General features: G+C 35.2%; 4 protein-coding genes across 10 annotated transcripts in view; 1 reads left to right on the forward strand and 3 right to left on the reverse strand.

Annotated features, from left to right (window-relative positions):
• Positions 1-453, forward strand: part of LOC140977828 (abscisic acid receptor PYL4-like) — a 720-nt gene extending 267 nt beyond the window's left edge. Inside the window, exon 1 of the mRNA XM_073442562.1 lies at positions 1-453. This exon is cut by the window's left edge and continues 267 nt beyond it. Coding sequence (XP_073298663.1) covers positions 1-422 — 422 coding nt within the window. The 3' untranslated portion in view covers positions 423-453.
• Positions 454-20,388: 19,935 nt separating this feature from the next.
• LOC140976588 (protein trichome birefringence-like 33) lies at positions 20,389-24,172 on the reverse strand. The gene is made up of 6 exons (XM_073440824.1): positions 23,959-24,172; positions 23,437-23,653; positions 22,616-22,787; positions 21,463-21,662; positions 21,187-21,345; positions 20,389-20,766 (listed from the first exon to the last, which is right to left on the reverse strand). The coding sequence occupies exons 1-6, from the start codon at positions 24,170-24,172 to the stop codon at positions 20,427-20,429; spliced, it is 1,302 nt and encodes a 433-aa protein (XP_073296925.1). The 3' UTR covers positions 20,389-20,426.
• Positions 24,173-41,210: 17,038 nt separating this feature from the next.
• LOC140976589 (uncharacterized) lies at positions 41,211-47,398 on the reverse strand. 7 transcript variants are annotated; one of them, XM_073440827.1, is made up of 9 exons: positions 46,278-47,398; positions 45,436-46,188; positions 45,270-45,329; positions 44,857-45,177; positions 44,568-44,780; positions 43,356-43,689; positions 43,012-43,275; positions 42,061-42,177; positions 41,216-41,970 (listed from the first exon to the last, which is right to left on the reverse strand). In XM_073440827.1, exons 6-9 carry the CDS (start codon positions 43,509-43,511, stop codon positions 41,713-41,715), a joined length of 795 nt encoding a protein of 264 aa, XP_073296928.1. In that variant the 5' UTR covers positions 43,512-43,689; positions 44,568-44,780; positions 44,857-45,177; positions 45,270-45,329; positions 45,436-46,188; positions 46,278-47,398; the 3' UTR covers positions 41,216-41,712. The 7 variants fall into 7 exon arrangements, 6 of the variants coding, with proteins under 6 accessions (XP_073296932.1, XP_073296928.1, XP_073296929.1 ...); XM_073440831.1 differs by having other exon boundaries at positions 41,211-41,970; positions 43,012-43,210; positions 45,270-46,188; XM_073440828.1 differs by lacking the exon at positions 45,436-46,188.
• A 5,647-nt stretch (positions 47,399-53,045) lies between these two features.
• On the reverse strand, positions 53,046-56,774 carry LOC140976587 (protein trichome birefringence-like 33). Its single transcript, XM_073440823.1, is given in 5 exon segments — positions 53,046-53,635; positions 54,339-54,497; positions 54,602-55,024; positions 56,011-56,227; positions 56,423-56,774. Coding segments are annotated over 5 exon segments (1,344 nt in total). The 5' UTR covers positions 56,628-56,774; the 3' UTR covers positions 53,046-53,295.
• Between the last annotated feature and the right edge of the window lie 15,315 nt (positions 56,775-72,089).

Genomic DNA, 72,089 nt, shown 5'->3' on the forward strand with positions numbered 1-72,089 from the left:
CTGTGTGGTCTCTAGTCCGCCGCTTCGACAAGCCGCACGCTTACAAGCATTTTCTCAAGAGCTGTAACGTCATACTCGGCGGCGGCGAAGTGGGCACGCTGCGGGAGGTTCACGTGATCTCCGGCCTCCCGGCGGCTTCCAGCACCGAGAGACTCGAAATCCTGGATGATGAGGAGCACGTGATGAGCTTCAGCGTGGTTGGCGGCGACCACCGTTTGCATAACTACCGGTCCGTCACGACTCTGCATGCATCGCAGCCGTCTAGTGGCGGCACAGGGAATGGGACGGTGGTGGTTGAATCGTACGTGGTGGATATTCCCCAAGGGAATACGAAGGAAGAAACTTGTGCTTTCGTTGATACAATTGTGAGGTGCAACCTGGTATCACTTGCGCATTTAGCTGAAAATTTGGCCAAAAATTAAATCATCTCAATATTTTTTTCAAGGGGTCATTTCATTTGGCAAAAACTTATGTGAATGGTCGCTTATTTGGGTCATTCACGTAAAAAATATTATTTTTTATGTTAAGAGTATTATTTTTTATTGTGAATATCGGTAAGGTTGACTCGTCTCACAGATTAGGATTCATGAGACCCACTCCTTACATTAACTCGTACATTTTATATATTTGACATTATTTTTTTTATCAATTATAAAAATTATAGCATACAAAAAACATAAATATTGAGAAGTAAATATTAATTATCCATTTTTTTAATATGATGTTGATTTTTTTTATCAATAGAAAAGATTTTTCTTTTATTATATGATTTTATTTTTTCTATAGAAGCTAACACCTAGTACGAATTTATTTAAGTTTTAATCAGGGTTCTAAAAAGCCCGCTTAAGCCTCGCTTAAGCGCGCTTAAGCTTGAAGCTCGGCAAAAACGTCCCGCTTCGGAGAAAGCGGAAAAAAGCGGTCAAACTGTAGTTTGACCGAATTAAGCATAATTAAGATGTTTAATTAAGCATGTTTAAGCACAATTAATCGCATTTATTTATTTTTTAATTTTTTTTTATTTTGAAGGTATGTACTTTTATTTTAAAATAATAAATTAAGTTTATAATTTACATGTTTATTTTTTAATTTTAATTATGATTAAACATGTCTGATAATGATTTGACATATATTTAACATTTTTANTTTTTTTTTTTTTTTTTTTTTTTTTTTTACAAAAGATAATTCCATTAACTTTATAATCTGTCCATTATGACAAAACGTTGCAGAAAAAGATGAATTGCATCCCTCTATTCTAATTCTGTACAACTTTAATTTGCTTAATTTTCTAGTGCAAGTGCCTATGATTTTTGTAAAGATTAATAACTTTAAACCGCATTATCAATATAATATATAATGTTGATTAATTATCTAATATAAATGTGTATTTGAATCTATGCTTTCCATATTATATTATTTTAAGATTTAAGAACAGAGACAGCACAAGGAAAGATAAATGGTACGACCGATGAGTTATAACACACATGATATCAAAGTATCAAGTTCGAGATTATGTTTTAAGTTTGAAGTTTAATGGTAACAAGTCGTTTCCTTGGGTGTATGCTTTAATTTGTATATAAACTATGATTTTTTAGTAAGTGAATTATTAGTATACATACAACATAAATGGGGCGTGTTCTCAAACTGTTGTTTTTTGGCACTTTTAATCATTTTTCGTCGAAAAATTGACGTGATGCAAAACACATTAATAATGTCAGCAATCACATTAGCAAAATGGACTAAAAAGTAAAAATAAGGACTAACTTGTTAAGACTAAAAGTGATTGTTAACTTCCGGGGCTACAATTTAAAAAGTATATATATATATAGAGTTTTGATATGCTGCACATCTATCGTACGCACTTATGTGAGCACCGATGATGTGTCACTCACCTATTGGATGCACAATTTTTCTATATTTCATAACATCCAATAGGTGAGTGACACATCATCGGTGCTCACATAAGTGTGCACGGTAGGTGTGCAACATATCAAAACTCTATATTATATGAGTTTTGATATGCTGCACACCTACCGTGCGCACTTATATGAGCATCGATGATGTGTCACTCACCTACTGGATGCGCAATTTTTCTATATTTCATAACATCCAATAGGTGAGTGACACCTCATCGGTACTCACATAAATGTGCACGGTAGGTGTGTAGCATATCAAAACTCTATATTGTACGAACAAAAGCCCACTTGTTATTTAGTGTCGTTTCTTTTTCGTACATTGTTTTTTCTTTTTAGAAAAATAAAAATATTATCTGTGTTTGAATTCTATTAAACGATTGAAAATGCAAGTTGGCAACAGGGCTGTTATTTTGAATTTGTTCCTTTCGCTTTGTAATGGCATACTTTACGTAATATTACATTTATTTATGATAAAGGAAATAAAGAAAATTATTTATCTGCATTAAAGAGGAGAGCAATTTAATTTATATATTCATTTATCGAAAGGTTTTATTATTCTTTCTTTTTGGTTGTTTAAGGTGAACTATATATCATTAAAAATCAAATTTTATTCATGCTATAATTAGATAAGAACGCCAAAATCGGAAACCTCTTAAAAGAAATATAATAGGATGTATGGATTGGTTTGGAGAATAAATTTTTCGTATTTGGGAAACTTTTTTTTCGTCTCTCAAGTCCTCGTCTTGGATTGGAATCCACGGATTGAAAGATTGTGAATTATGACACTTCAACATAATCACTTATGATACCTCCATAAGAGCACGGGTCATGGATGACCCAGGATATTATATGGATAATCCAAATCAGGGTCAATCTGCAGGATAAATTCTTCATTAACCGGGCAGATGAATGACCGGGACATCTTCTCCCTGGGCTACCAGATGCCCGAGCTCTCATACAAGTTCCAAGGAAGCTTTCCATCCGGGCTACCTCGAAATTAGCACTTTACTCAAGCGCAAAAGTATGTGCTACTTTATTCTTGGCAATCATTACTGTCAGAATCATGGGGATTGGCGTGTCAGAACAAGTTGTCAGAAATAGGGTATGGACATCCATCTTACCCTGAGTAGCAAGTAGGCACTGAAAACAAGGTAATCACGAGATTTTCTTTAATAAATAGCAGGTATGTTTACATTTGAAGGGTCTTTATTTTTTATTCACAGATTCTCTTGTCACTCACGTTTATCCTTACATATATAGCCATTTTCATCATCTTCATCTGCTGACTTAAGCATCGGAGTGGTCACACCGGACACCCCTCCGGCGCCTATTCACGAGTTAATTTCTTTGTTTGCAGGTTACGTTTGAAGCCCTATCCCTTGCTCATTTTCCTTAAACACAACTCTTACCGCATCCGGTGAATTCCCCCGATCCTACTCACCTAATTCACTGGGATCATATCATTGGCGCCGTCTCTGGGAAATTGAGCTCAAGACGAAGACATGGCTCCTACAAGAAGGACAAATCAAGATACTTCTCGGGCTCCTGGAGATAATACACTTATATCTGGTCAAGGTGGTCCTCCATTCACAGGACCTCTACCTATTATTACTTTGTCACCTGAGGAGTTGGCTAGGATTATCTCTGACGCCGTCGAAAAGGCTGTAGCAAGAAAGGCCCCTTCTCATCATGCTACACAACCCGAAGGGGAGCATGAGCGAGAGCAAGAGGCGAGAGAGGAGGAAGTGAGAATGGAAGATAAAGATGTTAGTGTTGGTTCTAAATTCCCCACTGTGGCCGAGGAGTTGGAAGGATTGAGGCAGAAAATGAGGATTTTGGAGGGGCAAATGGAGTGTCGGAATAATGCCCGAGTAATCAATAAGGGATTTTCTTTTGTTGATACCATCGTCCAGGAACCTCTGCCCGGGCATTTTAAATCTGCCAAAATCAAGGATTATGATGACAGTGCTGACCCTGAGGAGCTTTTGGCCCGGTTTGAGAACATGGTCATGATGCATTGCTATGGGTATCAGATCAAGTGTAAGGTGTTTTCAACTACTCTGGTGGATTCGGCCCAGAGATGGTTTGAAAGATTGTCCCCTCAGAGCATTCAATCTTTTGAGGACTTTCAAAATGTGTTTTTACATCACTTCAGCAGCAGCAAAAAGTACAAAAGGACTGTTTTTAGTCTTTTTGAAGTAAAGCAAAGTCCGGAAGAAATTTTAAGGGCTTACATCTGAAGATTTAATCGTGTTGCTTTGGATGTTCCCTCCTGCGCCCCCGAGACCAAAACTACTGCATTCATTCAGGGCTAAGGGAGGGAGAATTTTTTTGATCGTTGACCAAGAAGACGCCTGGGGATTTTGAAGATCTTTTGGCCCGGGCAGAAAAATACATTAATATGGAAGAGGCTCAGAAGTAGAAAAGAGATGCTTTGAAAAGAGAGAGGGGTGACCGGGTGGCCAGACCCGAGGAGAGAGGGCAGAGGAGGGGCATTCCCGGGCATTTTTCTCAACATGTGCCTTTAAAGATTGCCCTGGACCGAGAAGTTCAAGAATGCAGCACAGAAAGATCGAAAGATCTGGATCGCACTCCACAGCCTGCTAGGCCCGAGAAGAAGAGATATTTTACCCTGCATAAAGTGTGTTGTCACAACACAGAGGATTGCCGAATGCTAAAAAGAGATTATGTCTTGCCTGCTGTCCAGAGATATAATCCACCCAATAAGAGGACGAGGTTGCCACCTTGGACAAGTTGGCAGCCAGGACCCAGTGTCTGGGAAAATTCGAGAGATGCTCATAGGGGATGAAGCAATCAGGAGCCTGAGAGGAAGAGGGCCTTGCCCCATGTCTTGGGGGTAATAAAAATGAGCTATGGAAGTTCTACCGATGGTGATTCTAATCGGGCTTGGAAGTCAAGGAGTAGGAGAGATTGTATGGAGGTTGAGTGAGTGAGGAGGAGTGAGGCGGTTATTAGCTTTGGCCCGGAGGATCTTAAGGGCGTCAGTCTTCCCATAATGACGCTCTAGTAATCCAAGCCCGAGTAGCAAGTTATGACATCATAAGGGTTTTTGTCGATTCGGACAGTTCTGTAAATGTTATTTTCAAGGAAGCCCTCATACAGATGGATTTGCAAGGGTACCAGTTGGAGACAGTGGAAACTGTACTTTTTGACTTTGTTGGCCATGCCGTCTACCCTGAAGGAGAGATTATCTTGCCCTTGACTCTGGGCACCAGGGAATTGAAGAAGATTGTCATGACCACTTTTACTGTTGTAAATGCCCCGTCATCATATGATATTATTATGAGGCGGCCGACCATGAATGAGCTGAAGGCCGTAGCATCCACATATCATCAGAAGACAAAATTTCCAGTGGGAAACCAAGTAGGAGAGGTTCGGGGAGACCAGCCTTCTTCCCGGAAGTGTTACGTGTAAGCGGTCAGGGTGGATCAAAAGAAAACGAAGAGAGAAGAGAAGAGAGTGAGCGGAGATAAGGGGGACGAGAGATTAGTGAAGAATGGTGAGGTTCATTTTGTAGCGGAGGAGGAGCATGAAGTAGTGGAGATTGGGCAAGGCATGGAGATCCGGGTGGCTCGAGATCTTGACTTACCTACCCGGATCAGCTTAATAAACCGTTTAAAAACTAATGTTAATGTTTTTGTCTGGTCCCAACTGGAATTGAGCGGGATCTCACCCCTGATAGTTGAGCATCATTTGAACATCCTTCCGGGATCTCAACTTATTAAGCAGAAGAATAGACACTTTGGTCCTGAGAAAGACAAAGTAATTGATGTACATGTTCGAGATTTGTTGCTGGCCGACCACATTCGAGAAATATAATTTCCTACATGGCTCTCGAATGTGGTGGTGGTACCCAAGTTGACCGGGAAGTGGAGGATGTGTGTTGATTTTAGAGATCTCAACAAGGCTTGCCCCAAATACCATTATCCTTTGCCCAGGATTGATCAGTTGGTGTATTCCACCTCTGGATATGAATTACTCAGTTTCATGGATGCTTACCAGGGGTATCATCAAATTCTCCTAGCCAAGAATGATCAAGATAAAACTAGCTTCATTACCTCGGGAGGCACATTTTGTTATGTGGTTATGCCCTTCGGGTTAAGGAATGCTAGGGCAACATATCAGCGTCTGATGAACAGAGTTTTTGAGAAGCAAATGGGGATAAATGTGGAAGTGTATGTTGATGATATCTTGGGCACGTCTCGAGAAGTTCGTTGTTTTATTTCTGATTTGGAGGAGACTTTTGCTACTCTCATGCATTATGGGATAAAACTCAATCCATCCAAGTGTATATTTGGCGTAAAAAGTGGCAAATTTTTGGGTTTTATGCTTACTGACCGGGGGATCGAGGTGAATCCTGAGAAAGTCAAGTTAGTGCTAGACATGTCATCCCCTCGATTTGTTCGAGAAGTGCAAAAGCTGACCGAGAGAATCGCTTCACTTTCCCGGTTCATATCCCGATCTGCACATCGGATTTATCCATTCTTTCAGGTCCTTCGGAAGGCACAACAATTTGGGTGGGATGAGAAGTGCGAGCAGGCCTTCAAAGATCTTAAGAGTCACTTGGCGGAGCTTCTTGTCCTAGTGAAACCAGAGCCAGAGGAAAAATTGTTTGTATATTTGTCAACTACTGAGTTTGCTGTCAGTTCGGTGCTTATAAGGAAAGAAGGCTCTGATCAGAAGCCTATTTATTATGGTAGTCATGCTCTCAAATGACCCGAGCTCCGGTACAGTGAAGTGGAAAAGATAGCTCTGGCCCTGGTTATGACTGCCCAAAAACTGCGACCTTATTTCTATCGCATCAAATTATTGTGCTTACCAATAGTCTTCTTGGAAATATTATGACTCATTCGGAGGTGTTTGGGAGAATGATCAAGTGGACAATGGAGTTGGGAGAATATGACATTGAATACAAACCTCGAGCTGCTATCAAAGCACATGCCCTGTCAGATTTCTTGTTTGAGATGATTCAGCCTAATGAGAAAAAGATTTGGAGAGTATCTGTGGATGTGATGTCTAGTCTCTCCGGATGTGGAGTAGGAGTGGTGATAATAGCCCTCCGGGAGAAAAGATAAAATTAGCTTTGAGAATTGACTCTCGGGTGATCAATAATGAAGCAGAGTATGAGGGTGTTCTCGTCGGTGTACGTGCTGCTCGGGAAATTGGAGCTTCCTGGATCATTTTATATTCCGATTCACAATTAGTCACTCAGCAGATAAAGGGCGTTTATGAGACTAAGGATGATAGAATTCTTAAACATCTAAAGCTGATTAAAACCCAAGCAGAATTTTTTGTGGATTGGAGTATTGAGCAGATCTCACGGGATGAGAATGGGGAAGCAGATGCTTTGGCCAAACTAACCGCCTCCTTATCAGAAGTCAATACTCGAGAAGTATTGCATTTTACCCGACTAATTCTTTCCACAGAGGAGAAAGTGCTGCCAACGCAAGAGGATTCCTGGATGACACCTCTGATAAAATTCATTGCCTTCAATGAATTACCTGAAGATCAAGCTTAGACTCAAAAGATCAAGAGACAAGCTCCCAGGATTGTTCTTTTAAATAACATCTTGTATAGAAGATCATACCAGAGAACTTTGTTGAAGTGCTTATCTATGGGAGAGGTTGATTATGTCCTCAGGGAAATTCATGAAAGATGTTGTGGGGAGCATCTCGGGAGAATAAAGTTGGCCCGGAAGGCAATGCTTGCTAGATTTTGGTGACCGAGTATAAACCAAGACTCTGCTCACGTGGTTCGGGCATGTGATGGTTGTCAACATCATTCTAATTTTCAGCAGAGCCCGGCTACTCTTATGAGGCCCATTTGGGCTTCTTGCCCTTTCGATCAGTGGGAGATGGATATTGTCAGTCCCTTTCAAGTTGTCCGGGCTCAAAAAAAATTTATATTGGTAGCTGTTGATTATTTTTTCAAATGGGTAGAAGCTGAGCCCCTGGCTAGGATTACTGAGAAGGAAGTGTTGAAGTTTCTGTGGAAGAACATAGTGTGCCGATTTGGAGTTCCCAGGAAACTAATTTCAGATAATGGAAGGCAGTTTCAGTGAAAGGAGATCACGTCTTGGTGCCAAGAAATGAAGATTACTCAGTCTTTCACTTTTGTTGCTTACCCTCAAGAAAATGGTCAAACAGATGTCGTAAACAGAATCATTGTGCATGTCTTGAAAACTCAGTTGTAAGGCAAAGGAAAAGACTGGGTGGATGAGCTACATAGTGTTCTCTGGGCATACAGGACCACACCCCGAGTACCTACTCAGGAAACTTCTTTTAATCTAGTATATGGTTCTCAAGCAGTTCTTCCTATTGAAATTTGGCAATTTTCTACCGGGGTAGAATCTTACCCGGATAACAATTATCAGAAGCGAGAGATAGAATTGGATCTATTAGAGGAGAAGAGAGAGCAGTGGTATGATTCGAATGGAAGCTTATCGAGGCCGGGTTATGAAATCATACAACAAGCAAGTCCGAATCCGAGACTTTCAAATAGGAAATCTGGTGATGAAAAAAGTCAATCCAGCTGGAGATGTTGGTAAATTGGAAGCTCTGTGGGAATGACCTTTTAAGATAATCCGGAAAGTTTGCTCGGAAGCATTTTATCTTGAGGATGCTCAAGGAAGCTCTCTCAAGCGACCCTGAAATATATTTCATTTGAAAAAGTATTATGCTTAATATGTAATTATTGTTTGAAGATATAATGAAGTTATTTTCTTCTCAGAAAGTGCATGAATATTATATCTAAACCTGGGATGTACAATGCCCCGGTTAATCTACAAGTCCAGAAACTCATACCCTGGCTCGAGGCTCCATACCCTGGTTATTCTTTAAGCCTAGGGCTCCGTACCCTGGCTCGAGGCTCCACACCTCGATCACTTTAAGCCCAGGGCTCTGTACCTTGGCTCGGGGCTCCGTACCTCGACCACTCCAAGTCCAAGGACCCGTACCCTGGCCTAGGTCTCCATACCCTGGTTATTGTTTAAGCCCAGGGCTCCGTACCTTGGCTCGGGGCTCCACACCTTGATCACTTTAAGCCCAGGGCTCTGTACCTTGGGTCGGGGCACCGCACCTCGACCACTCCAAGTCCAGGTACCCGTACCTTGGCCTAGAGCTCTATACCCTGGTTATTCTTTAAGCCCAGGGCTCCGTACCCTGGCTCGAGGCTCCGCACCTCGACCACTTTAAGCTCAGGGCTCCGTACCCTAGCTCGGGGCTCCGCACCTCGACCACTTTAAAACCAGGGATCCACAACCAGACTCGTGCTTTATACCAAAGTTATTTTCCAACACTTAGAAAAATTCAGAGATTCAACATTTACAAGCAATTTATGAATGAGAAGAATCTAATTATTTCTAAGGGACGCTATGGCCTAGCCAAAACCGGGAAAACCTTCACTATCCTCCGGGATGAGCCCGGCTTCTTCAAATAATACCAATCATTTGTCAAAACCGGTCTTGAAGAGAGGATAGGCCCGATCTTCAACGACCTTCTTGAATTCCAGAGACTGGATGAAGGAGGCCTGCCACTTGTCCTTATTATATTCTGCAATAGCTAGGGTACTCTCAGCAGCTTCCGCCCTGGATTGTTGTGTCTTTACCTGCTCGGATAGAGAATGATTCCTCGACTCCAAGACAGAGATAGTCCCTCATAGAGATTCCTCCCGAACGAGGCCCTCATTAACATCATTCTTGGCCTTCTCCAGATCTGTGTTCATCCGTGCCAATTGTTGGTTGGCCGTGTCCAAAGCAGTTAGGAGGCCGGCCACTTCTTCCTTGTGGGCAGGTCAGACCCGAGACATCTCTTCTTGGAGTTGCTAGTGAAGCTCTTGCATTGCCCGGGATTGATTTCCTTTTGTGGTAGCCGCCACCGTTACCTCTTCAAAGGTCGCCACAAGCATTTGAACACCATGTTTAAAAGAAGTTAGTATAAAAAAAATAAAAAATCAGAGAGACTCACAGAAAAGATCCGGTTGGACAGCTCGAAGAGCTTGGGGGTTGGGAGAGAGCTCTTCAGATGCGCCTCCTCAATAGGAATAAACATCTATTTCAGAAGCCTAAGTCCAGTAGGAATGGCTCCCTCTGTGAAGATATTGGCCCATGTAGGATGGTTGGGCTACGGGGGCTCGGTGAAGAGCCGATCTTGTGAAGGAGGGGTGGATTGAGTTGTTTGGGAGGTGCCTTGATCTCCTCCTGTGTTGTCTTCAACCAGTATCAGTTCCGGGCTTGTTGTAGCATTTCTCTTCCTTTGGATGAAGGGAACATGGTCTTCAGACTCTTCTTGAGAGTCCGTCCGGGTCACCTCCCGCTGCTGTTGATTTTCTGCCCGGACAGATTCATTCATCCAGGCCACCTCCTCCTCGGCCCTTTTCCTCTTTTCAGCAGCCGCTCTCCGGGCTGCAAGCTTCTTCTCCTTGGCCGCCTTCTTGGCCGTCCACTTCCTTGCAAAGGCCTATTGTATTTCTGAGTTATCTGCACAAAAGAAAAAGATGATCAGAACAACAAATAAGAAACATAAAGATAAGTGAAGAAAGAGAGGTCAGAGATAAAAGTTACCGGGTTGAGCGTCCGAGCCAGCAACTTCTTCTATTACTTGGTCAAATGGGTCCTCTGCCCGGGCACTCAACCAGTAAATTATCATATTCTTCTTAGAAATGAGGGTGGAAAAATAAAATTTTAGACCCTCCATCAATTCCTGGCTTCGGGTATAAGGCTCCTCGAATTTATAAGAACGAGGCAGAGATGGTTGAGGTGGAGGTGGAGGTGGAGGAGTAGAAAGAAACCCAGTTAAACATGGAAGGGAAGTCAGGAGTTGTATAAAGAAAAAAAGTCTTTTCCATCTCTTCTGAGAAGAAGATATATCATCAAAGAATCTAGATTTTAGCCGGACAGATAATGAGAAGGCATTATCTCCCAATCAACAAACAAAAAAGTAATGAAGGACAAGAGGATTAACAAGAAGGTCATGCATTTTGAAAAGGATGTAAGCCGAGGCCATAATTCGGAAAGATTTGGGGTCAGGCTGATTAATAGGTACACCATAGAACTTGGCAACCTCGATGTAGAAGGAGGGGACGGGAAATCGGAGACCATTTCTAACTTGGCCTCGGAAAAAAGTGGTAAAACCAGAGGAGGGCTATCAGCCCTGTCAGAGGGACCAGGAATCAAGATGGGAAAAGAAAAGGGAATGGAGCCTAGGGCCCGGAGTTCCTCGTCGGCTCTCGAACACAGATTGTTGCTCAATGAAGAAAACCAGTTAACCCCGAGAACCTCGGAGTGAGAAGAAGAGGAACCCCGGGCTTTTCTCTTGCACTTTTTCAAAGTTCAGGATCGGCCAGCAGAAGAAGGTTTAAGTTTTAGGGTTTTGGGTTTGGAAGAAAAACGTTTTGGGGGAGGATAAGGAGGTTAATCAGAGCGTATCGCAGTGGAATGTTAACTAGAAGACCCTCACGCATTCGCTCCGGAGGTGGAAGAATTAGAATTTGACATTTTTGAGGAAGATAAAGGGGAACTTACGAGGATGATGAACAGGAGGATATGTTGACAGGAAATAGCCCGAATGGAGGAGCGCTGCACGTCGGAGAAGTTGAGGGAATTTGGAGAGATTCGGAAATTGCAGAAAGTGGTAAATGAAAATGGTTCATTGTCTTATATAGGCGAGAGAAGAGTGATCTCAACCGTTGATCTAGAGGTGAATCAGACGGATATGATGCATCTTGAAAATTTTGCAGGTAGATGAAAGGACGTGCACGGAAATCGAGGCGTGTCAGACTGATCGCATTCTCGGAATACGAAATGTTTCAGACCGTTCGAATTCCACGACATACGTCATCATGAAATCATCTCCACTGCCCGAGAATACTAAACGACAAATATTCTTAAGCTCGGGAGATATGAGGCTTCGACACTCTATTCTTAAGCCTGGGAGACATAATGCCCCCACAACTTATCTCATGTCCAAGAGGCATGAATCTTCGATGCTTTTATAATCCGAAATTAATTATCTTTCTACAGAAATCTAAGCATGACTGGTCGGGACAGCGAGTGAGACTCTAGCCCGACTATTTAAGGGAGAGGTGGTGATACCCCCATAAGAGCCCGGGTCATGGATGACCCCGGATATTATATGGATAGCCCAAATCAGGGTCAATCTGTAGGATAAATTCTTCATTAACCGGGCTGGTGAATGCCCATGACAGCTTCTCCCCGGGCTACCAGACGCCCGGGCTCTCATACAAGTTCCCGGGAAGCTTTCCACTCGGGCTACCTCGAAAATAGCACTTTACTCGAGTACAACAGTATGAGCTACCTTATTCTTGGCAATCATTACTGTCAGAACCACAGGGGTTGGCGTGTCATAAAAAATTGTCAGAAGTTGGGTATGGACATCCATCTTATCCTAAGTAGCAAGTGGGTACTGAAAGTAAGGTAATCATGTGATTTTCTTCTATAAATAGCAGATATGTTTACATTTGAATGATCTTTATTTTTTATTCATAGATTCTCTTGTCAATCACGTATATCCTCACATATATAGCCATTTTCATCATCTTCACCAGTTGACTTAAACATCAGAGTGACCACACCGGACACCCTTCCGACGCCCATTCACGAGTCCATCTCCTTGTTTGCATGTTACGTTTGAAGCTCTATCCCTTGCTCATTTTCCTTAAACACAACTCTTATAGCATCCGATGGATTGCCCCGACCCTACTCACCCAATTCACCCGGATCACATCAACTTGCAAGTTGAATTCTGTAATTGAGATTTTCAATTCCGATTAACAACGGATTATAGTTCGAGTTCGATTATGAAGTTTTTCTCTATTTTAAAATTAAATTTATTAAAAAATATTGCAAACTGACGTTATTACGTTGTTTCCTTCCTATGGGGTGCCACCCCACTTAAGAAGAAAACGATGTCCACCTTCTCGTACCGTCGATTGATGTCCGGAAACTTCATGAAATTGAACTTGTTAGAAATCCATATTTAGATGGATTACATATAACGAATCTTATTCAACAACCTGATAATAAAATACAAGATCGGTAGCTGCGAGCCACCTATTTGGTATACCGAGCAATGCTTGTCCTTGACAAGATTCTGGCTCGGCCCAGGAATGCGCTTGCAAAAATATAAAGAAAGGGGTTCATGTAGCTGCTGCCCCCGCACGTGAACATACATTCTTCAAAGGTTTTTTTTTAATTCTCGGTAGAGCTTTTCACCTGGATTTTTTTATACAATTTAAGTTGATGGTTGTAAACAGATAGATAGTTTATCTGTTGGGTGATGAGTGGACATTTTACTAGAGGTTTCTAATCTACCTTTGTGTGATTCATGTTGAAGCATATACTCGGGGGTGGGTGTAGGACAGACGAATTTAAAGCAAACTCCACATTCATTAGATAGAGAAGATCACCAAGCTTGTGTAATCCATTGCCTAACTTATCTCAAGGAAAGCTTAATCCCAAGGCCAATAGGTATGATGTTAAAGCTCATTGATAGAAAGCACATCGAATACGAGGCTAGGAAAGGGGAAAGTACTGAATAAAAACAGAAACTTACTTATGTGAGAACCCGAAATTTTGAACCGACCAAGACACCTAAACCTGAATACTTACAGCTCATGAACTCAAATATTGCAAGCCATGTCCAGGCTTAAATCAGCACATTGTTGCATCTTGTGCCAACCATTTCAGCCTCGTTTTTGAACTCTAAATGGCCTAGTAAAGGGACTTTTAGCCATCATTATAACCTTCAGTTCAAACAGATTGTAAAAGCCACCATTATCACTTATTATGGCCATAAAAATCGAACTTAACGGCTTGAAAATCCAGTCCATTAAGCTGCCCAATTTTAACCTACAAATACCTCCCAATTCTTGAAGAACACACCCAAAAGCCACACTAAAGAACTTATTTATGTAGATACAGCGATTCGAATCCGATCTCCATTGTGAATATCGCACCAAACAATGTTCTAAATATTCTATCCAGAATGCATCCCAAGATAATATTTAGAAATCCGCCACCAACCTTCGCAAAAAATATGTGCATATTCTATGTGAGAAACAAAACAACTTCTGTTTGTTGTTCAGACACCGCTTCGAATGTCTTCCAAACCTGATATCCACCGTTCACAATTTATTTCACTTCTTTGTGAACACGCTAATTACATTTCAGCTCAATCCGATAGTTCAATGTTTCATGCGCATCTGCAAGTGAACTGAATTTTGGACATATGCAAATCTGAAAATTCATTTTATCTTTCTTTTGTATATTATTTTGGCGACTTGTTGTGTATCAAGCCAGAGAAAAATCACACCTAAAATATTTAGATTTAAGCTTAAAGTTTAAAAAGAGGATTGTAAATTCAGAGTTCAAGAAAATTTATATCCAGCATTCGAGCAAAGAAACTCGAGCATTCTAACAAGTGGGCTTTATTTAAAAGAGTAAGTGGGCTTTATTTAAGTAAGCTTTATTCGAATCCGATCTTCACCTTGAATGTTGGAGCATCTTTCTGTAAATGGGCTTTATTTAAAAAAGTATATACATATGTGTTTGAACATTCGATCGACATGATATATTCTTTCAATTCGATATATCATTTATTTGCTTTGATTTGATCATCACATTAAAAAACATGTTTGAAATTTTTTGAAGTCACTTCTTTGATTTGCATTTGAAATGGTAAAGAAATTTCTTATATTTTATAAATTTTGTTATGACCCTAATGTGATGGGATATAATAACCGTTGATATATATGGTCTCGTACCCTCAAAGAAATAACAATTAGAGACTGATGAGTTAACCATGGAAAATAATATGATTTTCAGTTTTTTATTTGTTATGATCGATCGACCCCAACCTACTGAGTATTTTACAAAATACTCATCATTTTCTCTAATTCTCCAGATAAGAACGAAAACAACAAGACGATGAGGAACAAGAGACGTTCTGGGACTGGTGATCAATGATCAAAATTCTATTTTATTTATGTTGTTCTGAACTTTATCTATTTGGACTATTTTTTTTGTAAAGACTATTTTTTTCTGTGAAAAGGAATTGTTTGTTTGTATATTGTACTATTAAGCTTATTGTTTTCAATTTCGGATTGTTAAAAAATGCTGAATGTATTCTCCGGTAATGGGGCATGACATTTAACTGATATCAGAGTTGACAGGTTTCATAACCCGGTTGGAAAAAATTCTAAAAAATGTGGCAAAATATTTTTCCAGTGGGCAATGCATTCCAATTTAAAACGACCGTTGGTGAAATTTTTTAAGTCCAAACAGGCTTTACAGGATGAAATTTTTTAAGTCCAAACAGGGAAATTTTTTAAGTCCAAACAGGCTTTACAGGATGAAATTTTTTAAGTCCAAACAGGCTTTACAGCACACTCGCACCAACTTTTCAGTAGACCCGCACTCAGTCTGTGCAAATTTATACAAACGAACAGGTTACACAGTGCACCCATACTCGACACTTAAAAAATCACCATAAAGGTTCCTTTTATCGTGACGTGACTTCCAAATCGCCAATTCGTTTAGGCCTCCGAAACCGTGTTTTTGTCATGTTCGGAAAATTTTTAATGGTCTATACCTTCGCATAGGAAACTAAAAATTCGATTATGTCGATTGTTCTGTAATCTTCCTAACTTATATTATTGATTCACAAGAAAATTTCCAAACTTTTCAATCTTAATAATTTTTTTTTAAAAAAAATTATGTTCGACCATTGTGTTGTACCAAAATATTTTGAACTACTAGATTAATACATATAATTATGATTTTGAGTTTTCTAATGCATTTTTAGAGAATCGTGATTTTTCAATCACCTCACGAAGACCATAAAATTTGGGCACCTTGTTCCAAAATTGTTCTCGAAAATTTTCAACCAATTTAATGGTTATTTGACCAAACATTTCTTCAATTTTTTAAAAATCATTATCATGCCATGAATTCAAATTTTACTAACCATTTTGTTATATTGTATTAGCAAAATGTGATAACTCATTCAAGACCCTAAATTAAGGTGTAACTTGACCAAGCATTTTTCGCCCACACATTTAAGCCATATTTGTGTGTGTGTGTGTGTGTGTGTGTGTGTGTGTGTGTGTGTGTGTGTATTTAGCCATAATATAGAAATTTTGAATGTTACTTCGAGCATCAAAAGAGTTTGTCCATTTTCGAGCCTTTTGCTGCCTTTTTCAAACATCTTGTCCAAAACTCGAGTATTTCTGCAACTAGTAGAAGGCAATCATTCGAGCAAGAAAGAGTCTACTTCATGCAACATTTCAACACAAGAAAATTTCGACCAACCTCATGTCCACTCCAGAAATCAAAAAAATCAACCCAAACCAAGATCGTTAAGGACTTCGAATTCAAGATTGAGAAACTTAATAGTACTGTTGCAATTTACTTCGTGACTAAGACGAGTTGAAGGATGTTAGGGACCACCTTCAAGTATAAATGTGACAAATTGCTTTCGATGACAAATTTGCGGAGAAACAACTTATAGATTACAAGGAGGAGCTTCAAGAGGCAAAAAAAAAAAATTGCCAATAAATTTCGGTAATCGCTGAGACATGGTGCAACAGTTTGGAGACCAACTCCAACAAAAGTTCAATGCATATAGTCTAGAAATTGAAGATTATGTGCAAAAATTTGAGCTCAGAAACCAAAACATGTGTGCAGAAATTGTCAATCAACAAAATGAGCTCAAGCATATGCAACAGCTACTGAATGCACAAGAAGAAGAGGTGAATGAAAAATGAGGAAACAAACAAATTATAGATTGAAAGAGTCAATAACATTATGATGAGATAAGTGCTCTTGGAAAAGTATACAACAATCAGGAAGTTGTATTGAAAATGATAAGAAGACTTCCAAGAAAATGAGATGTCAAAACCATGACAATCCAAGAATCTAAAGATCTAAGAAAACTGGAACTACATGATCTGTTAACAGTTCTCAAGACTTATGAGTTTGAATTAGAATCAAGGGATGGTGAACAGCCTACCACCCAATTGACAAAAGCCTTGGTTTCTACAACAATAGAACCATCAGTTTCTAAGGACAAACCAGCTGAGAAGTTGAGTAATGATGTCATGTTACTGTTTGTAAAGAATTTTGGCAAATTCTTGAGGAAAAATCTATGGAACTTTCAAAGCTCTTACAGAAGATCACATCACAAGAGAAAATTTGCCAATGAAGACAACTCATGTTTCAATTGTGAAAAGGTTGGTCATTTAATAGCAACTACGCAAAGCCCAAGAAATTTTATCGAAGACCAACTTATAAGGATAAGAGGTTCTTTGACAAGAAGAAAAGATCCAAAGATGACAAGAGATCATTCAAGAAGAAACATGACCAAAAAGCTCTGGTGGTCGAAGTCAGTAAGGCCAAGTGGGCAAGAATCATGGTTGATGTTGAGCAAGAATCTACCAGTGAAGAGGTATTCGATTTTAACTCCATTGATTTCACACGAGATGATTTATTCACAACATTACATGATTTGGTAAATTAGTACAAAAGACTTCTAATTCATTCAAGGAAGTAAAGTCTAAGCAAATGCATTCAATTTGTGAATTTCAGTACGGTATATGAACATCAGGAGCCTATCCATAAAATTGAAAAAATTGTTGAACATACGAACAAAGACAAAAATTATGGTATTTATTACAAACCTAAGAATACTTATGCCAAGACTAACTGATCTAATAACAAATTCCGTTCAGTAAGGCAGAACTCTATGAATGGTAAATTCTAACGATACTATAATTACAAGCTTGTTCAGAAGATATACAGACTGACCAATGAAGACAGAAAAGACAAACAACATGTTGTATTTAATTCATATAGAAAATTTCACATAAATTTTTCTGCACAACCCTTTCAGAACAAACAAAGAGGCCAGTCTGTCAAACTAATCACCATCAGTAACTGCAACTTTTGTATTAGCCTTCATTATAGTCTTCCTTTTGTCATTGGTCCATCACTAATGATATACCATATCATCATCTTGTGCAGCTAAATGATTCTGCATTCTGATTTTCTAGTCATTAAAATCTTCTTCGGAAAATATGAGGATCTTACTGAAAGAAGCCATTAAATAGATATTGTTCAGAAAATATAATTAGTCTCGCTCTAATATTACTTGTTAGGATTGGGTGATTGGTTAGAAGAGGGGGTTGAATAAACAATAAGACTAATTCATCAAAAATTCGGTATTTTGAATTTAGTAATCTAGTCAAATCAATGTCAATTGGTCAATCAGATAAGTTAAAGAAGAAAAACTGATAGATTGAACACTTAAAAATGATTAAGTAAGAAAAACAATTGGGTTATCAAAAGTGCGCTGACAAAAATGTAAATTGATGTTTTTGGATGTTTGAATATTTGAATAATTCCTACATCATTTCTTTTTCCTTGTGGAAAAGATGTTCACTAGAAGCTTTTGTAGATTACAACTTTTAGTAACAACTTGATTCCGTTTCAAATATGGTAGCCGTTAATCCCGTCTTTTTTTTACGTCACTCCCTGCTGACAATTCATACACAGTAGGTAGTGCTCACATACTTTTGACAATTAAGAGATTGTTGATATAGAAGACTTTATCCAAAAACTCAGCTTTTAAATCTAAGTAGTATAACTGATTCTTCAGATAATATTTATTCATTTACCCAAATATCTTTTAGTCCAATTGGTTTTCAGCTATCAGTTTAGTAGAGCTAGGTATCAGTTAAACTTAAAACACATTTTGTCTTATAATATAATACTTCCAGTTTAGCTCATTATCAGTTCTATTTGACTGAGTTTGTTAAATCCCTAAAACTTAATTGATCCAATAGTTTTATATCAAATCATTACAAATCTTGGATTTTATATTTTATTGCCTCGTAAATTTGAGTCAAAATAGTTAGTTAGATAATTTATCTTGTTCGTAAAAATTGTTTATAAGATTGCAATATTTAAAGTAATCATAGAAGAGATAATGAGTGATATTTGATTACAATTGTTGGAGACAATGATAGATATTTAAAGAGATCTGTTGGAAATATCTGAAGAGGTTTGTTTGAGATAATGAGATATATTAAAAGATATATGCAGATATTAAATTTTTTTTTTTGAAAAAATCACCAAATATATGATATATTTTTGAATAATTTTATTCATGTAATTTTATTAAGAAGAAAAAATTTTATTTGTTAAAATATGGATGATGATTTGACAAGGATATTGAAATTATTACTAAAAGAGCTATTAAAATATTGAAGAAACAAATTATGGAATAAACTCTTTTTGACAGGTTTGAAGAGCAAGGTGTTTTAATAATTTAGAACAATTTAGTTTTGACATTAAATAATTAGTTTTATTTTCCCAAATAATATATTTTTAATTTTTGCCTTTAAATTTAAAAAATAATTTTTTGTTTAAATCGTTACCAGAACTATTAGAAATCGGAATCAGAACTATATATATTCATGGGGTTTGATTATGGTTTCACTTTTCATCGGAAAGGTTGTATAAGCACATTAATGTTTGTAACAATATTGTTTTCTTTAATGGATTGTTTGATTCCTATGTATGACTCCGACGAGTATAATAACTCTCTAAAAACATTAAAAATGTCTTTTTATACTCCAATTTCTTCATCTAAATGTCAAGCATAAGAAAAAAAATGAAATATATGTTTCTAATTTTTATTTTATTGAAAATAGTAAAATTAAAACTATCTCATTTAGTATATAAAGATATGATATTTTAAAACAGTTATTATAGAATCTATATTACTACTTCTAATTAGTATGTGAACATGAAGTGAAAAATAAATCAAACCCCTGAAGTGGAAGTTGCAACAATTGTTTGAAATTAGACAAATGAAGTACATTAATTTATAGAGTGGGTACCATGTGAGACCGTCTCGCAGATCCTAATCTGTGGGACCGTCTCACGGGGTCAACCTTACCGATATTCACAATAAAAAGTAATACTTTTAGCATAAAAAATAATATTTTTACATGGATGACCCAAATCAGAGATCCGTCTCACAAAATACGACCCGTGAAACCGTCTCACACAAGTTTTTGTCTAATTTATAAGTAGCTAAAATGGAAATAAAATAAAATCATTTTCGAAGCTGGCAAAATATTTAAACTCACACAACAAAGTCTTGTATATTATTAATGAAACAATTAATACACTATTCTATATTTTTAAGAAGCCAAAAAATTCAAACAAAAAGACATGATCAAATATTTAAGACGATAATAATAGCGCAACAAAGAAAATACAAAATAAAGATGATGAAAAAATTGTAATTAGAAAAAAAGATATACAAATCATTGATAACAATTGACAAAGTATACCTATATATAATTTTTTTGTTGTCCCATAAATTTTTTCTTGTCTTAATGTGGTCTAAATGAATTTTCATGCTTTTCCAGAGCTTCCTGCAAACCGAACCCTTGGAAATTTCCATTACCTCAAGGATAAAAAAGCTTAGAGAACAAGAATTCATTCCAGGTATCAGGAACCCCAGGTAGACACCAATGCACACAATCGGCGTAACTCATCGGATTCGCAATCTTTTCCGGAGTTAAAGGGACCCACTGTTTCTTGTATACAGACGAATGCGCGTCTTTTCGGTAACCCGAAAGTTGCGTGACATTGAGAAATATGATGGGAAACTGTGATCTGTTGAAAGCTTCAGAAATGACTCTCATTATAGGTTTGCTGCACTCATATCCCCAGTATGTTTGATCATCTATCAAGGTTGTTTCGTTGTAGCAGTTCCCATCCGGAAGCCCTCCCCATTCACTACTCCTGCATTGTTTTGAACATTGCTGTCATAATGGGCCAATGGGGGACGGGGTAAGGAAATTGCCAACCCAACCGAACCAAACCCATATATTTTAAGTGGCTGGACGGGTCAGTCCTAGCCAGTTTTGTGTCAAATTAGCTACGCGAGGCACGGTGGAGCAGCTTGTAACCCGCTATATTAATGAAACATGAAGAGATATCGTCAACCTAACTCACCAATTTTCTATGACGGGAAACCTAGCTTATTTTGACACCTCTAGTTTTAAATTTTTCCTTTTAATAACTAATATCTATGCTAGTGAAATTGATTTTTTTTTTTATATATATATTTGAATCATTAGAGCAAGAAATAAATATAATATAATATAATAGATACAATTTTGTGATAAATCAAATAATTTACCATTGTTTGAACTAACTTACTTTTGATGGAAAGGTGACATGCTAGTGAAGAAGACTCTTGTTTTCTTGGGATCCATATTTTTCTCACACCATTCCATCATTCCTTCGATTGCCAAACCATATGCTTCCTCTGTTCGCACCTTCACAACGTCTTTTACTTCATCTTCAAAAGTACCTCTCCTGTTTTTTTTTTTTTTATATTTATTTATTAAAATAAAAAATAGAAATATATAATGCATACATAGGATTTATGGTACGATTATCAGACAATAAAATAAGGTTAAGAAATAAACTTACAAAATGTTGATATATTCTACTCCTCTAGCCCACCACACGTAACAACCGAAGACAAGTATATCGACTCCTTTCCAGTGTTTCCCATGCACGTCGATGGAACCTTTACGAATTATTCTATCAGTTATTTTCTTTTTTGGGTGGTCTGCGTTTGATTCTAACAGAAGAGGTGCCCAGTAGAACTCGACCGTTGCATTGTAATCCTGAACACATGATCAAAAGCAAGTTTAAAGTCTGAATTTCCTGAGTTTTAAGGGAAAATTGCAAAAAATCGTCTCATAAATCGTCATAATTTTGGTATTAGTACAAGAACATGATTTTTTTTTTCAATTTAAATCCTTTTCCACCAATAAACTGTTTTGTCATCAGACACATCAATAAGATCTGATGTCATGTTAACAATTTATAGTTCCATGATTAAAATTTATTAGAAGTTAAAAAACAAAAAAACAAGAAAGAAAACAATTGCCAAACTGGGACTAACTTTGACGATTCCTAGCCGGAAAAGAAGGACTTTCATCAAGTCAGGAAGAGCAAGAGTACCGCCCGAGAAGAACGGAAAAAGAAAGAAGGATTGAAATCATGAACTCCTTTCCCTTTATTATTAGACCAAAAGCGAAAATAGTCCAAGTTAAGGGACGATTTGGATAACTTTTCCATATTATAATCAACGTTGAACATGTCTAGCATATACTATTATTGGTTCGGTTAAAATAAAAAAAAAATAATTATTTTGAAGAAATTTACAAGTCAAAAAATTGTGCAACATAACAACTCTTTTTCCCTAATATTTTCATTTCATATTGGAAAGTATTATTTAATTCCTGTATGAGGGAGGCTTATAATTACCACATTTATATTGCTTCCTTTCCTTTTTCCCCCTCTGTTTGGCACAAAGCTGAAATGACTCAGTGTCATGTTAGCAATTTTCTAGCGTCAATTCATTTCAACAATATTCGATGTCATGTATGTATACTATTAGAGATTTTTTCTCCGAATATTTTCACGACGACATTTTGACCACATCTCAACCAACAGAATGTAAATCCAGGAACAGATGCGCCTAAGCAGAACAATCAACTAGTTTAATGTTCATGCAAAACATATAAACAATAACAGAATATTTGTGAGGTTTGCAAATAAGACAGATGCATACCTTGGCAGTAAAAACCATATTCGGTCCCGAATATTTCAGGGATTTCGCATTTTCGGCTACGGCTCTGTGGAGCAAGCATACCATGGAAATGTATTGTCCCCGGTTTAAAGAATCTCCCACGAACATCATTCGTTTTCCTCGAAGAGATTCCATAAATAATGTCGCATTGAACCTACATGTCACATTTGTTGTAATTTCCTATATGTGCATATTACTGTGATTAACAGTGTTATCATGATGCAATTGTTTAATGAGATATCAATTTTAGTATAACTCTTATATATTAAATTTAATTTTAATCATCAAGTTTGGTAGTGTGCCAATTATATATAGCATTTTTAAATTTTATTTTTTTAGAAACGAAAACATTAATTTTTTTCCTTAAAATTTTAAAAATTCAATATATTAAAATTGATTATTGAATTCTTGTAACATGCATTACAAGTTGCAAATAATACTTGTCTAAAGATTTGATCTTCATTAACAACATATTACTACTAATAAAGAAAGCGACCAACTGCGTTTTGGTGAAATCTTTTTTCTAATTTCAAAATTGTCATTCTCAAGCCAAACATGGTTAAAAAGCCAAAAATGAAAAGAACTGAATTATAGTATACAAAAATTTTATATTAAAATTTAATATGCATGCACGCACCGCGTTTATAGGGAAAGACGATGTTTCTCCGATTATAGTAGGTACCAACCTCTCACATATTTGATAGATATATACATATGTAAAGATATCATACCTCCAAAAATTATCCATATACATTGCTTCCTTTTAGCATGCCATTGTGTTAAAATAAAAATGATAATAATACCTAGGAAGGGAACATCCATAAGGTTGCCATCTCCACTGTTGATAGCCCTTGTCCGGCCGGCCGTATGCTTGGCATGCCAACTGTGGTTGTATGTAGGGGCACTCCCATTCCTCGTAGATCGGCCATGACTCGTCTCGCACCCATAATCCGTGGAATATATCGCAGTTATTATCACTCTCTCCAATTGCAAATGCCAACTTTTCTTCTACTTTCTCCTCTAACACCAAAAAAAAAAAAAAAAAGTAGACACAAACATTTTACTAATCATATAAAAGTGCACATTAAATAAGTAGTGAAGTTAGGAAGGTAACGAAATAAAATTCGATATTGTTAGGGGAAGTAATTAAATCGTGTTTTGTATGTATTTGATCAAGAAAATTACAAAAAAAATTATAGAAAAGAAAAATCAAGGTAGAGGAAAAGATATATGGCTCATGCTGGCCAACACTTCACTACTGATTGAGGTGATGTTAGAAAACGAGAAATGTATATATGGGAAATAATTATGTCATACGAATTTACTTGTGGAAGATGATATGGTTTGGTCCCGGTGAAAAGATCGATCGGTAGTGAATTCCGCACGGAATATGTAACTTGTAAAGTCTTCACTTTGGAGGATGATAATGAAAAGGATGAATGCTAATAGAGTAAAGAGATAGGGCGAGAGGCGACCCTTTCGGAAGAGGGTGGTGGAGGCGGAGGCGGAGCAAGGGGAGGAAGATAGTGGTGGCTTCATTTGTTTGAGTATTACAAGTTTCCAATAGTTAGGAGAAATTTAAGTGTGCATGGTATATATATGTTCATCAATGGGAGGATTAAAATGTAATAACTAGAAAATCATGGGAATAAAACTTATAAATTTTAAGAAAATATTACAGATGAAGTTTCTAAATTTGTTTGTTCGATGGTGTTATTAATGTTTCAGTCGACCTTTGATTTTTTTATTGAATTAATTAAATTTTCTAAGAAGTGAGAATTAAGAACAAATTTGCATGTGACTTAATTATATTGTGTAACTTGAAATTATTTATACATAATGTACTCTCCATTAACACCTTAATTCCCTATATTTAGGTTAATATAAAAATCATGAGGAGTAGGAAAGTTAATTAACATTAATCTTGAAAAATATGTTTCTCTTTGTAGGATTTAAGATCGACACCATATCTTGGAAATTTAGGATTCTAGTCTTAAAAAGAAAATTTGCATACTTTTAAACTAACAACATACACGTTTCTCATCCCATAAATCAATTTTTTCTCCTACTCTTAATATGAATATATCATTTATGGATTGCATTCGATTTTTTGGGCAAAAAATCGGTAATAAAACGTTAATTCATCTTTCCTTCCAAGAATCAATATGTAGTACACACATCCATTGTAGCTCCCAACTGCATGTTGGGGAATTACACTGAAGCTATGGCGATCACGATGATAATAGTATCCAAAAAATACGGAATAAAATAACCAACAAGAACACAAAAATTTACGTGGTTCACCTAATATAGGCTACGTCCACGGAGCACTGCAATTTTTATAAATGGAAGAAATATTACAACAAGTGTATACACTAATACACTCAATATTTCTCACACTCCCAACCCGAGTATACCGAGAAAATAATTTCCCTAACTCACACAAGAGAATTCCCGCACTCAAGATAAAAAGCTTTTGATTTTGGGATACAATAACTGAAGGAATTGAGCTCTATTTATAATTAATTACCTCCTGCAACTTTGTAAAAAAATCGATGTGGGATAAAATATTTTGAATATTTTATTTTGTGTGGGCCCCTCCACTTGCCTAACAATTCTCCCACTTGAAGAATTGATTTCAATCACGTCTTCACATCATCATTGCAGCAGCTCATATCTCCTCATTTATTCTTGCAGTCCAACTGAAGTTGAACACAACTTCAGTTTGTCAATGGTTACCGTCTTCGTGAGCATATCGGCTGGATTTTTACTTCCAGGAATCTTCTCCAGCATCAAGACTCCATCTTCCAGCACTGATCTGATGAAATGGTACCTAACATGTATATGCTTTGTCCTAGCATGATAAACAGGATTTTTTGCTAAATGAATCGCACTCTGACTGTCACAGTATAATGTGCTATCTTCAAGCTTCTGACCCAATTTCTCCAGAAAGGATTTCAACCATATCTTCTCCTTGCTAGCTTCTGTAACTACAACATACTCAGCCTCAGTAGTCGAAAGCGCAACAATCTTTTGCAGCTTAGACACCCAGCTTACAACTGTACCACCTAATGTGAACACATATCCAGTAGTACTTTTCCTGCCATCCAGGTCTCCACCCATATCGGCATCGACAAAACCCTGTAAGCCAAATTTTGATCTCCTGAAGCATAAAGAACAACTAGCAGTACCTTTCAAATACCTGAGAATCCACTTAATTGCTTCCCAGTGTTGCTTTCTTGGATTACTCATAAACCTGCTCACAACTCCCACTGCATGTGCTATGTCTGGTCTTGTGCACACCATTGCATACATGAAGCTTCCAACAGCAGAAGCATAAGGAACCTTATTCATATAAGTCTGCTCCTGCTCTGTCGATATTGATTGTGCTTTGGTTAGTTTGAAATGACTAGCCAAAGGAGTACTCACAGATTTTGCTTCATCCATATTAAATCTGCTAACCATCTTTTTCACGTACTCTTCTTAAGATAACTTCAAGAATCCATTCACCCGGTCTCTAAAGATTCTCATTCCAAGGATTTGCTTTGCAGCACCCAAATCCTTCATGGCAAATTCCTTTGATAAATCTTTCTTGAGTTTATCAATTTCTTCCAGACAAGCTCCAGCTATCAGCATATCATCTACATATAGCAGTAGTATGATATAAGAACCGTCAAACGTGTGCACATAACAGCAGTGATCAGCTGGACACCGTAGGAATCTATTTTCACTCATGAATCCATCAAATTTCTTGTACCACTGTCTTGGAGCTTGTTTGAGACCGTACAAGCTCTTCTGAAGTTAGCACACCATTCTCTCTTTTCCCCGTACTTCAAAGCCCTGTGGCTGCTTCATATAAATTTCTTCATCTAGGTCACCGTGAAGAAACGCAGTCTTTACATCCAATTGCTCCAAATGTAAGTCTTCCTTCGCCACTAGTCTAAGTAATGTCCTGATAGTGGTTAATTTAACCACCGGAGAGAAAATCTCGGTGTAATCAATTATTTCCCGTTGTTGGAAGCCTTTTACAACAAGTCTTGCTTTGTACCGCTTGCTACCATCATGCTCTTCTTTTAACCGGTACACCCACTTGTTATGTAACGCCTTTTTGCCTTGCGGAAGTTCTGTCGACTCCCACGTCTGATTGGATGACAGTGAATCCATCTCATCTTCCATGGCCAACTCCCACTTGGTTGAATCATCATTTTTCATTGCCTCTTCATAGGTCTCCGGTTCACCTTTGTCTGTCAGCAAAATATAGTGAAGTGCAGGGGAGTATCTATCAGGTGGTCTAATGGTTCTCAAAGATCTCCTGAGTTCAATCACCGGAGTTTGTGGGTCATCATCTTGTGCAGTTTCTTCTTCACCTTCCTGGTTACTGGTTTTCGATTCATTCACAAGAATATATGTCAATGGCACTTCATCAGTCTTCTTGACTTCAGGACATTCATCTCCAGCTCCAATGTCTGACTCGTCCTTGTACAGAAGTTTCTCATTAAAAATTACATCCCTGCTCCTAATGATCTTCCGATTTTGGTCGTCCCAGAAACGATAACCAAACTCATTATCTCCATAACCAATAAAGAAGCACTTCTTTGATTTCGGATCAAGTTTTGTTCTGCTTGCTGAATCAATATGAACATAGGATAGACATCCAAACACTTTCAAGAAAGAAATGTTTACTTCTTTGCCGCTCCAAACCTCGTCGGGTATTTTGTAGTCCAATGGTACCGAAGGTCCTGTGTTGATAAGATATGCTGCAGTGTTAACAGAATCAGCCCAGAATGATTTTGGCAATCCAGAATGCAATCTCATGCTCCTTGCGCCTTCATTCAAGGTCATGTTCATCCTTTCAGCTACACCATTCTATTGAGGTGTACCAGGAATGATTTTCTCCATCTTGATCCCGTTCTGTGCACAATATTTCTTGAACTCAACATCTTCATATTCTCCACCATTGTCAGACCGTAAGCACTTCACCTTCAAGTTGGTCTCATTTTCCACCATGGCTTTCCACCTTTTAAAGGTCTCGTAAACATCATATTTATTTTTCAGAAAATAAACCCAAACTCTTCTACTCGAATCGTCAATGAATGTGACATAGTATCTCGAGCCTCCAAGGGATGTCACAGGAGATGGTCCCCATACATCAGTATGAACCAGCTCCAACTTTGCTGCTTTCGGTTCTCTACCGCCTTTTGAAAAGCTCACCTTCTTCTGCTTTCCAAAGATACAGCTTTCACATAGTTGGCGTTCAACAGTCTTTCATTCTGGTAGCTTTCCTTTTGACACCAACATCTTCATTCCCTTCTCATTCATGTGTCCACGTCTATAATGCCATAGACTTGAATTGGCTCCAGCATCCACAGCTGCTAATGTGTCTCTGCAACTGGAAGTCATATATAGTGTTCCAGTTTTCATTCCTCGAGCAACAATCATGGCTCCTTTGTTCACTTTCCAGGAACCATCACCGAAGGTCATATTGTGGCCTTCATCATCGAGCTGTCCCACCGAGATCAGATTGCATGTCAATTTTGGTACATGCCTGAATTTGTTGATTTTCCAGACAGATCCATTCGTCATCTTCATTCGTACATCACCCATACCAACAATTTCCAAGGGTTTTCCATCAGCCAGGAACACTTTTCCGTAATCGCCAGCGATGTAATTATTAAATACATCGCGATCACCAGTGGTATGAAACGAAGCTCCAGAGTCCATAACCCAAGAATCAACAGGGCTTTCCATGGATAATAGCAGAGCATCATGTACTTCATCAGTGACAGCATTGGCATTATTCTTCGTTGATCTGCAGTTCTTTTTCAGGTGACCAGTCTCATCACAGCTCCAGCACTTCATATTCTTTTCAAAAAGGTTTTTGTCTTTTCTATTTCTTGACTTGGATCTACCGCGTCATCGGTTGGAACTCCTTTCACCACTCCTGCCTCTTTCTCTGTTATCAAGATTTAGAGCACATCTCGATGATGTTGCTTCACCCGAGTCTTTCCTGCGAACTTCTTCAGCAAGGATTTGATCTCTAACATCATTGAGTTGTAGTTTTCCTTTTCCAACAGAGTTGCTAACCGCTGCCCGCATCGGTTCCCAATTATCTGGTAAAGACGCCAGAAGAATAAGTGACCGAATCTCATCATCAAATTTGATGTCCACAGATGTCAGCTGGGAGACAATCGTGTTGAATTCATTTATGTGTTTCGGCACCGAAGCACCTTTTCCCATCTTCAAGTTGAATAACTTCTTCATGAGATGTACTTTGTTGTTTGCTGATGGCTTCTCGTACATGTCTGATAGAATGGTCATCATCTCCTCCGTGGTTTTGGCCTCCGCCACGTTATGCGCCACGTTCTTTGTTAGGGTCAATCGTATGACACCTAAAATCTGTCGGTCAAAGAGCTCCCAATCATCAGCCTCCATCTTTTCCGGTTTTTTTCTTGATAGTGGTTGATGCAGCTTCTTACTGTATAGATAATCTCTTATCTGTAACCGCCAGAACGAAAAATCTGTTCCATCGAACTTGTTGATTCCCGGTTCCGATCCATCATCTCCGGCCATCACTTCTCTAGCCTTAGCAAAAAATCTAAAAAATCTTTTCTAATGTAGAAGATCAGACAAAGCTGCAACCACAAAGCATACTCAGAATTCTTAAGAATTTTCACAACAAGGATCTGATACAAGTTGTTGGGGAATTACACCGAAGCTATGCCGATCACGATGATAATAGTATCCAAAAAATGCGGAATAAAATAACCAACAAGAACACAAAGATTTACGTGGTTCACCCAATATAAGCTACGTCCACGGAGCACTGCAACTTTTATAACTGGAAGAAATATTACAACAAGTGTATACACCAATACACTCAATATTTCTCACACTCCCAACCCGAGTATACCGAGAAAATAATTTCTCTAACTCACACAAGAGAATTCCCGCACTCAAGAAAAAAATACACTCTTTTTTTCTATGCACTCTCTTTTTATCAAAGATAAAAAGATTTTGATTTTGGGATACAATAACTGAAGGAATTGAGCTCTATTTATAACTACTTCTCTCCTGCAACTTTGCAAACAAATCGATGTGGGATAAAATATTTTGAATATTTTATTTTGTGTGGGTCCCTCCACTTGCCTAACACTGCAGAGTTACAATGTATATGATTATTGAGAACTTTGTAACATCTAAATTTATGGCCATTATATGACAACTAATAGATCTCATAGAACAAAATAATGAAATTTAAAGTGAGATAAATCGCCGTAATTCAGTGAACCTTGACCTCATCCTTGGAGACCTATAAACAGAGGTCCACAACATACAAGGTTCTGCATCATTTTTTAGTTTAAGTGCTGCCAGAGTATCGATTCGAAATTATGTTTGAACGTTGTCCGAATTCAAACGAAGCTCTAACCATTTTCGAATAAATCATTTTACACATTTTTCTTATTGAAAAACAATCGGGTAAGTTGGCTTAAATATTTTGATAAAATTTGAACACCTATTTTTATAAGTGGGTCTTTTGTCTTAACTCGAGATATATGTTTTAAAACCTACTAATATTGAAACGTCTCTAACTCGTTTTTCTTTAAAATATACTAGAATTTTTTTTACTTTTTAAAACCCTTCAGCCAAACCTATAGATATATATGTATATATATTTTTTGCACCATTAAAATAAACTCAACATTTATTTTACTCAAAATCTTAAAAGTGCAGTAAAAGTCATAAAACCGTAAACATCAAACCAAACTTAAAGCTAGTATTTTTCAAAAGTAGCATAACGTCATAATCCTCTTAAATAATTATTATATAAAGCATTAAGTAAAGCCAAAGTTTTGTCCAGTAAAGCGTATAATTTTAAATAATTAAGGGACAACCACATCATTCTTAATTATGGAAATTATGCATTAAGTGAATTTGGATCACATAATGAACATCAATTGTAATTAATTATATAAACATAATAAATTTTACCACACAGAAATTTTTGTTATATTTATAAAACTAATTAGATTAAAATATCAAAATTATATTTTTCTTAATTTACCCACAGAAGTTAATGAAAAATATATTTTGATAGTTTTATTATAAAGTTCCAGAAAAATCTTATTGAATTAAAATTTTAGCCCATAGACAAATTTTATGTCACTAGTTTTTTAAAACATGATTTACATTGGTAAAACATGATATTACCTCAAAATTTTAAAAATAATAATCATATTATATTTTATGCAATTATGCAACATGCGAGTTTTTCTGATATGAAATGTTACATTCCCGAACTGAAAGACGATAATTATAAAATATGGAAAGAAAGAATCCTTCTTCGGTTAGAGTAGATGGATATTGATTATGCTATATGGAAAGACGAACCATCTACTATTATTGATAACATCATTCCAGATGATGCTGATCTTTATTAAAAATGGGAGTGATCTAATCGATTCTGCGTACTGTTCAAAAAGACCAAAATCTCTGCTAGTATGCGTGGTTTTGTCGATTAGGATAATAATGTCAAAGAATTACTGAAGGCTATTGATGAACAGTTTCAGTCTTCAGATAATGCACTTGTCAGCACCCTAGTTATGAAATTCTCTTCATTAGGGCTCACCAGTGTGAGAGGTGTGCGAGAGCACATCATGAAAATGTGGGACATAACGGCTCGACTCAAGACACTTGAAGTGGAGATGTCTGAAACTTTTTTGTGCACTACATTTTATGCACTCTTCCACAAAAATATGGACCCTTCAAAATTTCTTACAACACACATAAAAATAAGTGGTTAATAATTGAATTAATGACCATGTGTGTTTAAGAGAAATGAAGGTTGTTAATGGAAACGGGTGATAATATTTTTACTACACAAGGAAAGTATAAGAAACAAGCCAAAGTCAAGGGAAAAGTGAAAGTTATAATTCTACCTCAACCTGACATCAAGAAAGAATCCAAGTGTTTCTTCTTTAAAAAGACAGGACACATGAAGAAGGATTGCATTAAATTTAAGTATTGACTTGAAAAGAAAGGTATTCCGATTTCATTTGTCTGTTATGAATCTAATATGGTTGATATGATTTATAACACATGATGGATTGATTCTGGTTCTACAATCTATGTTACAAGGATCTTTCATGGTATGCAAAGGCTAAGGAAACCTCAAAGAAATGAGTAGAACATCTATTCAGGAAACAAGATATCTTTGCATATGGAGGTTATTGGGACTTGTTGCCTTATATTAGATAGTGGATTTATTTTAAAATTGGAAAAGATATTTTATGTTCCTAGTTTTTCTAGTAATTTAATTTCATTTTTATATCTTGTACTCCTTGGTTATTCCTTTCAGTTTTTGGATAAATCAAATATTGCTGGAAATGGTACAATGATTGATGATTTTTTCTTTATTTCTTTACAAAATAGTAACACCACTATGCATGTTCAGAGAGGTATTAAAGATGTGTTATAAAAGAAAATTCCACTATATTATGGTACATGAGATTGGGACACATCTCCATAGAGATGATTAAAAGATTAGTGAATGATGGAGTACTTAGTATTTTATATTTTACTAATTTTGAAACTTGTGTGGACTGCATAAAGGAAAAGCAGACCAATAAGTCTAAAAAAGGTGCAAAGAGGAGTACAGAAATATTAAAAATCATACATTCAGATATTTTTTGTCTAGATATAGACATGCAAAGTCCGAAATTCTTCATCTCTTTCATCGATGATTACTCACGATACATGTATATGTACATGCTTCATAATAAAAACGAAACACTTGAAGCCTTCAAGGTTTTCAAGACTGAAGTGGAGAAGCAATGTGATAAACAAATTAAGATCGTTAAAACTGATAGAGGTGGAGAATATTACAGTAGATACACTAAGAATGGACATGCACCTGGTCAGTTTGTGAAGTTTCTCCAAGAGCATGGGATTGTTGTCTAATATAGTATGCCTGGTTCTTCGGACCAAAATGGCGTAGCTGAGAAGAGAAATCGAATATTATTAGACATAGTGAGGAGCATGTTTAGTAGCTCCAAACTTCATAAATACTTGTTGATTGAAACTCTTAAGACATCTGTGTATATATTAAATCGAGTTCTAAATAAGGTTGTCCTAAAGATGTCATTTGAATTATTAAAAGATTGGAAACCGAATTTTCAACATATACGCAATAGGGTTGTGCTTCAGAAATAAGAGTTTACAATCCACATGAAAAGAAACCGGACCCAAGAACTATAAGTGGATATTTCATCAGGTATGCAGAATAATCCAAATGGTACAGATTCTATTGCCCATTTCACAACATTAGAATTGTGGAATCAAGAAATGAAAAATTTCTTGAGAATAACTTGATTAGTGGGAGTGATCATTCAAATGAAATAATTTTTTTAGAAAGATCACATTAATTCACAACCCTCATATTCAAATGATAGATTGATTGTTATTCACAACCCTCAAGATCAAACAGGTGTTAGGCAACTGATTATTGAAGTTCCACAAATCTCCTATGAAAATCCAGTAGATCAAGTTTTTAATGAAGAACAACAAGAAATTGTTGACCAGCCAAACAACCTAAGAAGATCTACTAGAATAAGAATATCAGCTATATCTAGTGATTATTTTGTGTTTTTACAAGAATTGGAGTTTAACATTGGAGTCGAAAATGCTACTGAAACGTTTTTACAAGCCATGAGTTGTAATGAGTCAAAATTATGATTTAAGGCTATGAAAAAATAGATGAATTCTATGGCATTTAATGGAGTCTGGGATCTTATTCAGTTACCTGATGGTGTAAAAGCTATTTTATGTAAATGGGTCTTCAAAACAAAGAAAGGCTCATTAGGCAACATTAAAAGATATAAAGCAAGACTCATAGCTAAAGGATTCACTCAGCAGGAAGAAATCGACTACAAGGAGACTTTTTCTCCTGTATCTATGAAAGATGCTCTCCGTATCATTCTAGTATTAGTGACACATTTTGACTTAGATTTACAACAAATGGATGTGAAAACAGCTTTTCTCAACGTAGAATTAAAGGAAGAGGTTTATATAAAACAACCTGAAGGATTCTTCTCTAGTAAAGGTGAGCAATTGATATGTAAGCTCAAGAATTCTATACATGGATTGAGACAAGCTTCTCGTCAATGGTATTTTAAATTTCATGATGTTATCTCTTCATTCAAATTCGTAGAGACATCATGGATCAATGTATATACCAGAAGGTCAGTGGGAGTACTATTTGTTTTCTTATTCTATATGTGGATGATATATTACTTACAACCAATGATAAGGGTTTGTTATATGAGGTGAAACAATTTCACTCTAAAAACTTTGATATGAAGGATATGGGCGATGCATCTTATGTCCTTGGCATTAAGATACATAGAGACCAGATTAAAGGTATTCTAGGTCTGTCTCAAGAAACTTATATCAACTAATTTTTAGAGAGATATCGGATGAAAGATTGTTCACCATGTATAGCTCCCATTGTGAAAGGAGATAAGTTTAATTTAAGCCAACACCTAAATAATGATTTGGATCGGGAACAAATGAAAAACATTTTCTAGGCTTCTTCTGTCGGAAGCTTAATGTATGCTCATATTTGCACTAGACCATATATTGCATTTTTGTTGGGATGTTGGGAAGATATTAGAGTAATCCAGGTTTAGACCACTGTAAAGCTGCAAAGAAAGTGATGAGATACCTTCAAGGGACCAAATATTATATGCTTATGTTGAGACGAACTGAGAAATTACAAGTAATTGGCTACTCTGATTCAGATTACTGGCTGCATTGATTCACGAAAATCCACTTCATGATATATTTTTATGCTAGCTGGTGGAGTTGTATCTTGGAGGAGTGCAAAGCAGACATTGACTGCTACATCCACTATGGAAACTGAGTTTGTATCCTATTTGAGGCAACCTCACGTGGTGTGTGGTTGAAGAGTTTCATTTCGAGGCTTAGAATTATGGATTCTATATCTAGGTCATTAAGAATATATTGTGGCAATTCAGCTGTTGTTTTTATGGCTAAAAATAACAAAAACGGTAATCGAATCAAGCACATCGACATTAAGTATTTAGCTATACGTGAACATGTTAAAGATAAGAAATTAATTATAGAGCACATTAGCACTGAATTGATGATTGCGGATCCTTTGACTAAAGACACGCCACCATTGAAATTTAATGATCATGCAGAAAGAATGAGACTTGGTTTTTTTATGTATTTTGTTGTAAGAACAAATTAATGAAACTATGATGTGATATTTTATCATATTTATTGTTCACACATTCATTGATTCGAGAAATATAATAAAGTTTGATCTCAAATAAAAACATAGGGTTTATTCATTCAATTATATAGATTTGAGATACATAATGCATTGTAATATAGGAAGATAATACTCGTTTTAAGATGACATATCATAATGATTCATGTATATTATTTTCTCATACAGTAAATGAGATATATGGGTCAAGTGGGAGAATGTAAGAAAAATGACCCATATCTATCAAAATAAGGAAAGACGTGTAGGAAATGGAGACTGCCATAGCCTACATTTTTTAAAAACGGTACAATCCGCCTCAACTTTAAAAAATTGAGACACGCATGCATCTCTTATTTTGACGATAAGGCTCCCGCAATCACGCATCGATGGTGTGATAAATGCCTATACATAGCGGTGATTGATGTCCCTAAGTACACACCTCATAATAACAAAAATACACTTTCTACAGAGAGTATTGGAGTGTTTAGAAGACATCAGTATGAGGAAATCAGAAAAACTTACAAATCATTCGATGGCTGGAGGTAACGCTATATCTACTTCCGCATTGTTTATCATGTTTATAAATGTATTGAAACATGACTTTTGAGAAAAATTCTAACATGAGCACTCCGAATCCTCGTAAAGTTGCCTTGACTCGTCTCACACTCATTTTCCTTGGAATACGTCTCAATCGTTTTCACTTTATCCATTTGCATAAGCCAACCTGCCTAGTACGTAGTTTCTTCTCTAACACCAAAATAAGTTGAGGCGAACATTTGACGAATTATATAGAAAAAGGCATGTTAGATACATTCCGAAGCTCGGAATTTGCATAATGGGAATGAAATGGAATCAAGAAATTTACAGAGATCACTAAATCATGTTTTTTTGTATATATATTTGTTCAAGAAAATTATATAAATCAATATAAAAGAACTGAATTTGGCACTGAATATATAACGTATAAAACCTTCACCGCGGAGGATGGTGATGAAAAGGATGAAGGCTAAGAGAGTAAACGGATAAGGAGAAAGGCGGATCTTTCGGATGACGGTGGCGATGGAGGAGGAAGGTGGTGGTTTCATTATATTGTTTTGAGTATTACAAGTTTCTAACAATTAGGAGAAATTTATTCTTCTTTGGGTAAACTTAGGTATATATATGTTCACTAGGTTGGTGCACGTGAGATGTAATTGTCGGTGATTTGTTTGAAAGGAGTATAGATAAATTTGTGTATTTTCTGACAAGTGTCTCACTCAACACATCTACATCACCAGTGGTACCATGTTTTGTGAAGTTTTCAGATAAGTGGTCTTAAAATTCATCCCACAAGCTCCTAACATCAGATGGCTCACAATACACTAAAATTGTCGCGAACAATCGATGCAAGGCATATGGCATATGAAATCTTATAGCCTCATTTAAACACTCGAAATTAGTATTGTCACATCCCAACAATCATCTACTTGTGCTGCTTCTTTGAAGGAAAAACACTTTCTCTCACCAACTGTGAGCAAATCATCATATGAAATTGGCCCACAAACATTAAGAAACAATACACGCAAATAATACTTTTCTCCTTCAATTGGATTCGCAAAATTAACATGACCAATAACTTGTCTCTACCTTCTTTCATTCCAAGCCTTCGTTTTTCTATCCCAGACATAATGCTGCGGAAATTCTGAATACAAATATTTTTTCGCCTCCACATCACGGCAGCATGTTTCAAAATACTCGGTCAAAATAGTTTTGCCAAGGATTGGTTTGTCTATGTTACTTTTATATTTGGGCCATATTATAAAAGATTCAAATTTTAGTTGCACTCTATATACCTAAAAAATTAAAGGGTAAATCTATTGTTCAAATAACAAATCTTGGGAAACAAAATTGATATGCTGAAGTATTTTATTAAAATGAAATTTACAGAGGTAATTACTATCAGAGCCGACCTCTCCTAGTACGGTGTGGTTTGGGGACGAACCAAGCGGAAGCTGGTGGGCATGTGAGGCTCGAAGCCTAAGAGGGCGAGGGGTGATCGCCGGTTCCATGAGATTGCACGGATAATGAGCGGCTCCTGACAGGCTTCTAGGCTGAGGGAACATGAATGAACCGATCTTACACCGGAAGGAGGAGGATTCCGAAACTGTTCAATGTAATGGACTGTACAGTTGAAGATGACTTAAAAGATTTGATATGTACTACTCATACCAATAAGATGCATATTATTTTCGGTAGCTCATCATATAAAAATTTCAAAGTTAAGCGTGCTTGACTTGGGGCAATTCTTGGATGGGTGACCTCGTGGGAAATTTCCTAGGGTGCATCGTATTGGTACAGTGAGGACAGTCGTGGAATCTGGGGCGTTACAATTATTCACATTATTACATAATTAAATCAATATACACGTTAATATGCAGCTGTAATTTGTTTAATTAATTATTCTATTTCGGTTTTTTAAAAAGCATAAATGAAAATCTGATTTACACTAATTATCAACTACACCATATAATGACGTAATTTTAATTATTTTCTATCTTATATTAAATTTCCCATAAAACTCACCTCGGCTTTCACCGCCAACATCCTAAGGAGAAGAAGGAAATCCAGAAGTAGATGCCAAGTTATTGCCAACAGAATCAGGGCTATGATCAATTCCAGATTTCAGAATGTGTTGTTGCCAACCAATATCACCATAGAGGAAAAACAACGGATATTGTAGTGGATCATAGCAACCAAAGTAATGTTTTATTATATGCATATGTCCATCATATGCGTGAACAACAATATCTCGGTCATAAGGAATATCAGCATTGTCATTACCTTCCACCCATATAGCAGCAAACTGATCGGCGGATGGGCTATTATAATGCCTATGATCGACAGATACATCTTTGCAAATATGCAACCTCAGCTTCTTTACAGAAGGGTATTGCTTAATCCTCTTAAGAAGCTGAGCATAGGGATTCACTTTTAATATATCCATTAACAAAGCCATGGTATATTCATCGACGGCTTCCTCACCAACAACAAATATTCTATTATGTAGCTCATTGTCACTGTCCCAAAAATAAAGTTGGAAGTATTTAGGACCATCATTGATGGGCACAAGAGGTGGAAAAGAATGAAACACTTGTCTCGATACACGAAATGTATACACTCCATGATTAAGAGACGCAAGATCTTTATCAAGGCGAACTACGAATGATGTGAATGAAAACAAAATATTATACAACCTCAATTTTCTAGCGAAACAAAATAGCTAAAGGACACGATACATCAATAAATAAATCACGAAGACGCGATGGGATAATAGGGGAAGTGAGCTGAATCTTGCCAGAACTACAACAAAATGTAGGGGATTCGTGCGGGAACCTCCATGCTCCACAATAGCAACATTTTGGAACCACTGGAAAATTATGCAAGCGATCGATGTACTGCTCGATAACTTGAGGAAAACAAAAGAGTGATAAAATATACAAGGAGGGATTCCCGAAAAACAACCGTGATGTGAAAAACAAGGATGCCATTTGAATTATTAGAAGGTTGGAAATTGAGTTTGCAACATATACGCATTTGGGTTGTCCTTCAGAAATAAGAGTTTACCATCCACATGAAAAGAAACTGGACCCAAGAACTATAAGTGGATATTTCATCGGATATGCAGAAAAATCCAAAGGGAACAGATTCTATTGTCCATCTCAGAACACTAGAATTGTGGAATCAAGAAATGCAACATTTCTTGAGAATGACTTGATTAGTGAGAGTGATCATTCAAATGACATATTTTTTTTTAGAAAGATCACATTAATTCACAACCCTCCTATTCAAATGATAGATTGGTCATTATTCACACCCCTCAAGATCAAACATGTGTTGGGCAACTGTTTACTGAATTTTCACAAATTGCTTATGAAAATCCAGTATATCAAATTGTTAATGAAGAACAACAAGAAATTGTTGATCAGCCAAAAAACCTAAAGAGATCTATTAGAATAAGAAGATCATCTATATCTAGTGATTATGTTGTGTATTTACAAGAATCGGAGTTTAACATTGGAGTCGAAAATGATCATGAAACATTTTTACAAGCCATGAGTTGTAATGAGTCAAAATTATGATTTAATGCTATGAAAAAAGAGATGAATTATATGACATTTAATGGAGTTTGGGATCTTGTTCAATTGCCTGATGGTGTAAAAGTCATTGTATTTAAATAGGTTTTAAAAACAAAGAAAAACTCATTAGGCAACATTAAAAGATATAAAGCAAGACTCGTAGTTAAATGATTCACTCAACAGGAAAGAATCGACTACAAGGATACTTTTTCTCTTGTATCTAAGAAAGATGCTCTCCGTATCATTCTAGCATTAGTTGCACATTTTGACTTAGATTCACAACAAATGGATATGAAAGCAGCTTTTCACAACGGAGAATTATAGGAAGAGGTTTATATGAAACAACCTGAAGGATTCTTCTCTAATAAAGGTGAGCAATTGGTATGTAAGCTTAAGAAATGTATATATGTATTGAAACAAGCTTCTCGTCAATGGTATTTGAAATTTCATGATGTTATCTCTTCATTCAAATTCGTAGAAAAATCATGGATTGATGTATATACTAGAAGGTCAGTGGGAGTAATATTTGTTCCCTTATTCTGTATGTGGATGATATATTACTTGCAACCAATGATAAGAGTTTGTTATATGAGGTGAAACAATTTCTCTTTAAAAACTTTGAAAGGCTCCCGCAATCACTCATCGATGGTGTCATAAATGTCTATAAATAGCGGTGATTGAGGTCCCTAAGCACACACCTCATAAGAAAAAAAAATACACCATCTACAGAGAGTGTTGGAGTGCTTAGAAGGCATCAGTCGGAGGAAATCAGAAAAATTCACAAATCATTCGATGGCCGGAGGCAACGCTCGATTTACTTTCGCATTGTTTATCATGTTTAGAAATGTATTGAAACATGAATTTTGAGAAAAATTCTAACATGGGCACTCCGACTCCTCGTAAAGTTGTCTTGACTCATCTCGCACCCATTTTCCTTGGAATACGTCGCAATCGTTTTCACTTTCTCCAATTGCAAAATCCAATCTGTCTAGTAGTTTCTTCTCTAGCTAACACCAAAATAAGTTGTGGCAAACATTTAATGAATTATATAGAAAAAGGTATGTTAGATACATTCCGAAGCTCGGAATTTTGCATAATGTGAATGAAATGGAATCCAGAAATTTACAGAGATAACCACATCATGCTTTTTTGTGTATATATTTGTTCAAGAAAATTATATAAATCAATGTAAAAGAATTGAATTTGGCACTGAATACATAACATATAAAACCTTCACCGTGGAGGATGGTGATGAAAAGGATGAAGGCTAAGAGGTTAAACGGATAAAGAGAGAGGAAGGTGGTGGTTTCATTATATTGTTTTGAGTATTACAAGTTTCTAACAATTTGGAGAAATTTATTCTTATTTGTATGAACTGTGGTATATATATGTTCATTAATTGGTTGATATAAAGTGACGTGAGTATAAAGACTAAAAATATATTTTTTAAATAAAACTATATTTAAGATAATTTCGTAATGTAAAAAACAATGAGTAACCATGTGTAATTATCGTCTTAGAATATAGCATAACTCTTTCTCATCTCATGAATCAAATCCATATGATGACATCAATAATGAAATGCCAAAAAAAAAAATTCATTTCTTGGGCAAAAATACATTGACACATTAATTCTCTTTTCTTACAAGAATCGATATGCAATCACTACAAGAAAAGTGGGTTTCCGCGGCGTGCAATATGTGCCGTGGAAAGATATGCACGCTGCGACGCACACTGTAAAGTTGAAAGCCGTCTTAAGTTTGAAACTATTGGCAGCGTGCGGTTTACGCTGCGGTTTACTCTAATAACGGCGTGCAGAGCGTGCTATTGATAGTTATCTTTCGGCAGCGTGCCCCGCACGGTATGGTTAAAAGTTTCAACATCGTGCAAAACATGCTGTTGAAAACTATTGGCAGCGTGCGGTTTACGCTGTGGTTTACTCTAATAACGGCGTGCGGAGTGTGCTATTGATAGTTATCTTTCGGTAGCGTGCCCCGCACGCTATGGTTAAAAGTTTCAACGTCGTGCAAAACTTGCTGTTGATATGTTGACCAATTGGCAGCGTGCAATGCACGTTGTGGTTAAAAGTATCCATGGCGTGCGCAAAACATGTTGTTGATATGTTGACCAATTGGCAGCGTGCATTGCACGCCTTGGTTAAAAGTATCCATGGCGTGCGCAATATGCTGTTGATGATTCATTCGCCGCGTGTACTGCACGCTGCGGTTAAAAGTAACCATGGCATGCGCAATATGCTGTTGATAAGGTGAGCTATTGACAGCGTGCAGCACGCTGCAATTAGAAGTAGTGATATGTTTGTAGGGTGCAATGCAAGCTGTAATTGATATATTTTTGTACGCTGTCGATTTGGTTTATCAGCAACGTGCAGCACATTAACGTTATTTATATTATTATGAACCAAAATTTAAACAATAATATCGAAACTCAAAAGATTTATCACACCACATCCAACCAATCACCGGAAATAAAGCAAAATAATAAGATAACATAAAAACTTATAAGTAATTAATGTCAATTCTCCTTTATCCAATAAGACAAAAAACTTGATAAACTAAACAAAATACTCAGTAATATAATGGTTTGTTGCAACAGTTTCTCTAACCCTAGAACCAATAGGATCTGTATCAGTCACACAAAACGATAAATTTAGAAAATCATGCTAATGTGCTTCCAACTGCATCATCCAGAAAAATCATTTCAGAATTCGGTCGAATTAAGTCTACCTGCTCCACTAGAACTCTATCAACCCAAACTTTCCAACAAGATCCACCAAGAGGAACGTGATGCACTTTTACCGTTGGATCTGTGGATGCAATTCGACCTTCAGCAACAACTCCATCACCACACCAATGAAGCAACTTACAGTTAGTATTTTCAGGGATATCTCCATGACTCACATTCTTTACATTTGACTGCATATAAACAATACAAAGTGTTAATTATGCCATATCTATTTTTATAACAAATGTGGTTTAAATAACACAAACTTTTAAGATAGTTACCCGAGATGCAACTTGATGTTGGTTCACATTATCAACAGTACCACTTTTTTTGAGACGATTGATATCACACCCACTACCAATATCATTCTCAATCTCAATGCTACCACCACTACCAACCTACATATTGAGATAAAGCAAAAAATATGTGAAACAACAAATCTCCAATGTAAGAAGCTTCATTAGATTACTTCTATTGTGAGGTCACTAGAAAATATACTCTGCGGAAGAAGCTCTTCCAAATAATTTGTATATTGGATTCCTTACTAAATAATGAAAATATAATGAAGCTTCTTCCACATCCATGAGTCCTATTATTACTCATTTTACTTTCATTTTTATAATCAAACAATCTAAAAATGACCATAAAAACACATAACTAAATTAAAAATACTTTGAAATCACAAGAGGTGCACCAATCGAATGTTGTTTTCTCAAATACAATCAAATGTTTCTTATAAGTGACTTTCAATATTTAATTATACAAGAAAAAGTTTAATCAACTAGACAATATATCATTTAATATATTTTAGTCCAGAGGTATGAGTTCTTATGGTGAAATTATACATCATCCAAAGAAATTCAGCTAGGAAATATGGTAAGGAAGCCAATATACTAAATTTTAGTCCAGAGGAAGCCAATATACTAATTTTTTTTATCTCAAACAACAAATATCCAATGTAAGAAGCTTCATTATAATTTCATTATTTAGTAAGGAAGCCAATATACAAATTATCGTGACCACATCAACCAAATTTAACATAAAAATTCAAGTGCAAAATAAAAATACATTAAAGCTACAAAGTAAACTAAATAAGACTAGTGAAACTTATACCATTTTTCTTCCCAACAATAAAACAAAAAAATGATCAAGACAAAACCATAGGTCACTAAACAAAAATTCTCAACAGCATCAATAAAAATTATTTTATCTATTGTTGTTTAATTACTAACCCGTTCTTGCTCATTTTGTTGCCTCATATTTTGGAAAACAATGGACCTCATTTGTTGCACTTCCTGTTGAAGGTTGTGCATCATACTTTGAAGTTGTTTAATAGTTCTATTTTGTTGTAAAGATGCTCCAACTTTTGAAGGTGCAACTCCAAAGCCCATTCCACGCACTCTACCTCGAATTTCCTTCCCAAATACAAGGCTAATTGCATCCTCAACAATGTTAATAGTGTTTTGAGATTCAGGTGCACATTCTTCTATTTCTTTCTGCAAATAACAAACAAATAATTTTTGAGAAAATAATGAATTTATGATGACCATTTTTTTTACAGAAATAATTTTATTACCATTTTTTCTCCAACAGCTTCACCACTAGGTTGTCCAATTTTCTTCTTATGGCCTTCCACCCATATTTTTGTTCTTGTAATTGGTATATCAGCAGAACTTGTTTTCTCATTGATTAAGAGGCATATAGAAATATATGAAAAATTCATTAGGAACATAACTCAAAAAATGTATCATTACAATTAAAAATAAAAAAACTTTGAGAAGAACTTTTCATAAAGTTTTTCAAATAATAATAATTACCATAATGTGAGCCAAACGGGCATAACCTCTCCTGCTCCTTGTGTGGTTGTGTATTTGCTTTCACCTCATTGCTATAAATTTTTCACTCTTTTCCTGAAAATAGAAAACATATAACATATTCATATATAATTGATTTGTCACATGATTGCTAAAAATTAAATAATTGATCCAATGCATGAATGTCACATAATGGGTATAAATGAAAAATGAAGGCCCTTATTTTTATTTTTGGTTGAAATAATTAACATTATATGAGCCAGAAAGCCTCCCAATATGTGTTTTTGTGTGTATATATATGTATGTATTATTATATAAATAATACATGTACATGAAAGAGTCTTATTTCCTGTATATAAAGGCTTATTACATTGCATGTGAAGTTCAAGAATAGACCAACATAACAAGAAAAAAAGCCCCCTCAAGTTTGCGTTAACTTCTAGCTAGTGTTATTTTATGGCATGATTAAACATGTTCAACAACGATGCACAACAACAGAATATCTACAACATCACACCAAGAATCTCATTTTCTAACGATTTTGCCGATCAACAGCCCCCAATCAAGCTCAAAAACATCTATAGAGAGGCCCTTGTTTCCTCGGATTTCGAGTTCTCAGTCCCAAAGTACTCTATGATCTCTGCTGATGAGCTTTTTTCCAAGGGAAAATTGGTGCCCTCGAAGGAAAATTGCATAATAGATAGCCCTACTACCCTTAAAGATGAGCTTCTTATTGGTGACGACGACTGCGAAAACGTATCACCAAGAATAGCCAAAGGGACGAGTCGGTGGAAGGAGAGGTTCGGTTTTCATAGATTGAACGTTGTTTTTTCCCAAGTGATGCAGTAAGAAGAAAATTATATGTTGTGTGATTCGTTACTTCTTGGAATTATTAAATTTAAGCCCAAAAATAATAACAATTATATGCATGTATCAAACAGTCAAAAAATCCATAACAATGAATTGATACTTACCTGAAATGGTGATGATCGTGTCTTCTTTACAAACAAGTCCCATTGGTTTTGATCCATAAATTCGGGCTTCAAAAGACAAAGATCTCGTGAAGCCACTCGACCATCATCAACTTCTCGTATAAGTATTTGGAGTTTGGACTTTCTATCACGCCACAATTTACCTAACTTTTGAAAGATTGAATGTTTCTCTCACTCCTCAACTTTATAGTTCAACTACACATTAACAAGCATAAAAATATTTCAACATTTTGTAATAAAATAGGAATAAAAAAACAGTGATAAGTATTACCTGAAGACAACACCACATCTTATTCTTCATTTCCTCGTCTAAGTCATTCCATTGATCTAATGTGTATGGCACAAATTCTTTTACCATGCAACCTAGAAAAGTGGCGTACTTGACCGAATTATCTCCAATTGCCTATCCAAACTCATTACGTTCCTGATCTTTGGGCTGTTATTGGCCACTAACCAAATTAAACTTTGATGGACTTCGTCTTTTTTTCTTATTAGTTTTGGCGTCATCAACTAGCTCTTTATCACGCAAATATTCTGATGAATTAGGTGGAGTTTTGGAGTCCACTCTCGATAGCTTATTAGCTATATTTTCCTAAAAAATAGCATAAAGAGATATTATCATGTAAAACTGAGACTTCGTTAAAATTAAAATAAACCAAAATCTACAAAATAATAAAATATCACCTGAACTTCACCTACAGATACCTTGCTGCGTTTTTGGCCCAATCTTCTCATTTTTTAATGCTGTATATGAAGATATAGTCAAACATGTAATATAACATGATAATTCGCTGAAAATAAAAAGAAAACAGACAAATATATTGCAACAATAAGTAAAGTGTAATGGAACCTTTTAAATTAACTATAAAATCTACAACCAAAAATTTCAATCACGGATCAGTCACGTCAATTCCTTCACACTCATTTCTCGCATACGGTTCTTTCTCATTAATGTTAATCTCAAGTGTGGACACATCAAAGAGGTGTGGATGATGTATAGGCTTCCTCTTCAAGCAAATTCATGTTATGCATACCCCGAGGCGGCGCTTTCAGCAACACATACCAGTTTGATTCGTCATTGTCTCTAGAATAGAATACTTGTTTTGCTTGTGATGCTGAAATGAAAGGATCGCCTTCAAAAGTTCTTAGACCTTCGTGTGAGTTGACCAGTGTAAAACCATCTTCTATTTTGATTCCAGTTTCATGATTTTCCCAATCACACCTAAAAACAGGAACTTTGAAAGAATAGTAGTCTTGTAAAACAATATCTCGTATAACTCCATAGTATAATACTCTTCCAACAGTATGTGAATAATCATTCGCACTAGACTGACAAACAGTATATGCTTCAATCGAAACACCAGTATCTTGTGTCGACCTTTCAACATCAATTGTGTGAAATCGATATCCATTTATAATATAACCCATATAAGATATGACATGTTTTCTTGGACCATGTGCTAGCCATTGAATTCTGTTTGATGAGTTATCACAAACATGTTTTGATAACAATTGAGCAAATGTTTCCATATGTCGCTTCTGTAACAATGTTTCATTAATTAAGAAACGAAGATCTGTTTGTTTCAGCTCCTCAATGTGCATCCTATTTAAAATCATTAAAGGGTGATTATTAGAATATATGAATTATGTAATAGACAAAGGCTAATATGATATGTAACTAACTATACTCACTGTAAGTAAGGCTCAACTTCAGCAGTATTGAACAACACATATCGATGCGCAGCTTGCTACACATGGTCTTCTAAAATTTTTTCTTTTCCTTGAGAAATTGGGCGACCTTCCACTAATCCATTATCCAAATCCTGATTCCGATTAGAACGGATACCAATACCAGCCGCTTTTTCTATATATATAGGCACTACAAAATCGCATTCGTTCTTCTGCAAGGTAACACTCAGCTATGCAACCCTCTGGCCTTACTCGGTTCTTCACATACTCTTTAAGTGTTTTCATAAATCTAAAGAAAAAAATAAATTTCACATGAAACTAGTGTTTGTAGCAAATTTAAATTATTTTTATAACATAATATTGGTCTAAAAATAAATTAATAACTATTACTTTTCAAATGGATACATCCAACGGAATTGGACAGGCACACACAAGCGAGCCTCTCTTGCTAAATGAATTGTCAAATGAACCGAGATAGTGAAGAAAGCGGGTGGAAAGTACATTTCCAACATGCATAGAGTTTCAACAATATTCTCCTCGAGTTGTTCTAAACGGTTCCTGTCTAACACTCTTTGACATAATTCACTGTAAAATTCACACAATAGAAATAGAGCACTACGTGTACCTTTAGGTAAAAGACTTCTCAATGCTGCTGATAGCAATTGTTGCATTAGAACATGGCAATCATGAGATTTCAGCCCAATAAGCTTATGATCTTCTAAAGAAACACAATTAACAATATTTGAGCTATAGCCATCGGGTAACTTTATTTTCTTCAATCTAGAGCAAAATACATTCATCTCTTTTTTAAACAATGTGTAAGGTGCAGCAGGCAAGTGATACATATTTTCCCCTTTCTCTTGAGGATGTAATTCTTTTCTAATGTTTAAGTGCATCAAATCTTTGCGAGCATTTACACCATCTTTGGATTTTTTCTTCACGTTTAACAATGTGCCTATGATATTTTCGCAGACATTCTTTTCAACATGCATCACATCTAAGTTATGACGTAGCAGCAGTCCCTGCACGTAACAATTTACACATTTCATAGTATTAGTTCATGATTCATAAAAATTTATGAACAAAAAAACAAATTTATAAAACTTGATGAATATAGTGCAAAATAACTCGTATGGCAAACTGAAAAAAACTGACTTATTCTTCCACATTTGATCTGATTTTTGTACATTTTTTGAATTATCATGCGTCTTTTTCTTTCTCTTTGCATTATTGATATTCTGACTCTTTTTTTTCCCCCCAGTCATTTTCAATGACTTTTACCACATTGAGAATTTCTAAACCAGTCAAAGGCCTCGGTTTTCCTTTTCTCTCTTTTTTCCCATTAAACTACTTCTTTTTCTCACGAAATGGAAGATCAGGAGCAAGAAATCTTCGGTGGCCTAAGTATGAAAACTTTCTACTGTACTTAAGCCACATAGAACATACGTCTTCACCACATATTGGGCAACCAAATTTTCCTTTTGTGGCACATCCAGGTAGGTTTCCATAAGCTGGAAAGTCATTGATTGTCCACATCAAGATAGCCTTCAGATTGAACATTGACTTGCTAAATGCATCAAATGCCTCCACACCTATGTCCCACAACTCCTTCAAATCTTCCACAAGAGGTTCCAAATACACATCTATATCATTTCCCGGTTGCTTTGGACCTGATATTAGTAATGTTAACATAAGATTTTCCTTCGACATGCACTTCAATGGAGGAAGATTGTAATTGACCAAGATAACCAACCAACAACTATATCTGGAACTAAGGTCACCAAATGGGTTGAATCCATCTGTTACAAGACCAAGACGAAGATTTCTAGGATCTGATGCAAAAGCAGGCCACTTGTGATTTATTGTATCCCAAGCTACTGAATCAACTGGATGACACATCATATGATCTTGACTTTTGTGATTGGAGTGCCAAATCAAATCTTCAGCCATTTCTTCTGATTTAAACATCCTTTTAAATCTTGGTATCACAGGAAAATACCTTAACACCTTTTCAAGAACTCTTTTACGAACTTTGAAGGTAACTTTGTCCACCTTCCATCTTGAGGAACCACACTTTGGACATGAGTCTAATTCTTTGAGCTCCTTTCTAAATAGACAACAATCGTTTGGGCAAGCATGAATCTTCTCATATCCTAAATCAAATGGTTTCAACAACTTTTTCATCGAGTAAACACTTTGTGGAAGTGTGGTTTTTTCTGGAAGCATGTCACCTAAAATCTTAAGGAGCTCATTGAAACTACTGTCAATGTGACCATTGGTAGACTTTTAATTGTATAATGTGACAGATACTGACAACTTTGTATAAGTCGTACATCAGGGGAAGAGAGGAGTTTCTGCATCTTCTAATAAATCAGTAAACTCATAATCTCTTGCGTCAGACGTAGTGTGTCCAACCTCTTCATCTGAGACAAATGCATCCCTATATAAGTGAAATGCACTTTCATCATCCGCTTCTTGAACTCCTCCTAAACTACCTTCACCTTCAAATGGTGATGTATCAGTTTCACCATGGAAGAACCAAATCGTGTGAGAAGGATCGAACCCCTTGAATATTAAGTGCTCATACACTTTGTCAAATGTCATTACAACGTATGCAAGGACATAATATTATGTCACGTGTTTTGGCGTAGTCCTTGGCTTGTGCAAGAAATTTTTGAACCCCTTCTTCATACTCGGGTAGAAGTCTCGAAGGCAAATGAATCCATTCTTTATCCATTTCGTAAATGACCCAAACATTAACATTCAAATTAATATATGACTTCAAATAATTTTCATTACTTCATAAATAAAATGAGAAAATGAATAAAAATATAACCTCAACTTCTGCCATAAATATTAAAAACTAGCCACAAAATTGTTAAAGTAGATTTAATTCAAATCCAAAAAAAAATTTACTTGTCATCTAGCTCTAATATTAGCCACATAAATTCAAGACCAATAATGCAAAATTTAGAACCTAAAGATTCATCAAGCAATACACTTAATATATGGAAAAGAAATAGCACCAACACCAAGAAATGTGATTTTTCAAAAGGACAATTAATATTGCGAATCAAAAAAAATGAAAGGAAAGCTTCTTTTTTATTTTATTTTTTTTAAGATAAGAAAAATAAATTCTTTCAATAACATACATCATTAATTGGCCCATAGGTTGTGGAGACAGGGGATGGGAAGTGCACGCTTTTATGATTAGGAAATTTATTTTTTTCAACTTCATTAACTTACGTGAAATAGAATGCATCCAATTTTAACAGTAAAACCAAATCTAGGAATATAATGTTGTCCGAAACATTTTTTCTCTTTTACTATAATAAATTTCTTTTACACTACAAAAGTTAATTAAATACTCATAAATCAGCGAAAAGTAAGCAATAAAAAAGAATGGAACCTGTGTTTCTGGGAGAGCAGCTTGTTCTCGTTGATCTTATGCGCTGCCACGAGTTGAACTAGAACTATAATGCAAGAAAACAAAGCAATTGATCGAAAAGCCATAATTTTTGTGTCACTTGAGAAAAAAAGAAGAGAAACACACAAATTAAGGGATGCTTAAGAAATTTGTTTATGCTTAAGAAATATGTGTTAAAACCAAGTAGTCATGGATATTAATATGAAATTTTTGTGTCACTTCTAGATAATTTCCAAACCTCTTTATAGCCTCACATGTAACTTAAGAATATCTTGAAAGAGGAAACAACATATAGGATATAATTATGATTTTTAAATCTAAACCACTCGACACTTGTTTAAAATTGTAGACATGGGGGCTCCACCCGACCCACCAAAATAGACGTTATAATTATGATTGTAAAATCTTGATTCTTGATAGGTGATTGTCTCCAATTTAAATATTAATTAAGTGGATGAGATTTAAATTAATTTTGTTTGTTTTTTCAAAAAAAACAAAATACATCTTTGATGTAAAAAGTAATGTTAAATATTATCGTGGAAGGATACTATTATGATCAAGAATTAAGAATTTTCTTGATCGAACTAACAACTCATACAAATGTAACTACATCAATGAATCTAGGTAATAATTAATCATTTTTCATAGTTATATTTCACCCCTATTCAACAACCCCAACAACCACGTTTAAAGATGATATTTAAAAATTTTCCCAATTATTATCATGTAAAATATCTACGTGACACACCGTGATGCAAATATGTGGCAGAGGGAAGGAGACTAGATTGGCTGGCAAAGATTTTTGTGAGGATTACATTAAAATGGGAGGGGACAAAAACATATAATGATATGAAATTATCTATGTGACACACAAGCGATGCAAATAACAATAGAGCCCCAGGTAAAGATCACTTGGCCAATCGTGGATAATCCTTGTCGCAAAAGAGCTTCAACTGGTATATTCGCCCTTCATGTACAGACTAACAGGAAAAAGATTTCAACACATTCGAGTTATTGGGATGGATTAGGTGAAAAATATTTAACAAACTACAGTCAGCTCAACATTTAATGGGGGCAATATGCATTAGAAATCTTGTACTCTCGAGAATTGAAAGCACACTTGCTGAAATTAGAGCCATTCTACTGAAATATGATCACAATCTACAACTAAAGGGATTACAGTGTAAAATATTTTTTAAGGAGTATAAAAGTTTGTAAGATGAAAGTCAAGTACTAGCGCAGCGCTGTCATCTAATGTAGCATTAAACTTTTAGTGTGATTCATCCCAACACAAACGGATGAATTCATATCCACTGAACAATCGCCACGGGCAATGGCTTCTAGCATTACTAACTAACAGAACTTAAACCTAAAAACTAATCCAGTTAGCATTATTAACTAACAGAACTTAAACCTAAAAACTAATCCACTTAGCATGTTCAACCATGTTTGAACATAAAACTGAAGGATCTATGATTTTCGACCACATCTAAAAAGAAAATCTTCTAAACCAAAAAAACAATCTTGCACACAAAGATTCAAGAGAAAAACAAATATTTTCTGGGAAACGGCTAAAGAACCTGAGAGAAAGCGAGATTCTGAGCAAAATCGATATGATTAATTGTGAAAAAAAATAAACATAAACGACACACAGCTGAATGATTGTAAGAAGCAAAGTGCTTGGAAAGGCGTAACCAGGGCAAACACACGACCATAAAGGGTCACGGCGAGAGACTCGCGGTTGCAGCTTGGGCGGCGTCTGATGGGATAGCAGATGGAGCAGCGACGGAGTTTGGATGGGTCGTGTAAACAGAAGGCGAAGAGGCTGGCCGTAGGCGGACGGTGAGACGGCGGTGGTAGAAGGATCCGACAATGACTGAAGCTAGGTAGAGGAGCGATGAAAATTACGAAGAAGTTTGTTAAAATTCTGACGATGAAATTGTGGATTTGAATGCAAAGGTTCAAAAATTAGAATTTTAACAAAACAGTAACACACAAATTAAGGGACGACGATTCAGAATTTTCCGATGAACGATGGGAATAAGAGAAGAAGATTGGAGGTTTTTGATCGGGAAAAAAAAAAAGAAAGGCGCGATTATTTGGGGATTTGGCGCCTCAATTGTAAAGTATTAATTTTATTGCCAATATTCACAGCATGTATTGTGCGCCGTAAATATGATTTTTAACAGCTTACTAAATGCACGTCGTTGAAATAAACAAGTTTTCTTGTAGTGAATACACACAAACTCCAGTCCAAGTTTTAAAACGGATCGATTAAGTTATGATTTGGGTCGGGTTTACGTCTAAGAATGCTTATAATTATGTTTTCGGATGATTTAAGGAGTTTGATAAGCTTCGGGTCAATTTTAGAGGTCCAGGGGTGAAACAATAATTTTTGGGTTTCTAGGGGCAAAATGATCATTTTGCACTCGGGGTGAGATTTTGGTCCTGGCAGCGCCCTGAGCACAAATATATGATATTTTAAATGTTTATGCATCATTTTTACGATTTTACGCAATTATAATAAATACGTTATATGCTTGGTTTAAATGAAAAGTTACGCATGTGCATGTTTTTATTAAGTGATGAAAATGATGATATTTCTGAAGGATGTGATTTGGTTGTGACTGACGATGTATATGTATACGATGACATGAGATATGATGAGCTGAGGGCCGGGCTCAGTGGGCTGGTAATGCTGTCGCTGATGTCCCCCGCCACTGGGTACCACGGTTTTTATATATGGATCCATCGATAGAACTGATACGAAAGTCACAACTAATTAATTGAATTCAATTAAAAAAAAATGTTTAAGTTTATGTTGATACGATGGGTTGTTTTGACACGTATATGATGACATGAGATGATATGATTTTTCACGACATGTTTCCGTTATGCTTTTAAGTTCATGAAAGTTATGTTGAGTATGATATTTTTTACTACTGTGTGCATGTATATGTACTTGCTATTCCTGGTACAGGTGTGTTGAGCCTTTAGACTCACTAGGCGTGTGTGATGCAGGTGAGTTTGATGCTAAGGAGACTGGAGGTGCCGAAGACTGAGTAGGCAGACGGGGTATGCGGTGACATCATCCGTGGACCATTATTTTTCCGCATATTGATTTATGAGTTTTGAGAGGAGTTACACATTTTATATGTTGATGATATTACGATTTTTACACGTTTACGTTTACGTTGCTTTTTGATGATGTGAATTATTTTAAACTGCGCTACTTTTATTGGCAAATAAATAAGATTATTTTAAAGGTTATTTTGTAATTGAGAGATTTTATAATAAAAAAAAACATTTCCGCATTTTAAAAACGAGTAGACGTTACACATTGATTCTCTTTTCTTCCAAGAATCGATATGCAATACACACAAACTCTTTCTAGAGATAGCGAGCTCTTCAATTTTCCAATAAAAATAATTGAATTAAACACATATATATATATATATATATATATATATATTTGTAGAAGTATATATGTTTGTCGTACCAAATTTTTTTTCCTGCTTTGATTTTGTACTCCACATGAATTTTCTAGCTGTCCACAGCTTACTGCGACCCCAATCATCCGACATGTCGATTGCATCAAGGATAAAAAAGCTTAGAATACAAGAGCTCATTCCATGTATCTTGAATCCCAGGCAGACACCAATGCACACAATCTGCGTAACTCACCGGATTCGCTATCTGTTCGGGAGTTAAAGGGCTCCACTGTTTCTTGTATATGGACGTATGTGCGTCTTTTCGGTAACTCGAAAGCTGCGTGATATTGAGAAATGTGATGGGAACCTTTGATCCACTGAAAACTTCAGAAATGACATTCATTATTGACTTTCTGCAGTCTGATCCCCAGTATGTTGGATCTTCTATCATGCTTGTTTCGTTGTAGCAGCTCCAATTTGGAAGCCCTCCCCAGTCAATACTCCTGCATTTTTCAGGATTGTAATAACAATCAATACTTAGGTTAGTTGTGAGTTCAGGTAGACTAATTAATTTAAAAAATAAATTTGACGAAAGGCCAACATTAAAAATTACCCACAAAAACATATATAAAAACTATTTTTTAGGTTAGTAATGCAATTCTACTATCAGCTGATAACAATATCCAAAATTAATCTATGTTTTTTAATTTATACAATAACTCGAGTGTCATGTTTCAAACACTCTCGTAGAGAGAGTATTTTTTGCTTCTTGACCATCTAATTCTCATAGTTGCACCATCTTGCTATTGATGGAAATTAAAGACAGCCACGTGTATTGCGATTATAAGATAGAAAGTTTACCATATAATAAAAAACTATAATTTGTAATAATACTAATGCTACTCAAATCCTTTTGATCTTGCAACCCACACCCTATTTCTTGATTAAGCAAAAATGGTAAAATCCATGTTGTAAGTTGATATAATTTTTATTTTGGTTCTCTATGGAATCAAAATTGTAAAAAGTGTTGGACGTAGTTTCAGATAGTGCTAATATGTCCAACGTCATGTCAAGACTCTTGCGAAAAGGTGACTATAAAATTATAAGAGAAGCATTGAAGTTTTTATTTTCAAGTAAAGTATATATAATAAATATAAATTTGTAATTAAATAATAATTTACCATTGTATGTATTCTACTAGCTTACTTTAGATGAGAAGGTGACATGCTAGTGAAAAAGACTCTTGTTTTCTTGGGATTCATATTTTTCTTTACCCATCTCAACATGCTCTTCATTGCCATGCCATACGCTTCCTCTGTTGGCAGCTCCACAATATCTTTTTCTTCATCTTCAAAAGAACCTTGCCTATATATGTTTTTTAATTTATAAAATAAATATACATATATATATGTACACACACAAAAACACTTATGTATGTATGTATAAACTGAGAAATTACAAGAGCTTACAAAATCTTGAAATCGAGGCCTGTCATCCACCACAGATAAGTATTGAACACAACAATATCGGCTCCTTTCCAGTGTTTTCCATGCTTGTTTATGGATCCTTTTCGAACTATTCTATCGCTTATTCTATGTATCACTGCATCATCTGAGTTTGATTCTAATAAAAAGGGAGCCCAGTAGAACTCAATCGTCGCGTNATATCCACAAGTTTAACAAAACAAATTAATTAAATAAACAAGGCCATGCATGCATACCTTGGCAGTGAAAACCGTTAGCGAACCCAAAGTTTTCATGGATTTAGCACTATCAGGTATGATGCTGTGAAGCAAACAAACCATGGAAACATACTGTCCCCGATTCAAAGAATCTCCGACGAACATCATTCGTTTCCCTCGAAGGGATTCCAACATTAAACTCGCATTGAACCTGTATATATATGACAGTTAATACAATGTCCATTAGAAATTCAAAAATTCTTTATACAAAGCAAGTCAGATTGAATTGGTAGTAATTTCCATAAGTAATATAAAAATTTCATCAATCAAATGATCAGATTGGTACTTTTATTCATCAAACTGTATAAATGTCACAATTAGTATAATCTCCACAAGAATTTTAAGAATTGTTTTGTTCTCCAAGATTTTATATAATATTTTCAAGATTTATTATTCAAATTAGAATCCTTCAAAAAAAAAAATTATTCAAATTAGAAAGTTAACAATTCCTAAAAAAAACTTAGTAATTCAAGTTATTTAATTTAATTATTAAATCGTCACTCATATCCAACTTTGTAAATTATTTTGTGTAGTGAGTAGTTAGAGCTGGTCAACAACTAGTTGGTATGACGGTAGGTCAAGACATGGACTTTCGGTGCTAAAAACCAAACAAAATATTCTCTAAAAAGATGGTATTATAAATATAAGAATTAATTAATTTATAGAACAAAAACATTATTTTCTACCGAATTTAAAAATTGTAGAGACTGATATTATTTTTTTATCTATAAATTTTATATATAATTAAGGTAATGAATTTTAAATTATTCATTTTTATTCTTTTACTTTTAAAGTTGAGATTATTTTACAATTTATGTTGTGAGTTTCAAATTCAACTTATGAGGATTTCAAATTTAACACCGATTTTTTATATATTATTTTTCAGAAAAGTCGCTTTAAAGCACGTTATGGACAATATTACTTGGAAGGTGATGCCAATAAATTAGCTAGCATTATAAGATTCTAGCAACTTAATTATGCTCGAATAATATATTAAAAATCAAACAGGTAAGTCTTAGCTAGCTAGAGTGGTGCAGAATATTTAATAATATTAATTAAAATTTATATAATACCACCTAATTATCATGTCATTATTTAAAAATATTTAAAAATAAATGAATATATAATTAACAAAACCTTTGAAGAGAACATCCAAAAGGTTGCCATCTCCAATGTTGATAGCTCATGTCCGGCCGGCCGTGTTCTTGACATGTCAACTGTGGTTGTATGTAAGGGCACTCCGACTCCTCGTAAAGCGGTCTCGACTCGTCTCGCACCCATCTTCCTTGGAATATATCGCAATCTTTTTCACTCTCTCCGATCGAAAAAGCTAATTTTTCTACTAATTTCTTCTCTAGCACCAACAAAGTAGTCACAATTATTTAAATAACTACACAAAAAATGTTAATAACTCATCGGATCAGTCGTCGAGCTAGCAATATCGTATGAGGGGGTGAAATAATTTTTTTTGATAGAGAAAATCAATTTATATATGAGAAAGAAATAGAATGGAAGACGAGCAATGGCATGTTACATTATAAGAACATACTCGTGGACGACGATATGGTTTGGTCGAGATGCAAGGGTTGATCAAAATCGAATTGGGAGCTCAATATACACCCGAAATCTTCGCCGTAGAGGATGGTAATGAAGAGGATGAAGGCTAACAGAGCAATGAGATGGGGCGAGAGGCGCCCTTTTCGGAGGAGGGTAGCCGAGGAAGAAGAAGTGGACGACGATGGTGGTGGCTTCATTTGTTTGAAGATGTTCTATTGTTGATTTGTTGTTGAAGGTGTGGATATGTGTTTATTATGGCTGAATGAATACATGTATCCAAAAGTAAGGAGAAATGTATTCTAATTCTCCTGATGAATGTACGTAGTGTATGTTCTTTAATTGGTGGATTTGAAGTGAAATCTAAGAAATAGTAACATATATTTAAAGTGTGTTAGAACACTCTAATTAGTGTATATTTTAGGGGAGAGTGGTTAGATGGTTTGTATAATTTTAGGACAAATGACCTGGCAAATCATGTCCTTTGATTTGTTATGAAATGTTTATTTTGTTAAAAGAAGTGAAAATTGAATAATTATATAATATATAATATTATAGTATAGAATGCATAGCTTTTTTTGTTATTTATTACATCATTTTCCTATATATGTATTTTTTTTTTTGGGAGTGGCTATAATTTATTGAAGTATTGTCCACGTGACATGGTAAAAGGTCCATTTTGCTTGACTTCTAAGTTAAGGGTATTCAAGAAACATGGTGAATCATTTTTTGCACTTTGATTTTTTTGGAACAATTGTAATAATTAAGTGGCTTTTTATAAAGTGGAGGATGAATGAGTGATTTGGTGTGGAAATATAATAGAGGTTTTGGTGACATTTCAATTTCCTTGTTTGGTACTTAATGAACAAAAGTAAGTTTTAATATAGTTATATCAAATTAATATTTAATGAGATATATCAAAATAGACAATTCCGCCAAAATGGCATATCGGCCCGCGCCTCACTTTGTTTCAACTTCCAGTCTTTATTTTCTTCTTAATTAATTAATGACGTCAATATTAAATTTCTTTTCGTTTATGAAATTTCTTTCATGTTAGCTTCATCTTCTTAAATTAGCTAGGTTTAAGTTATTGTCGTTTACCAGGAAATTGGGCAGGGGCAGACCACTTGAAGCCCATTCTAACCACAATAAGCTTAATATTCATTTCATAATTAATTTTTTAATAGAAGATTTTATTCGACATTCATTCCTTATTACTACAGACATGACATTCATCATATTTTTTTTGTGATTACACACCAGATTTCTCGAGTACCACCAACCGTCAATAGTTTGTTCCACGTCAAATGGATTAAAATATTGATTTTCTAGGATATTACAACTAATTAAAATATTGATTTGCCTTTTATTTTTTTTTATAATTTCTGAATATGGATTTGTGTTGCCTTTATTTTATTTGTTGTTTTGTTTGAGTGATCTTAGTTTAAATATTATTGAAAATTAATATTTTAATATTGAATATTTGAATATTGAATGTTGAATATTTGAATGTTGAAAATTAGGTAAAATTAGGTGTTGAATATTGAAATTTTTGTGTGATGATGAAGGTAATGATGTAATTTATTTTTAGATTATTTGTAAAGATTTTCTATAAATAGAACTCTCATTTGTGAAAAAAATCACATTTGAGTTGAGAGAAAAATATTATAAAGTGTGTAGTGTGATAATTTTGAGAGTTTGAGATTTTTACTTTTTACCGTAAATTTTTACTTTTTCACAACACGTTATCAGCACGAAACTCTAAAAGTCCTCCATATTTTTTTAAGCTCCAAAACAGAAGAAAAAGGTAACAAAATGAATAATATTTATTTTATTGTTTATTTATTTTTTGTGTATATATTTAATATATAATATAATGTTATTATAAATAATAAAAATAAATTTTTCAAAAAACTTGTTATAAATCCTGGGAGGATGTTAAGACGACATCCCACACTCCCGGTAAGGGATACGACAAGTATAAAAGCCTATAATATTTTTAAACAAAATATCTTATGACACCTCATTATAATAATGTGATATGATATACATAATTATTTAAACATGACTAATATTATATACACCATATTATTACCATAAAATTATACAAATACATACATTTATTTTTTTTGTACACCAACGGTCATAAATGGTAACAAAACGGCTAGTTTTTGCCCTATAAATATGATCTCACAAACACATTCAATCACTCCAACTTTCTCTTCTTCTCTAAAAATTATTCTTCATCAAATTTTCGAAGAAAAAAGAAGATGTCTTTCTCAAGGTTATTTTTAATTATTTTGGTTATCATACTCACTATTCTTGTATTTATCGGAGAATATCCTCCTCGTGTGTTTTCTTTATTTTTACAAATGCTTGTACTTGTTGTTTATCCATTACTTTGTATTCTAATATTCATTAACTAATAAAATGCATCGTAATTTTGTTTAGTACCACCATGTCAAACTTGACAAAGCTCGAATTCATTGCTCTTGATATTACGGGGAAAAATTATATGCCATGAACTATCGATGTAGAAATGCATCTTGAGTCACTAGGTCTAAATGAGACCATAAAAGAAAATGGCATATGCACATCACAAGAAAAGGCAAGAGTCATGATATTTTTGCGTCGACATCTCGACGAGAGATTAAAATGTGAATATCTGATTGAAAAAGATCTCATGGCATTGTGGAAGGGATTAAAAGAAAGATTCTAACATATAAGAGAAGTTATACTTCTGACCGTCCGGGATGAATGGAATACGTTGAGATTCCAATATTTTAAGAAAGTCAGTGATTACAACTCATAGATGTATCGAATAATATCCTAAATGAAATTTTGTAGGCACGAGATTACTGAATTGGAAATGCTTGAAAAAACATTTTCCACGTTTCACGCATCAAATATAACTCTAAAGCAACAATATAGAGTGCGTGGATTTGCGAGATATTCTGAACTCATCGTGTGTCTTCTTGTGGCGGAAAAAAACAATGAGCTGTTAATGAGAAATCATCAGGCACGACCCACTGGTTCAACGGCATTTCCTGAAGTAAATGTCGTAAGAAAAAATGAATTTAAACATGGAAACCAAAATCAAAGTTATAGACAAGATTTTGGTCGAGGACAAAATCGAGGTCGTGGTCGTGGTCGTGGACGTGGAAGTGTTCGTGGTCGTGGACACGGCCGTGGTTTTGAAAATAATCGAGATAGTTATTTCTATAACTCATCTCAAAAGAGCGTCTCAAACCATCCACCGAAAATGCATCAAGAGAATATGAGTGTTAATGAGAATCACTCAAAAAGATTTGAAAGTTCTTGTTTTAGATGTGGTACTCCAGGACATTGGTCCTGTATTTGTCGAGCCCCTGAGCACCTTTGCAAACTTTATAAAGAATCAATAAAGAGGAAAGAAAAATAGACCAAATTCGCTGAACACAGTGAACCTTTGAGTAATTCAACTCATTTTGATGCTGGAGATTTTCTGATTGATTTCTCAGACAATGATTAATTTGCTGGTGGAATAAATATGTAAAATATTTTATGATAATGTTTTATCATGTGTATTGTATTATATTTTATTTTTTTAAATGTATTGTCAGTAATTTTATTTCATTGCATATTTTTTTTGAAGTTCAAATATGGAAAATACTATGAACAAAGCTGAAGTTTGCGTACCTGATAGTGGTACAACGCACACTATCATCCGAGGGAAAAGATATTTCTTGGAACTAAAACCAACAAAAATAATGGTGAATACAATATCACGTCCTGTAGACTTGATTAAAAGTTGTGGTAAAGCACAATTTTTGTTACCTAATGGTACAAAATTTTTGATCAATGATGCTTTGTATTCACCACAATCGAAAAGAAATTTGTTAAGTTTTAATGATATATATTCCCATGGGTATGATACTCAAACAATGAATGAAGGGAATGAGAAATATATGTGTCTTATCACATATAAATCAAGAAAGAAATATGTGATTGAAAAACTACCAATGCTCCCTACTGGATTGCATTATACACATATAAGTCCCATTGAATCAAACATGGTAGTTGATAATTCTTCAATATTAACTAATTGGCATGATCGATTAGGACATCCTGGTTCAACAATGATGCGAAGAATTATAGAAAATACACATGGTCATCCGTTGAAAGACCAGAAGATCTTTCAGAATAATAAGTTTCAATGTAACGCATGTTCTCTTGGAAAACTTATTATAAGACCATCACCAGCCAAAATCCGAACTGAATCACCAATGTTTCTTGAACGTATTCAGGGTGATATTTGTGGACCAATCCATCCACCATGTGGACCATTCAGATACTTTATGGTATTGATTGATGCCTCCAGCAGATGGTCACATGTATGTTTATTGTCAACTCGAAATGTTGCATTTGCAAGATTACTTGCTCAAATAATAAAATTGAGGAATCAATTTCCCGATTATACAATCAAGAAAATTAGACTTGATAATGTTGGTGAATTTACTTCCCAGACTTTCAATGATTATTGTATGTCTATGGGAATCATTGTTGAGCATCATGTTGCTCATGTACATACACAGAATGGATTGGCTGAATCATTGATTAAACTTCTGCAAATGATTGTTAGACCAATGATTATGAAAACAAAGCTCCCTATTTCTATATGGGGACATGCAATTTTACATGCCGCTGCATTAATTCGCATCATACCAAGTGCATATCATAAATACTCTCGATTGCAGCTTGCATTTGGTAAAGAACCAGACATTTCTCATCTAAGAATTTTTGGATGTATGGTGTATGTGCCTATTGCACCACCGCAACGAAAGAAAATGGGACCTCAAAGAAAGATTGGAATTTTTATCGGTTATGATAGTCCATCAATCATTCGATATCTTGAACATCAGACAGGCGACGTGTTCATAGCACGTTTTACTGACTGTCATTTTAATGAGGAAATCTTCCCAATGTTAGGGGGTGACAAGAAATATACCGAAAAAGAAATTACATAGTATGTATCATCATTGTTACATCTGGATTCAAGAACAAAACAATGTGAAAATGATGTACAGCAAATTGTGCACTTGCAAAGAATAGCAAATCAAATACCAGATGCATTTACAGACACAAAAAGGATAACTAAATCATATATACATGATGTAAATGCTCCTGCTCGAATTGAAATTCCAAAGAAACAAATTGAACAAAGTCATGATGTCGTAAAACGCCTGAAGCGTGGAAGGCTAGTCGGTTCCAAGGATAAAAATCCTCGAAAAAGAAAATTCATAGAGAAACACAATGATCACAAAATAGAAAATGATGTTCCTGAAGAAAAACATGATGATCACAAAATAGAGAATATTGTTCCTGAAGAAACACATGATGATGAAAATGTTCTGTCAGAACCACAAACTGATGAGAATCATGAAATGTCTATCAATTATATTAATACTGGAAAAATATGGAACCGGAAAGATATAGAAGAAATTGATGATATATTTTCTTATAATGTGGCAATCGACATCATAAATGATAATGAAGATCATGAACCAAAATCTTTTGTTGAATGTAAAAATCGGCAGGATTGGATAAAATGGAAAGATGCCATCCAGGTTGAATTGGATTCGCTAAATAAACGTAATGTTTTTGGACCTATAGTCCTTACACCTGAAGGTGTAAAACCTGTTGGATACAAATGGGTTTTTATTCGAAAGCGAAATGAGAAAAATGAAATAGTAAGATATAAAGCTCGACTTGTTGCACAAGGTTTTTCTCAAAGGCCTGGAATTGATTATGAAGAAACGTATTCTCCTGTGATGGATGCAATTACGTTTCGGTATTTGATTAGCTTGGCGGTATCTGAAAATTTAGAAATGCGTCTTATGGATGTTGTTACAACTTACTTATATAGATCACTTGATAGTAATATAGATATGAAAATCCCTGAAGGATTTAAGATGCCTGAAGCACAAAGTTCAAAACCCAGAGAATGTTATTCTGTGAAATTTCAAATATCATTAAATGGGTTAAAGAAATCCGGCAGAATGTGATATAATCGGCTAAGTGATCACTTGATGAAAAACGGATATGTAAATAATTTTATATGTCCTTGTGTTTTCATTAAGAAAACAACATCCGGATGCGTAATTATTGCTGTATATGTTGATGATTTAAACATCATTGGAAATAATAATGAAATTCATGAAGTTGTGTCATACTCGAAGGAAGAATTTGAAATGAAGGATCTTGGAAAAACCAAGTATTGTCTGGGTTTACAAATTGAACAAAAAGAATGTGGAATATTTGTTCACCAGACAAATTATACAGAAAAGATCCTTAAACGTTTTAATATGGATAAATCAAATCTTTTAAGTACTCCCATGGCTGTTAGATCATTAAACATAGAAAAAGATCCATTCCGTCCATGTGAAGATGATGAAGATATTTTTGGTACAGAAGTACCATATGTAAGTGCTATCGGTGCCCTTATATATCTTACAAATTGTACAAGGCCTGATATATCTTTTGCCGTAAATTTATTGGGAAGATTTAGCACATATCCAACAAAAAGACACTGGAACTGAATTAAATATATATTCCGTTATCTACGAGGAACGACAGACTTGGGACTTTTGTATTCAAAAGATGCTAATCCAAGTATAATTGGTTATGCCGATGCTGGATACTTATCTGATCCACACAAGGCACGTTCTCAAAATGGATATGTATTTACTCGTGGAGGCACTGCAATTTCTTGACGTTCACAGAAATAAACACTCGTAACAACTTTATCAAATCATGCCGAGATTATTGCACTACATGAAGCAAGCCGTGAATGTGCGTGGTTAAAATCAATGACCCAACATATCCAAATCTCATGCGGATTATCATTCGACGAGAAGCCTGTAATACTATATGAAGATAATGGTGCATGTGTTGCTCAAATGAAAGAAGGATACATAAGTAGCAACAGAACTAAACATATTCCTCCTAAGTTCTTCGCATTCACCAAGGAGCTTGAGAAGAATAAATATATTGATGTTCGTCACATTCAACCAAGTAAAAACTCATCAGATCTCTTCACAAAGGCACTTCTTACGATAATATTCAGAAATGNTGTGTGTGATGATGAAGGTAATGATGTAATTTATTTTTGGATTATTTGTAAAGATTTTCTATAAATAGATCTCTCATTTGTGAAGAAAATCACAATTGAGTTGAGAGAAAAATATTATAAAGTGTGTAGTGTGATAATTTTGAGAGTTTGAGATTTTTATTTTTTACAGTAAATTTTTACTTTTTCACAACAAATATAACATTTTTTTCGCTTTTGCCTATTTTTAAAATTATAAGGAATGATATTTGATTATATATTATTGCTATTGATATGAGAGTATGATTGTTATTATTATCAAAATCATAATGTTTTATTATTTGTATTATTTAGTGTTTATGTGTTAATATTTATAGGCATTGTTATCTTTTAATTTTATACATATTAACATATCAATCTTTAACTTTTAGTTTTTATGGATATATAATTTGTAATTTCCATTGTGCTATTGTCAGGATCGAGAGATTGGTTTGGAGGGATGGATAAATAATCTCAATAATTTCGTAAATTAACTCGGTTTGGTTAGCAACGTGAAGTTGTGATTCTCTTCAGTTGGGTAACAATAAACCAGTTAGATAAAATAAGAAACAGTTGGGCTAACATTCTTATGTAGCAGGAAGTAAAATGTACGTCGTTGTTTCTAAATGTTAGGAGATTTGTATAACTTCAATGTCAATCCTTCCTCTCAGAAAAGATTTCACTAGAAGACTTTGGTGATTACAGAAACTTTTTAATAACCCATGTATATCTTTGGCTTACTGAAACTCTTAAATATCTCACAAAATTAAGAAAAATGACAAGTAAGACTGTTACTGTCAATTACAAGTGTTCTCAAAATCATATAATAACACGAATTGATCATCAATAATCAGATAGAAACTTTTAAGTATCTACTAAAAAAATACTTGATCAATTATGCTTTTAATAATTTGGTACTCAGAATCATGCAAGTTAATCAGAAATTGTGAGAGCCTAAAAGTTTGTCCAACCAATCTATTTATAGACTTCGATTCCAATGGTCAAAATTTTCAATCTGATAGACGTTTCCAAATAGAGATATCTTTGTACCATGTCATTATTCTTTCTGAAAGATAGTACACTTTAGATAGTGCACATTGACACTGACATCCAACGGAAAAAAAAGTTGTGGATACAGAAAACTTTATTTGATACATCAGTTGGGCTCTGATCACTAACAAGAAATGATCTGGTAGTTCTAAGAGAATGTCCTCTGAAAAGCTTGATTGATTCAGCTAGGTATGGTCATCAGTGATCATTGAATTAGTGTCATTTGATAATTAGCTTGTCTTTCAATATTCAGTCATGCTCGTTGATCGGTTGTGTAGAGCCCAAAAATCAGTACACGTAAAACACATGCATTTATTTAAATTGCTAAATTATTTTTTAATTTTAAAATGAATTTAGCGATGTATGATTTATGATTTTGCATTATTTTAAATGATTACATGTTTATTTGATGCACGTTAAAATATTTTCTTGAGTTGTATGTTTCAGGTGATTATTCGATGCAGGATCGGGGAAAAGAGACCGGTGACGATTTAAGCGATTGGTAAAATGTGGTATTTTATTTCAAGTAAAAACTTGTTATTTTAAATGATTTTATGAAGTTTTAAGCATTTGAATGTGTAATTTAATTATTAGATGATTTTATGATTTTAAACTTTTAAAGTTTATCACTTGTGCATCTTATTTTAATTAGGAGGAATTTTTGTAAAGCTAGTGTTTGATTAACATTTTTTGAATAAAAAGTTATTAATTAAGCAATTTTTCTCCCCCTTAATTTATTTAAAACACACGCACACACACATTCCCACATACACACACATACACGATTCACACACACACACATTTCATTGTGTTTGTTTTATTTTTTTGGAGATAGCTAGGGTTCTTGTTACTCTCTCCATCAGCCACCCTCCTCTTCAAATTTTCTCAGCAATCACACTTTAATTTTAGCAACAAAGTAGTGCCACAGATCGTCCCGGTTCGGCCTCGCATCTATCCGCTTCGGTATCGTCGTGTTGTGAGTTTTAAATAATCAAAGACATGTATATTATTTCGTTCATGCATCGATCTTGGTATAGTATATGTTTTGATGTTTATTGTGTGTAAAAAATATTCATGTATGATATGCAAAATTTTGAGCAAAAACGTTTGGATCGATTTTGAAATGATTTTTAAATCTTAAAAACCGATTTTGCTGTCATTTCGAATACTGTGAATTTTCGGTTGATTTTCTGGAAAAATTTCAAAATATAAAACGTAGTAATTTTTGGACAAGAAACGGGTGAATTATGATTTTTTGCGTGTGACTGCTCAAATTCTGTTTAAATGAAAATGTGTTCTTTACGTGTTATTGAGAATTTTTTGTTGCAGGCTTTGTTGGGAATCGTCGGGTGATCGCTGCTGCGTTTAGGTATATTGGATATGATGTTGGCACTTGGTTGCATTAGAAGTCGTAGGAAGCATTTTGGTGTCAAAAGTTCGTGTTTCTGGGTTTTGTTGCGTTGTATGTTGTGCGTTGTTTTTTTTTGGACATTTGTTTGAGTTTGAATCATTGCCATAGCATCCTAGGATGGGTCTCGTTGCATCGGTTCGAGTTGATAGGGCGTGGCTTAGAGTTTGCATCAAGATTGTTCATTTGGGGTCGAGTTTACGCAGAGTTAGCGCCGCGGCGCTCTCTATGGGAAGCGCCGCAGTGCTCGGCTTTCGCAAGCCTAGAACCACAGCGCTGCAGCGCTAGGGCTGCGGCCTTTCTAGCGCCACGGCGCTAGTGCCTAGCCGCTGGGCAGCGCCGCAATGTCCAGCGCCTAGGCGCTTGTCCATGATTTTTAAATCACTATTTTAGGTCAATGTCTTCCATGTTTGGGGAAATGATCACACTTCATATAGAGATTGTTTCGAGGTTCGATGTCATGGTCTAGTACGATGATTAAACGAGGTCAAGTCCCGAGTGATTTAGAACGTCATAAGTCAATTGTTTATTTCGGTGGTGAGCACGAGTATTACGTCTAAGCTATGGAAATTAAGTGCTTGTAATTGTGTTAGTATGTGCAGTAGTGGTCTCAGGCAAGATCCAACGAATACCTCAACGCCATGTAAGTATGTTCGACGTGCAAAATAAAATGTTTATGTTTTTGAGGTATGCGAAATGTCTTGTGACCAATTATGAACGGGTTTGGAAGCCGGTGAACGTGGCCGGGGACCTCTCCACCCCGGTAAAACATGACCGGATTTAGATCAAGATTAGAAAGCAGCAAAGCATGACCAGAGACTAATCCACCCGGTAAAGCATGATCGGGGATCTCATGGATGTGGTAGCGGACATCCCTGCCAGCCATGTACTGTGGTTTAGTCTGATCAGGAGCATTTATGTATGGATCACTTGCTTTGAAACATATCTCTACGTAAAATGATGATTATTAGGTATGTTCACGTATGTATGATGTAAGTACGTTTATGAAAAATTTTACGATATGAAGGCACGTCTATGTTTATGTAAGTACGTTCAAGTTTAAGTATGTATGCTCGACTTTAAAATGCATGTGGTTTTATTATACATTACTTGCTATCCCCAGTTTATAGATGTTGAGTCTTTAGACTCACTAGACTTGATTGATGCAGGTGAAGACGAGTTTGAGGATGCGAGAGGTGAGGACCAGTGAGTCGGCTCGGACTGCGCGGAGGCTAAACCCGAGGACCGCCTATGTTTTCAAAAATTTTCAAGCATGTTAATTTAGTTACTATGATTTTATGAAACTAATTCACGATGTTTAAACAAGTACCTATTTGGTAAACTTTGTTTCTAATCGTTTTTATTTCAAATATTTTAGACGGGCAGTTTATTTTTATCGCAATTTGAAAGATTATTATCTAATTAAGAAATTTTTTTTATTTTTCTGCAAATTTTAAGTTGTTCAAAATACGGTACGTTATAGTTGGTATCAGAGCGGTGTTCTTGGAAAAGGTTATGCCTGCTGTCGGTTGCGAGAAGCTCACAAAGCCACACCTCAAGTCTGTAAGTTTTAAAGTTTTAAATTCTTTCATGTACTAAGCATCGAGTCATGATTTAATCATGTACACGTTTTAAGCTCGAATTACGTGTATTTTATGATATAGATATTATGTTCGTGCATGGTGAGTTTACGTGTTGGGTAAATATTGGAACAATATGCCTCCTAGATTGATAGGCTGATAATAATTTGTATTTTATTGTCATATCTCTCATTGTTACAACTACCAACATGCTTAATTGACACATTTTTGTGTGATTTTTTTGTAGGAGGAAGTTTTCTTCTCGTGAGATAAATCTGTGCTAGAAGGGTGATTTTATATCACAATTAAAGTTGCCAATATAATCTTCGTGGAAGACTTGAAGCAGAAAAAAATTCAGAAGAGGTCTTTCCACAAGGCGTGATCACGCCTTGTGACTATTCTTCAGCTACCGGCATAACTAAATCTGAAGTCCGAAAATTGCAAAGATAATATCATATTTTAGACTCTTAATAATGATATTTGATTTATGAAAAATAATTGGAGAGATATTTTTCTTATTGGGAGAAATAAAGATAAGATAGAGTTTTATTCCAAAAAAAAAAACTCTATAATATCTTTGGTATGATTTTTAGAGATTATGATTTAAATTAATGAGTTTTTCTGTCCTTGATATAACCTACCAAACGTGAGGTAGGAGAAGGCGGCAGATTTTTTTCTCAGACAATTCACAATCTTCCAACCATCACAACTCACGTGAAGAGCAAGAGAAAGGCGCAAGGATTTTCTCTCAACTTCTCTCCACACTTTTAGGCTAAGTTTTATTTCTGATTCAAGGGATATTTTTACTATTTCAATTTATCACTGTGAGGCTTTTTGTGCTTTAATTTAATATTCGTGTTTTGTTCAAGTATTTGTTGATTTATGATTTATTTATATGAAAGTTGTATGTTGGTTAAACTGACAATTTAATTCGATATATAATTTTCTACTGTTATCCATGAATTTAGTGATCCGTAATTGTCATGAACGATTGGTACGTACATGAGTAGCGATAGATTAGGTGTGTTGTGCTATCATAGCATATTTAATCTAAATAAATCAACGAAACTCGATTTATCAATTGCAGCTATCTCGGTTGTTAGATTTTAGGATTAACTGTTTTCACAAAATGAAAATGCTATTTTTAATTAATATGGAACGCTATCGTGCCCAGTTAATTATTGATAATTTTTGACTGGATACTGGGTTTAGTCAATTAAATTAGGAAAACACAAGAATTTTAGCGGCTATCCCTATAATTCTAAGGTTAATTACTTGTAACTGCATGAATAAATAATATGTTAGTCGATGAACAGTGATACAATTGAATAGTAAAAATCCCTTGAATCGAGCTTGGTAATATTAATTTACATTTCATTAGTTATTCATCTTGATTAGTTATTTCTTCTTGCATGTTAAATTTAGTTTAGTATTTTATTAAATTCATATCAAAAAAATCCCTATTTTATTTGCATTTTACTCGAAAGAAATCATCTCTCGTTCCCTCTGGATTCGACCCTATTCACCATTACACTCATTATATATAGAGAGTAGGATTTTAAGTTTGGTGGTTCAATGACAGCACACCAAATTTTGGCGCCGTTGCTGGGGAACGGTGCAAGGTTAGTTTTTTTCGAGTTTTGTTTTGTTTTTTTATGCTTTGTTCTTCTCTTACATGTGATTCATCAAGAGAAGAAGAATTTTAGAATTTTTTATTGTGAAATACTTCGAAATGTTTCATCGCCAAGTATTCACAAGTTTTGCCCAACAAAACGGAGAGCCATTCTACGCAGCATGGGAGAGATTCAATAATTTAACAACAACATTCAGGAATCATGATTTTTTCAACTATGTTCTTGTTCGACTTTTCCTTAAAGGCTTGGATGCAGTTACACGAAGATGGTTATTTAATGGAGCACTGACAACTGGTAGTCTACTACTTAGTAGACAAGAAGGCAGTGTGATATATTCGTTAAATGATATGGCCGACTTTGACTACCATTAGTATTGGGATCCTTCGCTGCAGAGTTGGAACCGCCACTACACTCCAGAAATTAGCCAATCTGATTTGACAGACCAACCTTTCGAGCATCAAGAAGATGAGGGATATAGTTTTGAAATAATCATAAGTCGATTGAATGATATGGTAAACAAGCGCGTGGCATTGAATGAGGAAACTGTTGAGCATCAGTCTGAAGAAGTTTTGGAAGAAATATCAAACGAAGATGAGATATGAACAAGCTCCTGAGACTATCGATTTGAGCTCATCGATAATATTATCATACATACATCTAGGAGATCTTTGTCTTTCTCCATTGCTGATTTCAACAGATTTTTTTCTTCAAGAGCCAACGATGATACACTCATCTCATGCCTATTATTTAAAGTCACGTTTTGTTGAGAAGACGAGCTTACATTGCATACATCAAACCAAACTTGAGGGCACATGGAACCAAGACCCATATATGGTATCATATGACACGTACTTTGGGCGTCAGCCACTCTTTGAATGAGTGCTTTTGAGGGTCAAGCCGACGACTAAAAATCAAACGCTTTTGGGACGCAACCCAAATTTTTGTTCTTAATATTTATAGTATTATTACTTTTGTGCAGAAGAGGTCTTTTTACAAGGCGTGACCACGCCTTATAAAGAAACCATTTCTGAAAAAAAAAATTGGCATTCATGCAGTAGATGTTTCCTAGCAAGGCGTGATCATGCCTTGTGAGAAAATATCTTCTGATTTTGAAAAAATTTTGCCCTATACGCAGAAGATGTCTCTTAACAAGGCATGATCACGCCTTATAAGAAAACATCTTCTGATGTTGTCTCAAGGGCAAATAAATTTTTTTTTTTTAAAAAGAATTTACGTTTCTTTTATTTAATCCTATTTGTTTTCACCCTTTTCACATCTCCTCTCAGCGGCTTCCATCGTCGATCAACAATTTCTCCTGCCACAACAATAGAAAGCTTTGCTCTACGATGCCCAACAATTTTCATGGGAGTTCTCTAACTTCCCTTGCTCGCTTTTACTGTCTATGTTGTGCATCTGATTTTTGTGTTTTTGAGAACATTACCACATATAGGTATGGGAGGGTATGTAATCTTATTTCTCGTTTCAATTTCTATTTTTCTTATTTTTTTCATGTTTAATAAAAAAAACAACATGATAGAGTGACTTTGTTTGATCCTTAAAGCATATAGTGTTTATTCGTTATCTCTCTCATTTGAATCTTGAATACCTCTGATGCGAATCTATGAAAAAACTGATGTTTTCTTTGTGTGAAATTGATTTTGCATTATTACTGCTACATTTATGAGAAGTTGCTCTTGATGATGTATTGAAATGATAAGTGTATGGGGTCTAGCACACATACCGTTTTCTTTGGTGAGCTTTGAGCCTATGAGCAAACATTATATCATACTCCATTTTATTTGACTGTGTGTTGGTCATGCATTGTTAATTTTTCTAGAACTTGCATTGTTATACATGTCTTTGTTGACACTTTGTGATGGATTAGAGGTATAAACAAAGTAAAGGGCATTAGGTTCAAGCCGTTTTCTTTCGTATTATCAATGCCGTTCTTTTGAGCCTACCCTGATTCATTTACCCTTAGTGAGCCAAGTTCGAGCCTAAGCCTATTCGTTGGAAAATAACCACGTTACAAGCCATGATAAATCCCTTTTGTTGGTTATTCCTCTATTTGAACCTTGAACTGGAGAATCATACAAACTTTTCGCATTTATCATCATTTTGAGCCAAGAAAATGCAAATTGTTAAGATCGAGTGATTCATGCTCGAAGTCGTTGTATCAAAAAAAAAAAATAGATAAGAAAAAAAAAAAAAAAAAAAAAAAAAAAAAAAAAGAAAAATATATATATATATGAAAAAGAAAAAAAAAGAAGGGGAATGAGAAGGAAAATAAGAGCAATGGAGAAAAAATGTTCTTGGATCTGATAATAAGATTGAAAATGTTATTGTTAGTTTGATACAGTTGTCGTTGCGGAAAGTGTGTATGTGTTCTTCAGTTCCATAAAATGTTGTTACTTCTTTCCTACCTTACCTCTAGCCACAGTACAACCCAGTTATAGCCCTTGTTTGTGCATTTGAATTCATTCATTTGGTGGTGGATGTGATATATTTGCAAGCTTATGGTTAAATTTCCAGTGTTTTGACATGAGAGCTTTTTGATATATACCTAGACACTTATGAGTGAAATGAACGAATCCTGTGAGGAGCAGTTGAACCCTATGCATTTTTTATTTCTACACATTCGGATGGAAGCAATTGTGTTCATGACAAAATATTTTGCAGACAAGTAAATGAAGCAGAAAGAGGATAATGAGTTGAAATAATAAATCAAATTCTTTTATGCTTGAGGACAAGCATGGTTTAGGTGTGGGAGATTTGATAGGCTCATAATAGTTTGTATTTTTATTGTCATATTCTCTCATTGTTACAACTACCAACATGCTTAATTGACACATTTTTGTGTGATT

The sequence above is a fragment of the Primulina huaijiensis genome, chromosome 5, assembly GCF_012295235.1.
Source record: "Primulina huaijiensis isolate GDHJ02 chromosome 5, ASM1229523v2, whole genome shotgun sequence".
NCBI lineage: Eukaryota > Viridiplantae > Streptophyta > Magnoliopsida > Lamiales > Gesneriaceae > Primulina > Primulina huaijiensis.

What these genes read in the sequence shown, in the direction of transcription:
- LOC140976589 (XM_073440830.1), bottom strand. Translation starts at nt 43,511, where the DNA reads ATGTTCCTAATGAATTTTTCATATATTTCTATATGCCTCTTAATCAAT. An exon ending in AAGCTGTTGGAGAAAAAATG is followed by an intron (nt 43,276 to 43,355) that starts GTAATAAAATTA and finishes TGTTATTTGCAG; the next exon opens with AAAGAAATAGAAGAATGTGC. An exon ending in AACAAAATGAGCAAGAACGG is followed by an intron (nt 42,178 to 43,011) that starts GTTAGTAATTAA and finishes CTCAATATGTAG; the next exon opens with GTTGGTAGTGGTGGTAGCAT.
- LOC140976588 (XM_073440824.1), bottom strand. Translation starts at nt 24,172, where the DNA reads ATGAAGCCACCACTATCTTCCTCCCCTTGCTCCGCCTCCGCCTCCACC. An exon ending in AACCATATCATCTTCCACAA is followed by an intron (nt 23,654 to 23,958) that starts GTAAATTCGTAT and finishes TTTTGGTGTTAG; the next exon opens with AGGAGAAAGTAGAAGAAAAG. An exon ending in ATATGGTTTTTACTGCCAAG is followed by an intron (nt 21,663 to 22,615) that starts GTATGCATCTGT and finishes TCATGTGTTCAG; the next exon opens with GATTACAATGCAACGGTCGA.